The sequence below is a fragment of the Bombus vosnesenskii genome, unplaced genomic scaffold (genome assembly GCF_011952255.1).
Source record: "Bombus vosnesenskii isolate JDL3184/JDL3185 unplaced genomic scaffold, Bvos_JDL3184-5_v1.1 scf7180000013351, whole genome shotgun sequence".
In the NCBI taxonomy this organism is placed as follows: domain Eukaryota; kingdom Metazoa; phylum Arthropoda; class Insecta; order Hymenoptera; family Apidae; genus Bombus; species Bombus vosnesenskii.
In genome coordinates this window covers 62,833-134,921 of record NW_022882987.1, presented here as the reverse complement: position 1 = coordinate 134,921, position 72,089 = coordinate 62,833, and the positions used below count along the sequence as shown (strand labels likewise).

Genomic DNA, 72,089 nt, shown 5'->3' with positions numbered 1-72,089 from the left:
TTTCTTTTAAGGAGAGCTATAGAATTACTCCATACCTTTGTTAAACAAAGCGTTCATCCCGTAACCGCGGCTACGTTCGGCGACTGACTGTCGCCTCGAGCCCAAGCTCATTATCACAACTCTCGAACAATTACAATCGGATTGAATAACTACAATTGTTCAATTACAGACTCCGGTGTTCTTTCATCTCCGACATATATATATATTTTCACGACGTAATCTTCCAATGGGATAAACAATGCATTTAAAAATTTTTTTTTTATTTATTTATTAGAATATTGATCTCATACATACATATATAACTTGTAATGTGATAATAAAAATTTTTTATTAGAATGTTAACTATGTATAATTACTTGGATTGTTAACAGGTTTATTTAGTTATTTTATTTATCCATTTATTTTTTGTTATTTAATAAAATATAACATGTATTCTTGTCCCTTTTCCTAATTATTTCCTTGTTGTTATTTTATTTCAGATTCATCAGGTGAGTTCGCAGTTCACTATTAATTAGTTGTTTTATAATTTCTCCTTTTCTTGTTGTTTGATTAAAGTGTGTCTTCCATTTATTCTCTTTTGCTATTATGTGGTATATAATTATTTTAACTTCTAGATTTTACCTGCTTCTTCGATTTACTAGTTGGTTTTATTTAATAGTTTGTTTTGCATTTGCGTATTTCATCTTCGCTAATTAATTGTAGTATATTTTCCTGTCGTCGGATATAATTGTTCTTGTTCCAGATTGATTCGCACCTCGCTCGGGTTGTTAGTTGATATAGGTTATGTTACATTTTCCATATTTATTACTTCGTTAGAGTATTTATTTCTTGTATTTGTTAATAAAATATAACATGTATTCTTGTCCCTTTTTCCTAATTATTTCATCGTTATTTTATTTTGGATTCATCAGGTGAGTTCGCAGTTCATTCAGTTTATTAATTAGTTGTTTTATAATTTCTCCTTTTTCTTGTTGTTTGATTAAAGTGTGTCTTCCATTTATTCTCTTTTGCTATTATGTGGTATATAATTATTTTAATTTCTAGATTTTACCAGCTTATTCGATTTACTAGTTGGTTTTATTTAATAGTTTGTTTTGCATTTGCGTATTCCATCTTCGTTAATTAATTGTAAGTATATCTTCCTGTCGTCGGATATAATTGTTCTTGTTCCGGATTGATTTTCAGCTCGCTCGGGTTCTTAGTTGGTATAGGTTATGTTATATTCTTTATTTTTACTACTTCGTCAGAGTATCTATTTCCATTTTATTATTTGTTATTTACTCTCGTATGTTAATTCTCTATATATAACTACGTTTAATGAATCTTTTATCAAAGAACTTCCATTTTCGTTGTACCATGCGTTTGTTTTGGGGTGTTCGAACTGTCACTTGCGTTGTTTGTATATTGCGATATTCTATATTTCGGACCCCTCTTGAAGTTCAAATTTCCGGAGGAAATTTGAGTGATCGTGTCCTCTAGTTCATTTAGAGCGGACGTAGTGGGTGTTGGTTGTTGATCCAGTATATCGTTTGATGTAATTGATATTCCTTGTGGTTGTGTTTGATCTTCGACGTTACGTTTTCCTTTGATGTACAATAGTAGGTGGGTGACTGAGCCGCATATTGCTCCGAGTCGGGAGCGATTCCACATCCCGTAAGTCTCGCGTAATTGGTACCCATGTATAACTATGCCAACTATTGTCTTTATTATCTTTAGTATTATGAAGATTCCAAGTATTAGTGCGCTAAATGTTCCAAATTCAATAAAGCCATTCCATAGTTTTAACGCTGTATTTTTTGCTATTGCAGTCAATGTAGTTTCATCCATAATAACTAGAACATTTACTGTTCCCGGTACAATTGCCTTTCCTGCTGCTCCTCTGGCTATGGTGTTCAAGACTGCAGTTTTTTCTGCTGGAAACATGACATGATCTCGGAGTGCATCCAGGTCGTTTTGAGTGTATATTCCACTCGTGGCTAATGACGATGGCGCAGAGTATTGCCACGTTTGGTGTAGGTTTGGACAGAGCTCTAGTGGTGCCATTGCCTCTATTGGTTTTGGCATGAGCTTGTGCCATATTCCATCGATGTTGTATAGTGTTGGCAATATGGCGCTACACTCTCTGTGGTTTCCGTGTTTTGTTATGACTCGAGTCTTAGGCATTAAGTATGCCGTATCGTTTCCTTGCTAAACGGGTAATTCCATGTAACATTCCGTCGTGTGGCGTACTTTCACTGGAACTGGAATGCATTTAACTATGTGCACTGCTTTTCCTGCGACCAAGGCCATGTGTCCTGGAGTTTTGGTTATTGCATACGCAAATTCATCAGGTAATATAGTTGCTAAGCTCAATGCATTCTCTATTATTTTCTTTTCCGAGATGCATCTTTGTGTCAATATATCCTGATAGATTGCCGTCATTTGTCTTATGATGTGTTTTTCCACGTAAATGAATTTTGAGTTTACGTATGCGAATACATCTAAATTTTCGACTGCTGTTTTACGTTTGGGTATAAATGTATTTCCTTTAGTTGTTTCTAGGAGAAAGAGCTTAGGGTGTTCTGTGGATAACAGGGTGTATCCGCACAGAGGCTGTTCTCCAGTTTTGGTTAGCACAAAGGTTATTTCTTGAGTAGTCAAGGCAAAAACCGGTGCCGTCGGGTTGCTATTGGTTTTTATTTCTTGAATTTTTGTGGCGATTCCTTCGTACAAGACGTCGTACTGATCGAACTTACATAGGGATGGTGGATGTGGTTGCCAATAGGTGTATCCATCTTCTGAATCCAAACAGGTTCCTTCATTAAAAGCGCAGGTTGTTCCTGACCTTAGTATGATTTTATTTGCTTCGATCCGCACTGGTACTGTTCCTGATCTTAGGCTTATCTTTACCGTGGCTTGTACAACAACTCCTTCTCAGCTTCCGTAGGGATCTGTGTATTGCGTTCCTTGGCAGCTGCCGTCGTTTGTTAGTTTTCCGGCTAGGACAAGGGAGTTTGTCATCGTCATATTGTCTTTTAAGCCTACTATGAAAGTTTCAGGTCCGAGGGAAAAAGTGCCGTCTTGGTGCATCCTTGTGCATTGTTAAGCCGTTGTCTCGTGGGGGTATTCGGCGAATCCATTATGTACTGTTGACGTGTGGGAGTGCATGCCGCAATAGTATATCATTCGCGTAATTTGCACCTTACATTGTCTTACTCTAGCGAAGTCAAATTCCGAAAGTTGCAATAGTTGTATATATGTTTCCTGACTTTCCGTCTGTACGGGTTTTATATTGCAATCTCCAATAGAGTTTAACGAGATGGTGGTGACATTCAAATGGTTCCCGTTGCAATCATATCCTATTAAACCGTTTGTTGTTCCGAATAGAGTGAGTAGGATGACCAAATAACTCATTTTCCCTGTCAACAATTTATTTGATATGTTCTTATATTCTAGTGTTCATTATTATAGTATAAATTACAAATATATATATATGTATGTATTTATGTATATTTATATGTCGGAGATGAAAGAACACCGGCGCCTTTGGAATTTTGGATAATCCCGCAACATTGTAACCTAGAGTCTACTATAGCTGTAATTGAACAATTGTAGTTATTCAATCCGATTGTAATTGTTCGAGAGTTGTGATAATGAGCTTGGGCTCGAGACGACAGTCAGTCGCTGAACGTAGCCGCGGTCACGGCATGAACGCTTTGTCTAACAAAGGCATGGAATAATTCTATAGCTCTCCTTAAGAAGGAAATAGTTGTAACACTCGACAGTAAACGTTCCAACGGTCTCTGTCCCGTAGCTCGCCACACGCAGACCCTATTCTTCGAGTAAGATGATTGCCAGATGTCGATGAGTCTCCGCAGTACATGTTCAGCTAGCTCGAGGGCCCGTTATAAATCTTAAGATTTAGTCAACTAAAGTCCTTCAAACAGACAAACAGTCTTTGTCCCAACTACGGGAAAATAGGGCAGACCTATTTTTCAACGAGCGGCGTCTCCCACTAGCAACTTTCCCTCGAGGGCGGCTAGCATCTTTTTCTAACCACCGGTTTGGAGATTGACCAATTAGCAGCAACGCCAATTTCCCTTACTTTCTGAACGAAGGCTTTTCTCGACGAATCCGATGATCTCGTGTCCTTAGACACACCCCATTATAGTTTTCCTCTGTGGCATCATCGGGACGGGAAAGTCATTCCCGCTCGCGATCTCATCGATGAAAAAGAGTAACCCCTTACGACCAGTGAATATTACACGTCCGACTTAGATTTTGTGAGCACGTTCATCTATCATCCTGTCGACCGCGGATTCATTATTGAACCTAGGATCATTGTCATTAGTTACTCGAGTATCTAATTACCACGGTTACTTGTCCGGTTCTATGGTAATCGTATTTGCACTAGCCAATGTCTTCTCTATTGCGTAACGACGACGTGTAATCCAAACGAAGATTCGTATCACGCCCCTAACCCTAATTCTAATGCAAACCCGACATATATATATATATGTGTGTGTATGTCAATAAATATAACGGACTTATTTTATAAGTCGTATGCATTATTGATGGGAGTGGGTGTTGTTAATGTCATCCGTTTTATTTATTGAATGTGTATATAATATATATATATATATTTTTTTACATTATTATAGTTATGTTATATATATATAACATAACTATAATAATATATAATAACATATATATATATACATATATGTATATATATATATATATGTCGGATCACGATTCGAATTTTGGGCGCGCGACGACTCTTCATGTGGACTAGCCATCGTTTCACAAAGCCGAGATTTTATTTACACGTATATACAGGTCTATCACTAAGCTTAACAAATAATAAGTACAACTAATAATAAGTCTAACAGACACTAAGCCTAATGAATAATACGATCTACGAATAATTAAATTAAATAATACTATTAGCAATGTTTGAGTTCAAACGAATCCACGGTCACCGGGATAACTCCTTACTTAGCGAAACTAACTTAGACGCAAATGCGATCATCGAAAATGCTCGATGTATCACTCTCCAAGGCAATCGCAAGAATGCCAGCCTCGTGGAGATTTTTCTCCCTGTACGATTGCATTTTGTTTTCTATACCCGTTTGGAAGCATCGAGAAGGTTCCAAACGCCGTTGCTAGGCACACTCGTTGGAAGCATCGAGAAAGTTCCAAACGCCGTTGCTAGGCAGTTTCTGCCTGGAGTTTTGATTACTAATACAATGTATGTCCCATTGCATCGGCACCTCCGAGGCAACATCACACGTGGCTAGGCCCGCTCTCGAGGCCGCATGCCGCCACAACCACATTTCTCGGAAAACACATACAACCACTCCAGACCTCCGTTAGATAAAACATCCATCCCGTGACCGTGGCTACGTTCAGCAACCGATTGTCACCTCGAACCCAATCTCGCTTATTACAAATCTTAAGCAATTACAACTATAATAAAATCTAGGCTAAGGTACTAGAGGATGTTCCGAAAATTTCCAAGGAAAGGCTTCGGCTTTCCTTTCATCTCCGACACGGCTATCCTGACTATCACACGTCCTCGGGTGTACCTTCGTCAACAAAACAAAAGGAAACAAGATTAGTATCATTGTGATTAGCATTCAAAGTGCCAGTTGCATTCTGCGTGCTTTCAGTCGGGTCGTAATGACATGACGGACCATTCTCGATTTCACACCCAAATGGGTCTCATCCTTCGAATCGCACATACTCTCAAAATTGGTTACATAACCAGCTTCGTAACACGATCGCTGTCAACACTAGACCGCCTCCAGCCTCGTGACATGGTCACTGTCGGTGCTAGATCAGCTCCAGCTTCGTGACATCGTCGCTGTCGGTACTAGACCAGCTCCAACCTCGTGACATTGTCGCTGTCGGTACTAAACCAGCTCCAACCTCGTGACATTGTCTCTGTCGGTACTAAACCGGCTCCCAGCTTCGTGACATCGTCACTTCCAGTGCCTGACCGCACTGAACTCCATCCTATGGCCACACCTGGGCTCATATAATTCTACGATCCTCTGGGATTGGGGTACTCACATCGCCATGGTCACTGTTCTCGTCATCACAACAGACATCCAACTCCGCAGGAATGCAACTATCCGGCATTTTCCTTAACCTGTCATGACTGCACTTGTATGACCTTTTCCCATCCAGTGTTTTCAAGGTATATCGGTCTCCTTCCAGGACCTCCGATATTACAAACGGACCCCTGAATTTTGGATCTAATTTTGTCTGGTTCCTTTCTTCATTTTGGCGTAGTACCAAATACCGGGATTAAACCTAACTACTTTAGCTTTGGTTTTATCGAATCTCTCTTTGTCATACCTAGCACTAGTTTCCATCTCTTTTATTGCCTGTTGTCTTACACTGGAGATATCTATTTCCTTTTCCTCGATGTTATCAGGTAGTAATAATAAGTCATACGGTCTTGCTGCTCTACCAATCAATAACTCTAAAGGACTCGATTTGGTTACGCGGTTGATGGTGCAATTCAAAGCCAATTGAATCTCCCCGATCGCGTCTTACCATGAACGCCCGGTCGTTTCTACCGTTGTGAACATATTTTTTAACGTGCTCATAACACGTTCTACTTGCCCATTGGCCCTACTTGCACCGGTCGCGATCAAATGAACTTTGATTTGTTTGCTTGCACAGAATTCTTGAAATTCCCGGCCCGTGAAACATCTACCCTGATCTGCTATTATCCGACAGGGACTACCGAACAAAAACACGGCGGACTTAAGTGCCTTGATAACGCTAAGCGAATCCAATTTGCGTGTGTGATGTAAGTGCACGAATTTCGTAAAGGCATCGATCAAGACGACGACATACTCTTTCGAGTCATTCTTGCCACTCAGCTTGCCCGTTATGTCCATGTGCACCACGTCCATGTCCATGCCACGGTATGCCGGTCTTAGATATAGGATGCAGTTCAGCCTGTATTTTACCTGAACTAGCCTTCGAAACTCTACAAGCATGGCAGTTCTCGACAAATTTGCGAACATACTTCGCCATTCCCTTGAACCAATAATACTCATAGAGCTTCTCGAGCGTTTTATCCCATCCTAAGTGCATAATTGACTGATGCACATGGTTGATGACGGACCATCTAAAACCCCTCGGAACAATGGGTAAGCAAAGGGTTCTGCCCTTTCGTTGTATTTTACGGTAAAGTGTACCGGATCGCAGTTCGTAGGTATTCGCGATATCTTCCGCGAGCTCTTCGTTCTGTAATTTATTAACGATTTCGGAGATTTGCGGATCGCGATGTTGTTCCGCTAATAGCCAATCTTCGGAGATCTCGGCCAGATTAATCTCTTTCTCTGCGACCTTGTCTATCGTACGGCGATTCAAGTCTACGGGGTTTCGCGAAAAGAAATCTACGTGGGCCATTCGTTTACCCTCTCGATACATGATGTCAAAATCGAATGTTTGCAAATAAGCCCACCACCTATAAACCCGGTCGTTTAAGTTTACTTTGTTGCTGGAGGCTTTCAAGGAATTACAGTCGGTAACTACTAAGAATTTCCGTCCATGTAAGTAGTGTCGGAAATGCTTGACGGCGCTTACTACTGCTAGTGTCTCCAGTTCGTACGAATGATACCTAGATTCCGCGGGACTGGTCCTTTTACTATAATATTCCATGACTCTGTTTTCCTTTTCGACTTTGTGCATTAAAATAGCTCCATACCCCTCCGAACTAGCGTCGGTATGTAGCTCTATGGGACGATTGGGATCAAATATCATTAACACCGGCGCGTCGGTCAGAACGGAAATTATCTGTTGTCTTATCTTTTCGTGCCTGTCCGTCCAAGTTATGTGCTTGTTACTAGAAGTGAGTGCGTACAAGGGTTTCATCACTTGTGAAAATTTAGGAATAAATTTTCGGAAGTAAGAGGCCAAACCTATGAACTGCCTAAGCTGTGTGACGGTCGACGGTGCAGGTAAAGAATTCAAAGCTTGTATTTTTCCCGGGTTTGGACGAACTTCTCCGTTACGAATTACATATCCCAAATAAAGTACCGACGTTTTCAGAAAAGAACATTTAGCGAAATTGAAAGAAAATCCGGCGTTTACGAGAGTGTTTAGTACAGTGTGCAACCTTTCTAGAGCTTGATCTATTGAGTCGGCGATTATTAGAACGTCGTCCAAATAAACAACGACATACGAATAAGCGAGGTCGCCTAAGGCCTTGAAAATGGCTCTCTGGAAAACGGCTGGTGCATTTTTCAACCCAAACGGCATCGTCACGTATTCGTATTGACCGTCGGGGGTAACGAACGCAGTATATTCCGTCGAGTTAGGATGAATGGGAATCTGGTGAAATCCGCTAGCCATGTCCAGGCTAATGAAGTATCTCGCACTCTGCAATCTCGCGATTTGGTCAGCAACAAGGGGTAAGGGATACCGATCCGCGACCGTATTTTTATTCAGCGCTCGAAAGTCTACACACAATCTGTCTGAGCCGTCCTTCTTCTTCACGAGTATCATAGGGCTCGCGAACGGCGAATTACTAGGTTTTACAATTTGTGCTTTAATTAATTCATCTATTCTCTCGCGTACTATTCTTCGCTCTTCCTCGCTAAGCCTGTAAGGGCTTCTCTGCACGGTGACGTTGGGATCAATTAGCCGTATTTCCAACTGGCCCGTACTGACGCGAGTACGCGGGAAACCCGTAATGAATGATTCTTTAAATTTTTCGAGAACAGAGATTAATCGATCTTTATCGTTACCGATCACATCAGTGTCAACCTCGTTAATGTTGACCGCATCTTCCGCGACTTTACCACAAGCGTTAACGACCTTTGTTTTACAAATAACGAGGCTATTTTGCGTGATATTTACGTCGAATCCCTGGCTCAAAATCTCGCGACCAATCATGATGTCGTATTTTAGGTAATCGTCAGCAAGGACATGAAAAACTATCTCCAATGTAAGACCGTTAATACAAACAGTGGACAAAATCTGAAGTGTACTCTTAATACAAGTATTCCCGATCCCTCGCATCACTACCACATCGGTTATTCTTTTATCCGAAAATTTCGAAGCTAGGGACTCTTTGATTAACGAACACTCGGCCCCAGAATCAAAGTAAAATGGATACGACTCACCCAGATGGTTTAATCTACCAGCCGGAGCTTCCACTACACAGGAGTCGATCCGGCGTTCGTCAATGGAATCGTAGTTTCTTTTCCGCGATGATGGGCAATTAGGCGCGATATGTCCCTCCTCGTGGCATTTGAAGCAGGTCACCTTCGACGATGCGGCTGGTCGTTTTTCCTTCGGGTTTCGTATATCCTGCTCCTTCCCCGTTTGTATTTGCAGGCGACACTCCGTTCTCCTATGCCCGAGAGCACCACAGCGGTAGCACTTAATCCGAGGAACTGATAGCCTGCTTCGTTTAGCTTCAGGTTCCGTTAGTGAATTTCTTGGCGAAAATGTCGGCTGATCGTTGTAAGGGAGAATCCTCATTTCATCATGAAATTGGTCCTCCGTCCTGATATTATTCGCGAGCGTTAGTCGCCGAAAGCGTCGATCTTGTGAACTCAGTATATAAAGGGCGAGGGCATTGATCACTTCGGGCATCGTTAGATCCTGCAACTTCATCTGCAGCATGGAGCGGAGGCGACTACCGTACGCTCCCGGGGATTCAGTCTCCGACGGTCGTTCTCTGGATATCCTTATTAACGCCGAAGCGGCTGTCTCTCTGCCACCAAAACGCGAAAGAAATTGTTCCTTAAACGTTGGCCAGGTAAGCTTTCCACCGCGCACCATTTGTGAAAGCCAATGCGCAGCAGGACCCCTTAGGGCGCAATTTAGAGCGGAAAGTAACGCACTATCTTGCATCGGGTGGTCTTTCAAAATCAAATCAGCATGAGAGCACCACGCGGATGGATCGGCGCCCGCACCTTCGGGGTCGAAACGTGGTAACGTTGCATCCTTAGATTCCGTACTCGGTCTTTGCTCCTCCGGTTTGTGCGCTAGCGTCTGAATCAACTCGCGCATAAGGACCATTTGCTCTTGTAGCACTTTAAACGGTTCTAATCCCACTTCTGATGTCGGATCACGATTTGAATTTTGGGCGCGCGACGACTCTTCATGTGGACTAGCCATCGTTTCACAAAGCCGAGATTTTATTTACACGTATATACAGGTCTATCACTAAGCTTAACAAATAATAAGTACAACTAATAATAAGTCCAACAGACACTAAGCCTAATGAATAATACGATCTACGAATAATTAAATTAAATAATACTATTAGCAATGTTTGAGTTCAAACGAATCCACGGTCACCGGGATAACTCCTTACTAAGCGAAACTAACTTAGATGCAAATGCGATCGTCGAAAATGCTCGATGTATCACTCTCCAAGGCAATCGCAAGAATGCCAGCCTCGTGGAGATCTTTCTCCCTGTACGATTGCATTTTGTTTTCTATACCCGTTTGGAAGCATCGAGAAGGTTCCAAACGCCGTTGCTAGGCACACTCGTTGGAAGCATCGAGAAAGTTCCAAACGCCGTTGCTAGGCAGTTTCTGCCTGGAGTTTTGATTACTAATACAATGTATGTCCCATTGCATCGGCACCTCCGTGGCAACATCACACGTGGCTCGGCCCGCTCTCGAGGCCGCATGCCGCCACAACCACATTTCTCGGAAAACACATACAACCACTCCAGACCTCCGTTAGATAAAACATCCATTCCGTGACCGTGGCTACGTTCAGCGACCTATTGTCACCTCGAACCCAATCTCGCTTATTACAAATCTTAAGCAATTACAACTATAATAAAATCTAGGCTAAGGTACTAGAGGATGTTCCCAAGATTTCCAAGGAAAGGCTTCGGCTTTCCTTTCATCTCCGACATATATGTATATGTTTATATTATCATGTTTTATATTATCAAATACTCTATAAAATAAACTACTCAAAACAATAAATAACGCAATCGAAGAATTACAAAACATTAGCCATATTGAAATGACACACAACATAAACATATATATATATACGTATATTCACACGAATAATACTATTGTCACTTTAAAACAATATTAATAAATAAATGTTCTAATTGCGGTAGAATAAGGAAAAACGAGCGACAGACGAAAAATTACTTCGATATCAAACAAAACTAAAGACCCGTCACTATAACTTTACTGATGACATTTATGAGCAGCCATGTTAGATTTACACGCATCATGGCGACAGGAATATTAGGGATTAATGGATGTCAGGCGCGAGAAACAAATCATCAATACACATTGTTAACACTTTTCTTTAATAAATTTTATGGGCAATTACAAATGTAAAAATATATATATATATTTAAATAAAAGGGGGGAAATATAAAATTAAAAAAAAACTAACAAATGTAAAATAGATAACCTAACACTATCAGACTTAAAATGTATATATGTAATATCGTGATATAATGTGTTTACAAAGAGTGGACAATAGAGATGTTAATCAGACAGAAAAAGACGATTGTTGTTCAACCTGAACTATTCACGCCAAACGCACAGAAAACAGCGCAATCCACACTCTCTCGGCAACGCCACTCGCAACCTTTGTCTCCGCTCAGCTCGCACTCTGCTTCTCGACTCGCACTCTGCTTTTCGACTCGCACTCTGCTGTTCGACTCGCCCTCTGCTGTTCGACTACCTCTCGGGCCGTTGTAGCGCTCTATTGTCTATTGCTGGGCCCACCGCACACGTGTTTTACAGACGCTCATAGCCAGGGTCACGAAGGTCTCTTCGGCTATTTACCTATTTACCTGAAGGACCCGGTAATGCATTGATGGAGCCGACAGCGCCTCGGCTCTCGCGACATTGTCTGTAGTTAGCTCGACGTTTCTTGGGCCCTTCTTCCCGATACTACATATATATATATATATATTGAACACAAACAAAATATGTCAAAATTAATAAACATCAAAACAGCGAACCAACGAAATTGAAGCAGCTACATTAAATCAAAATCGAAGCAAGGAGCTCCGGGATAAAGTTCGCTGAACTCACACATACACCAATAGCGCACAACAGGGGAAATTCCCTTTCTCCCAGAAGCATGGTGACGAAGATGCGCCTCCAAAACCTCTTCGGGAATTTCATTCGCAAAACGAACTTTCACGCAAGGATCGGTATCAACGATTTCAACCAGAGGGGGTTCCCTCTCCAATACGACGGTCTCTGCATCGAAGAAGTTCTCGTCGAAAGTAGCCAAATCGTCAAAGCCCAATTTCGACACGGCCTCGGCACCAATGTTAAATAGTTCCTCCAACCACTCTGATACTCGTGGTTTATCACAGGGCCGCATGCGTATGATGGGTCCTCCCGAGTCGCCCATGGGTTCTTCGGAATCCCTCTTTCGCTTGGGCTGAGAACAACACGGTATATTTTAAATAAAACGAAACAGGACGAACCAAACGAACTAAAAATAAGACTAAATACGTACCAGGGAAGTCTGGAAAGGAACCTCTGATAGAAACGACTCAGCAAACATGGTTCGAACGTCGATCACCGAAACCTAAGGAAATAGCAAAAAAGGGAAAAACAATCAAAATCACAAAACAATCTTAATATGCAAACACCCAAACTTACGCAAAACAACTCGAAGGAGGAGGTCCTTGTTATGGGAGAGCAGCGGAATTGTGCGTGTTGCCCGAGCAAACATTGAAATGATAATGATGCTGCAGCCACCAGCCCTTCCACGCGCCGAAGAAACACCGGTAATTCCCACGGTACAGCATGTGGAAGTCTCTCGCGGAAAGGACTAGATCAGCGTGGAATGCTTCAAATCTCCTAGACGCTAGCTCAGCAGAAACACAGGACCGATAAAAACTAAGTCGAAATACGGAATTTACATTTTGTCACGTACGATTCCAAGAAACCCAAACTGCAACATCCCGATTCCCACGGAAGCGTACCCCCAGCGGACCACCACCCCGTGGGTGATGGCATTATAAATAAGCGAAGCAACACAGAGCAGCGTTCATTCTTTACGGCTCATTAATTTGATGTTCATTCTTTGCGATCATTGTTATTACGGATCATTCGTATTACGTTCTTTATTGCGCTCATCATTGCGTTTAGAAATTTTGTATAGTATTTTGCGTTTCGGGGTCTTTAGTTTCTCGGTCAAAAAAAGAGAACCGCGACTAAGTAAAAGAAAATTTTATCTTTGAAGTCCTCATTTCATCGTTTAGACACAAACGCGCATTGTAATTGCGGTATTAATCCAGTTAGTAAATTGTTCAGTCTGTATCGAAATAGATAAATAAAGTAAAAGTTGATAGAAAACTATATTCGAGTTCAAGTAATAAACCCAACAAAAACTTCGACGACCACCGGAGCAGCTGAGGTAATGGCACCAGACAGTAGCTACTCCTCAAGGTAAGAAAATTAATTTTGAAAATTTCCTTCTTCTCTGATAATCTCGTTGCCCTCGAGAATTGAATTAGAACTTCCTATCATTGATCTCGTTTTATTTTCGTGAACGGTTTTGAAGATAAGATCATTGTTTAAATTTTAAACAAAGGTGTTGTCCGCTGTGTCGGCTTGTGCGAACGGAGTTTTCAGCTACTAAAACTCCACTGATCTTCGCATTCCTCCTCCCATTGTTGGTAAAATATTACCCGTCTTTGGGCAAGGCTTGCGAAATCACACAAGTCCCGCACAGAGAGGATCGTTAGAATCATCCTCGATTATTAAACTCAAAAGGCAAGAAAATCGTGGTAACAGAATCCATCGTAGTAAACGAATTGAGTTTCGGTACTAAAGGCAAACTACTACAGCGAAATTAAAAGAGAAGAAGAAGTCAAACGTAAAAATAAATTTATATAAAACACCGAAAAATCTCACATTCCTATCCAATCCAGCAACGCCAAAATACATATATCCAGCTAATAAAATATATATATGGGTAATAATCTAAGCAATTCTACGTCCAAATAAAAACTCGTTCAACGAGGAAAAATATTTATTGTACCCAGCTTTAATCCTCTCCCGTGCTAGTATTCCTGCGCATAGCAGGTTAGCCGAAAAGTCGAATTCGTTTACCAGTTGCATTAAGCGTCAGTTAACGCTACCCATTAAACGTAAAAGAAAATAATAAAAATAAAATATTTTGAAATAGTCCTTAGACTATTTCTGGTGGCAGCAACTACCGTATTAATTAGAAATCTAAATCAGTATTAAATACACAATAATATCATTTCAATTTATTTCCCTTCCGATTAAATTCAAACTCAACAAAAAAAAAAAAAAAAAAATTTCAGTAAAATTTAAATTTAAGATTTGATCGATTTAAACAAACAAATTGATATGTAACATTAGAGTATAAATTTTTGGTGGCAGCGGTGGGATCCGCTTCACGGAGGATTGAAGTTGGTTTAAACGGTTCGATTCGCTCCACAAAGGATTAAAGTTGTTACGATTATCGATAAAATATATACCTAAGAAATAATGTCGACTAAATTAGAATCGTTGGACAAAGACATGATCTTGATGTTATCGGAAAAACTTAAAGCATGGGATGCGAATTTTCGCGACATGAGCACAACAATGAATAAATTACAAGACGATGTGCGTTCACTGAAAATAAAAAAGGAAATCAAGACACCCGTATCATCGCCGATAATTTCCCAAGCGACAATACCGATAGAAGTTAATTCCCAACCAATTAAGTTAAAAGATGCCATAGAGACAGTACCAGTGTTCGACGGACATCGACCCTCAGTATTTCGATTTTTAAGAGCATGCGAGCGCGCACGAAACATGGTTCCAAAGCATCAAGAATCTCAGTTAGTAAAATTATTAACGAATAAACTTCGCGGACACGCATTTCTCGCCATAGAAGACACAGAAGTAATAAGTTTAAACGATTTCGGGAATAAATTAAAAGATATGTTCGGTCCGGGAAAAACGGTTAACGAATATAAAGGAGAATTAGCTACAATATTTCAACGATCGGGAAAAGATATTTTAGACTACGTAGATCGTGTCACGAGCGGCATACTTCAAATCCGACGGACTGACGATAGAGATAAAGATGTGGCGGCACTCGGCGACAATGTATATCGCTGAAGTGCCTAATGAACCATCAACATCCCAACGGTCCTTCCACCGAAGGTTCTAGAAGAAAGAGCACGTGGCAACGATCGCGGACGCCTAGCAAATGCATGGACGGTGGGGATGTTGAGGGATGACAAAAGAAAGTAATCGGATCCGATCGAAAGTAAAATCATAAGAGTCAGTCTTAGAAAGTCACGCCTAGAGTTCGGAAGTAGATTGTAAAGTGTATTGATGTTAGAAAAAAAATAAAGTTTTCTTTTTTTATTTTTTACCTCAAATTCCTTTTTTTATTTTGTTATTTTACGTGACATTTTGGCGATCCTGCCAGGATAGTGAAAAGTGTTTGTTCGGAAACCAAAAGACATTCATCATCTACGGAAGATCGAATTATTTGGGACTACGGTCATCCGCAACAACAAAGTAACTATCACGAACCAAGTGAAGTAACAATAAAAGGTAAACTGAATTCCTTTGTACGTTACCGTGAAAGAAAATTTAGCTTCAGTAGCCAAAACTCGTCTTCGTCTGAAAATTATAAATCAGCGCAATAATGTCTAAGGCAAACGAATCTCAAACTTCAACCTCAACTGACCCAATGTTGCGAGCAATATGGGACAGTATTCAAAAACAGAACGAGAACATTGCCCTTTTACGAGAGGAAATGTTACGTTTGTCTATGCAAAATGACGAAGAGAACAGACACAGGGCAGCAGAAATCGAGAATCTCGGGAAAACCGTCGCAGCGCTACGGACTGGGTTCGGATCCCCTGCTACCGATGAATTTGCTTCCATTATCACCGAAGACAATGAAAGTGCATCGACAGCAATCAATCGCACCGTGAATATGGCAAAAGCACGCAAACTGTCAGGGTTAGCAGCTCCAGACACCCCACCTGTCCACCTCGACATCGAACAACCCGAGGTGGAAGAAAGAGGCTATTTGCCGCCCGCTCCTCCCACTCTACGAGCTAAGGATGCAATACGCTACATCCCAACGCTCAACGGAGATGATGATGTAGGAGTTGAAGACTTCATCAAAGAAGTGAGAAGTATGAAGGATCGCTGTATGGAGCAAGATCTATTGCTACGAGCAATAAAAGTGGAAAAAATCGTGGGGAAAGCAGCCCAAAGTATTCGCAACATTCCTATTGAGTGTTACAGTGATCTGTACGACGCACTGAGAAATAACTTAGCAGCACAAGTGACTTCGGATGAGTACCAAGAACAATTACGAGAGTTGAGATAGGGACGCGAGGAATCAGTGCAAAGTTTTAATATTCGGTTTAGAAGAATACTCAACCGTTTGCTGTACGCAGTAACCAATGAGTACCCACAACCACTAACACGTAAAATTATGACTGAAGAAATCACGAAGAAGACTGTTCGTGTGTACCTAAAGAGACTCAGACGCGACATAGGGCGAATACTATTAAGCAGTGAACCCTTGAATCTTCCGGAAGCTGAAAAAAAGGCAGCCGATGTAGAACGCTACTTGCGAGAAAAATGACAACCTAATTGGTCATGTAATCGCTTATCTTCGGTTAGTAATCGCCCCGACAACCAGCATATGCAGGTAAGACGATCTAATGTTACCATCAAGATCGCCTAACACGCCAGTAGCTCAGAAACCTGCTACATTTAACCAAGTAGAAAATAGATCACCTGCTGAATGCGCGCAGATGAAGTGCTTCAAGTGCGGAAAGCTGGGACACATTGCCAACAAGTGTCAAAATTTTCTACCACCGAGCCAACGCGATCAACCACCCGCAAGGATTCAGGCAGTCCAGGAATGGGACGAAATACAAGAAACAACATCGAACCAGGAGATGGACGAACCGTACGAGACATACGAGTCAACATCGCCACGGGAAGACTACTCGTAATACCTTTGTCAACCCGAACCGAAGAGCGAGTATTTCTGGTCGACACAGGAGCAGGGATAAACCTGGTGAAACGCAACAAAACTGTCAACGCGATACAAATAGGGCCTAAACAAAAATTTTCTATGGGACGAGACAAATACGAAACTAACGAATACGTAACGAAACGAATTTTTGGACAAAATCACATTTTTCACATAGTACCGAACAATTTCCCTATTATCGAAGACGGAATCATTGGGCTACCATGTTTAGAGAAGTATAACTATTCAATATCCAATGACAAAATTCAAAATTCTCATGACTTTTCCAACGTATCAAAACTAAAAAGCCTAGTGAGAACAGATCACATTGAAAAACCAATCCGTGAATCCATCGAAAAGATTATCCTTCATTATATTGACATCTTTAATTTAGAAACCGATCTTTTACCCTGTACTAATTTAACTCAGCACACAATTTCGTTAACCAAAGACAAAATTATTAACACACGATCGTATAGGCCACCGGAATGTCACCGTGACGAGATTTCGCGACAAATAGGAGGCATGTTGAAGAAAAATATTATAGAAGAATCCGAATCCCCTTATAACTCTCCGGTATGGGTAGTTCCGAAAAAATTAGACGCCTCAGGAAAACAGAAATGGAGGATAGTTATCGATTTTAGGAAACTAAATGAACTCACAGAACAAGACGCTTACCCTTTACCTGATATAGACGACATTTTAACACAACTAGGAAACGCAAAATTCTTTTCGGCGCTTGATTTATCCTCAGGATTCCATCAAATTCCAATGAACGAGAAATCTAAAAAATATACCGCTTTTTCGACACCGCAAGGGCATTTTCATTTCAATCGAATGCCATTCGGACTTAAAAACGCACCCGCTACCTTTCAAAGATTAATGGATAGAGCCTTAGCTGGACTTGTAGGAAAATACTGCTTTGTTTATTTGGATGACATAGTGATATTCGGAAAAACGATTCAAGAACATAACGAAAACCTCGCGATAGTATTTCAGAGACTCAGAGAATTAGGACTTAAATTGCAACCGGACAAATGTGAATTCGTAAAACCAGAATTAGAATACTTAGGCCATGTAGTTTCATCCGAAGGAGTCAAACCAAACCCCAAGAAATTAGACGCTGTAAAAAACTTTCGATTACCCCGCAATGCCACGGACGTGAAATCATTCTTAGGTTTAGCAGGTTATTATCGCAAATTTATTCGAAACTTTTCCAAAATCGCGAAAAGCCTTACAGACTTAACAAAAAAGGACACACCATTCCATTGGACTGACAAACACCAGATTAGCTTTGATACTTTAAAAGACAAACTCTGTAATTTCCCAATATTAGCTTATCCAGACTTTAACAAAACCTTTACCTTAACTACCGACGCAAGTAACGAAGGACTAGGAGCAATACTGTCGCAAGACGGTCATCCTTGTTGTTACATTTCAAGAACACTGAATCCACCCGAACGAAACTATACCACGACAGAAAAGGAACTCTTAGCCATCGTATGGGCCGTGAAAAGATTAAGACAATATTTGTTAGGACGACGCTTCATTATTCGAACCGACCACCAAGCTCTTAAGTGGCTACACAATTGCAAAGACCCTTCTAGCAGACTGATTCGTTGGAGACTTAGACTCGAAGAATATGACTATGAAATCGAATATACAAAGGGTAAAGATAACACAGCTGCAGACGCTTTATCTAGAGTTCACGCAGTAACTCGCGACGAAGTAGTTAACCTCGACCTAGTAATTGATCACACTAATTCATTCAACGCATGGAAAGACAACAACGAGAATCCGAAACTCTTAGAAATTAAACCAAATGACCAAACATTTTACCAATTAACTCGAAACGACTTAGGAGAATACGACGAGACACTTTGGATCAGAAGACTTTACAAAATTCTTAAAGATACAACAAAAATCGGCATAGGAAATAACGACTTCACTGAATTAGAGAAAACACAGATTAAACTCATGCTAATATATTTTAACGACACGTACAAGAAAATTACTTATGCACCTAATCCCATCTTAAAACTAGACGAAAACGAAATAATACAAGCAATAAAGGAAAACCATAACGACACCGTAGGACATTTAGGGATACAGAAAACGTATCAACGGATCAAGGATAAATTCAAAATTTCCGGACTTTTAGAAAGAGTAGAAAACTTTGTGAAAACATGCGACACATGTCAAAAGGAGAAACTAACACGTATCAGACCCAAAGAATCCCCACAAATCTCAGACACGCCACTTAACCCTAACGACAAAATCGCTATGGACATCATAGGACCGATGACGAAAACCAAACGCGGAAACCAATACATACTTTCAATACACGATGAACTTACGAAATATCTGATACTAGTTCCCCTTAAAACGCAACGAACTGAATCCATAATTAACGCGCTCATTGAACACTATATTTACATATTTTCGGCACCAAAAACGATCCTAACAGATCAGGGACAAAATTTTGTTAGTGATTTAATGACGAAATTTGAAGAAGCTTTTAAAATCAAACACATCAAAACAACTTCATTTCACCCACAAAGTAACGGATCCCTCGAAAGAACGCATGCCTCAGTTAAAGATTTAATTCGTACTGCATTACACGACAATGACAAAGAATGGGATGAAGTACTTAATTTCATTTGTTTAGGGTACAACACCGCGAAACATGAAGGAACAGGATTCTCTCCCTTTGAATTGACCTTTGGGCGAAAAGCTAACTTACCTTCCGCAATATCCAAATTTCCCACACTTACCTATACTCACTTTGGCAAAAACAGTTGAATAAATATTGGGAAACAGCTCACAAAACACTTATTCAGAATAAGCAACGATACAAGCGAGACCAAGAAAGAAAGATTGTTAAAACTCAGACTGTGTTTAGGAAAGGAGACTTTGTTTTAATTCACAACGACCATAAAAGAGATAAGTTGGACATTGAATGGTTAGGACCCTACAGTATTAACGATGTGAAAACTCCTTATTACATTATTTCTATCGACAATGCTAAGAAAAAGATACATGGTAACCGATTGAAAGCGTACTTTTTTCAGGATAATGCTGACCCTAGCACTAATAACAATACCCTTAATTAGTTGCCTTAAATTCACGGGATAGGAATTACGCTTTGTAAACAAACCCAACCAATTCACGATCGAAAACTACAACATGATTACGCCTCTGAAATTATTAGCTTCTCGAACACTAACAAATATTGTAAAATTGCTATATTTAAGATGAACGAAATAACTTTTGTACCATCACATGCAGAAAATCAATTCATAGCGATCCCTGAAAAAAAAAGCGTAAACATATCCTTTGATCTACATTTAAATAATTCCATTCTACTACGATCTTAGAGGACCAAGATCAATCTAACCAGGGGGGTATGTCACGACCGGCATACTTCAAATCCGACGGACTGACGATAGAGATAAAGATGTGGCGGCACTCGGCGACAATGTATATCGCTGAAGTGCCTAATGAACCATCAACATCCCAACGGTCCTTCCACTGAAGGTTCTAGAAGAAACGATCGCGGTTCTAGTGGCAACGATCGCGGACGCCTAGCAAATGCATGGACGGTGGGGATGTTGAGGGATGACAAAAGAAAGTAATCGAATCCGATCGAAAGTAAAATCATAAGAGTCAGTCTTAGAAAGTCACGCAAGAGTTCGGAAGTAGATTGTAAAGTGTATTGATGTTAGAAAAAAAATAAAGTTTTCTTTTTTTTATTTTTTACCTCAAATTCCTTTTTTATTTTGTTATTTTACGTGACAATCGCGTCAAAGATCTCAGACTGGCGATAATGAACGGGGAAAGGTACGGCACCGTATTTCAAGATAGGATAGATCGAGACACGAGGGAAGCTTTCGTTAAGGGGCTCCCAAACGAGGTGTATTTACGAGTAAAGATAGCAGGATACCAATCCTTGGACGATGCGTACCGCCAAGCCGTGAAAGCAACACGAGAATTAAAACAAGTGAACAATAGAATTCGATACCAACATCCGACACCTTCGAATAATTATAACCAAAACAACGTTCATCCACCATACAATAGTATCTATACTGGAAACAACCGCCAGGACTGGAGATTTGTACCGCCGTCGCGGAAACATCTAAACAACCCGGGAATAGAAGAAAATGTTAGGAAAGAAGCAAGAGCAATAATTTGGGAAGAAAAATGCATAAATAAATACCTCGATAGAGATCTAAATCAAAAGAGAGATGCTGATCATTTCAATCAATCAACTTTTCAATGCAAACACCATTCCGTTGCTGTGATAAGGGATAATGTCACGTTAAATAATAATAAGACGAAGCAGAAACTAGGAAATTGAACGACGAGACGACAGGCAATGCTTATCCACTGCCTAACATCACAGAGATATTGGACCCGCTGGAAAGTGCAAATTGCCTCTCCACGTTCGACTTAGCAAAGATATAAAAGCAAGACTCCACGAATTTCGTGAATGTTTCAACCATAATAGGAAAAGAGATAGCGAGTGCATCTCACTCAAAAACTTCTATAAAACCATCAGAAGGAAACTTTATCGAACTCAAAGCCAAATCATTAAATTGCAAGGAAGATCACACTATAGAGAATAAAAATATAGCTATCCATAAATCCAAAACAGAATCTATAAGCAAAAAGGTTTGTAATAAAAATTCAAAGAATAATTCCAAATCTACCAAAAATATTCCTAAACGTTCCTTACAAATAAATAATAATTTAATTACAATAAGCACTTCCAGTGAAACTATTCATCCTGAAAAGGTAGAGGAAAATAAAGGTGTTGTGAATAAAGTAAATAAAGAAGAAAAAGGGGTAACTAAGGAAAAGGATTCTAAACATTTTCAAGCTGAAGAAACACAAGTTCAACGAGCTCGAAGAAATCAAAAGGGAGAAAATAGGGAATCACCAGTCGAAGATATATCTAAAAACTTGAATAAATACGCTAGCCATTGGATTATAATTGGATTAAAAATACTTTATTGGTTACTACATCTAATATTTGACGTAGGTAACATAGTAGGTAGTGCTGATCTTATGATTTCCCCAAGAAAATATAGATGGTATCACACTATACTATATACAAAATATTTTTGGGTTAATATGGCTGCCGCACTTTCAAAAATTTGTATCTTGAATGCTATTAGCAAGCAATTGGATAATTGGATCGATGTCAGTAAACTTGCCTCTTGGCGCAAAATAAAAACTAAAATGAAGGAAAGGAACGAAATTCTCCCCGCACAAATTAGTTTCGGACATCTAGCCAGAGAACCTATTGGTGAAGTAACAATCGAAGAGAACATGGAACCAACATACTCAGAATATCTCGAAGATCTGTTCAATAAAATTTACACCGTACAACGAATGGCAAGAGAAAATTTGATAAAATCCAAACTAAGATCAAAGGAATATTACGACCGACGAATCAACCCTCAAGATTTTAAAATAGGAGATTCGATATATCTACTAAAAGAACCTAGTAAGGAAAATTCTCCGATCAATATATTAGACGACACAAAGTGCTAGAAATCTTGCAGAGTAATACGTCAAGATTGAAGAAAAAGGGATTCCGCGAACAGTGCACTTAAACAAGTTAAAACTAGCGCATAATCGAAATAAACAATGAATAAAATGATTTCAGTGGGCAACGTAGTGCAGTAGTGTATGTTGTAGTGCTGTTCGTTGAATGACACAGATAGCGAAAACATAAAAGAAAAAAAAAAGGAAAATTATTATATGTGCTTCAATTATTGTTTAAATATAAAACGTGTTAACTCAATGAATAATTAACTAGTGAAAGTGAAAGTTACCTTGTGAACAAGTGATCAACATACAAGAAAGTGTACGTGCAAGTATAGGTTATGGATCGTTGCTCATGGAACATAATGTATGACAGCTACCTAAAGTAAGTGAATAAATTAGTTTCAATTGTCTCAGTGCAAAATACAAGGTTACTAAATGTTATAACTATATTGTGGATAAATCTAAAGGAGGTGTGATACTGTTCGTCGAATAATACAGATAGCGAAAACCTAAAAGGAAAAAAATTATCAGGTGTACTCCAATTATTGTTTGAATATACAACATGTTGATTCAATAAATAATTAAAAGAGTGGAAGTGAAAGTTACCTTGTGAACAAGTGATCATCATACAAGAAGGTTTACGTGCAAAATAGGTTATGGCTCCCTGTTTGCGGAACACCATGTACAACAGCCAGCTGAAAAATAAATGAACAAATTAACTTCAACTGCCTTAATGCAAGATACAACAGTACTAAATGTCATAACAATACTGTGGAAGCATGCCACTGTTCGTCGAACAACACAGATAGTGGAAACCTGAAAAGGAAAAGAAGTTTATTACGAGTGCTCCGATTACTGTTTGAATGTGAGACGTGTTAGTTCAACGAATGACTAAAACAGTGAAAGTGCAACTTACCTCGTGAACAATTAATCACCATACAAGGAAGTGTACATGCATGAATGTCGTAGATTAACAAAAAGAAATAAAATAGCTGATAAGTGTAGAAAGTGGTTAGAAAATAATTAAGATAGATTAATTGAAAGTAAAAGGATATTTTATTATGTATTAATCTACGTAGTATTGTTATATTATTATATTTAACATGTAGAAGCGGATTTTGTAATGCACAATAGCGGTCGCACACACAATGCATTATACACATATTAAATTAATAAACTAAACAGTACCTTTATGGCCACAGAGATAAGACGATTGAAGACAACCGTAGTAAGTATCCAAGGCATGCCGAAGAATCGGATGATGTTGTGGGAATGATCTAGGTAAGTGATGCAGCATCGAAAGAGTAGAATCTGAAGAATTACAGACAATGTTAATCTAATAGATTTTAATCACTAATAAGGGAACTAACTCATATCATACACAAAATAATAGCAGATAGCAAGTACATGCAATAATGAATTAATAGGAAAAATAAGAAAGGTTAATAAACACAGGAATAGGTTAGAAATTAATCAAGATAGACTAACTAAATATTAACAACATGACTGAACTCGGTGCAAAAGAATAAAGTTACGCTACACAAAATATGTGGTAACACAATACACAAAAAAAAAACATTAACTAAATTAAACGAGATTTATATAAATGCGAGTCACGTATAATCAAAACAATGACTATCGAAATTCGAAAACAACACAATCCGTGCTATCACATTAAGGTAGTACACGGTATTGACACACACAATATCATGAAACACAAAACAATATTACAGAAATATTACAGACCATGTTGAAAATTCGTCGCGCGCACCCCACACATACGCACCTCAACACAAATAATAGCCAATACAATGTAATACAGCATTATAATAGCAATGCTAGGTACTGAACAAAAAAAAATAATAAAAAAAAAGGGAAAAAAAGAGAGAGATAAGGAAAATATATATAATAAATAACAACTAACATAACCATAACATATTATATATTATACCACATACAGGGATACAGTATTTGTACAAAGGGATAGGTCCGAACAAAACTTATAAAATTATAAAATGCATATATGTCGGAGCGGACATTAGAATTAGGGTTAGGGGCGTGAAACGAATCTTCGTTTGGGTTACACGTTGTCGTTATGCAATGGAGAAGACATTGACTAGTGCAAATACGATTATTATAGAGCCGGACAAGTAACCGTGGTAGTTAGGCACTCGAGAAACTAATGACAATGATCCTAGGTTCAGTAACGAATCCGCGGTCGACGGGATGATAGATGAACGTACTCACAAAACCTAAGTCGGATGCGTGATATTCACTGGTCGTAAAGGGTTACTCCTTTCATCAGTGAGATCGCGAACGAGAATGCCTTTCCCGTCCCGATGATGCCACAGAGGAAAACTATAATGGGGTGTGTCTAAGGATACGAGATCATCGGATTCGTCGAGAAAAGCCTTCGTTTAGGAAGTAAGGGAAATTGACGTTGCTGCTAATTGGTCAATCTCCATATCGGTGGTTAGAAAAAGATGCTAGCCGCCTTCGAGGGAAAGTTGCTAGTGGGAGACGCCGCTCGTTGAAAAATATGTCTCCCCTATCTTCCCGTAGTTGGGACAAAGACTGTTTGTCTGTTTGAAGGACTTTAGTTAACTAAATCTTAAGATTTATAACGGGCCCTCGGGCTAGCCGGACATGTACTGCGGAGACGCATCGACATCTGGCAATCATCTTACTCGAAGAATAGGGTCTGCGTGTGGCGAGCCACGGGACAGAAACCATTGGAATGTTTACTGTCGCGTGTCGCCACGAATATTTCCTTTAAGGAGAGCTATAGAATTACTCCATACCTTTGCTAGGCAAAGCGTTCATCCCGTGACCGCGGCTACGTTCGGCGACTGACTGTCGCCTCGAGCCCAAGCTCATTATCACAACTCTCGAACAATTACAATCCGATTGAATAACTACAATTGTTCAATTACAGACTCCGGTGTTCTTTCATCTCCGACATATATTAACTGTTTTCGTATGTATGTACAGAACAGGTGGCGAGTTCATCAACCCTAACATAGAGGACTCAGACGGGCCCGTACCCGCATTCGATCTGGAAGCGACGGAGAATGTTCAGTCTTGCCTCTGTGTTCGGTTGATACGTTCTGTCTACCATTTAGATAACGGTCATCTTTGTCAAGACTGTTTCGATAACTTAGATCCAGACGATCAGGACCTATGTGACGACCCACCCACTCACTTCATATGCGGAATATCTGCAGGAACACGAATATCATACTGTCGTATGTGTGATATAAACCTAGCGGACCTACAACCCGCTATATCATGCTTCCAATGCATGATCGTTTACACTAATCTAACTCACCTTGAAAGAAACTTTTTAGTTCAAGGAATAGCAATCCGCGCCGTAGAACTATAAAGCACTTGTATGCTACGCACAAGACCAAATACTGATGCTATCCACCTGTAAACAAGCAACATTTATAACTATGCATATAATTTTCACTTATATTTACCAATATATATATACACGCATGTTGTAAAGTAGGCTATATCTATAACACTCACTTCCATTGATAATGCAAGTGACTCGTAAAATAAGTCATCATATTTACCATTACACGCACATACATATATATTCAAAGACAAGCTATATTTGCAGTATCTATTCCTATTAATGATATATACTTATATATTTTAACAATAAAATAAATCTCGTCTATACTACTTACCAGTACGTATGCATATATGTATATAATTATAACCCAAGTAGCATTCATGATATTTATTTTCACTGATAACATGTACATAAAACCTAAAATGAAACCAGGTATTAACAAAAAGGGGAAAAAAGGAAGAAAAAAAAGGAAAAAAATATATAGATATAAAAATTTTTCTTTATATATATATATTAATAATAATAAAAGATTATTCTTATTTCTAATAAAGTCGAGAGTAAGAAACGATTTAATAAATTGTTAATAGGAAGATGAATCACCTGGTCATCGTACTTACCCTCATCGAAATAGCATATGGCCTGGTAGGATACGACTGCAATGGCAACCACCTCAACGTTACCACCATCTCTTTAAACTCCATCGGGGACTGCAACATACAGCCTGCGATGACTGAAACCCAAGATATTTATATTCAACTACTGCAACTCTCAGAATTTGAATTTACCAGTGTAAGGCAATGCAAGGTGCAAATAACTCGAATTATATATTACTGTGGCATGCACTCCCACACGTCGGCAGTGCATAACGGATTCGCCGAATACCTCCATAAAACAACCGTCCAACAATGTGCAAGGATGCACCAAGACGGCACGTTTTCACTCGGACCACAAAACCTTATAGTAGGCCTAAAAGATAATGCAACAGAAACAAGGTCGCTTGTCCTAGCCGGCAAGTTAACAGACGACGGCAGCTGCCAGGGAACACAGTATGCAGACCCATACGGGAGCTGGGAAAAGGTCGTCGTACAAGCCACAGTAAGGATAAGTTTAAGATCAGCAGTTGTGCCAGTACGGATCGAGGCGAACAAAATTCTACTGAAATCAGGAACGGTATGTACCTTTAGCGAAGGAAACTGTCTAGACGCTGAGGACGGATACACTTATTGGCAACCACAACCGCCCTCGCCATGCAAATTTGATCAGTACGATGTGCTATATGAAGGAATTGCTACAAAGATCCAGGAAATAAGAACCAACAGGGAATCAGCACAACCAGTTTACGCACTAACAACGCAGGAAGTAACATTTGCGCTAACTAAAACTGGAGAACAGCCACTGTGTGGATATACCCTACTATCCACTGAACACCCCAAGTTGTTCCTGTTAGAAACAACAAGAGGAAATACGTTCATCTCCAAAAGCAAGACAGCAGTCGAAAATTTGGATATATTCGCATATGTCAACTCAAAATTCATTTACGTAGAGAAACATATTAAACGACAAATGACAACATTATACCATGATATACTGACACAAAGATGTACCACACAGAAGAAACTAATAGAGAATGCTTTAAGCTTAGCAATCTTACTGCCCGATGAATTTGCATATACCATAACCAAAACCCCAGGACACATGGCCCTGATCGCAGGAGAAGCAGTCCACATAGTCAAATGCATTCCGGTACAAGTAAAAGTACGACATACAACAGAATGCTACTCGGAGCTACCCGTTTGGCAAGGGAATCGCACCGCATGTTTAACGCCAAAAACACACATCCTAACGCAACACAGAAACCACAGAGAATGTAGCGCGGTACTACCTACGCTATACAATATCGACGGACTCTGGCACAAATTCGTACCAAAACCCATGGAAACAATTGCACCACAGGAACTCCGCCCGGACGTACGCCAAACGTGGCAATATTCAGCACCATCGTCGTTGGCCACGAGCGGAATATATACCCAAAAAGACCTCGATGCACTACGGGACCACGTCATGTTCCCGGCAGAAAAATCTGCAGTCTTGGACACATTGGCCAGAGGAGCAACAGGAAAAACAATCGTCCCTGGAACAGTAAACATCCTGGGAATGATGGACGAAAACACATTAACGACAATAGCGAAAAATACCGTATCAAGCTTATGGACTGGTTTTATGGAATTTGGAACTGTCAGTGCAGCAATATTTGGAATACTTGTAATATTTAAACTAATCAAGACGATAATAGATATAGCCATACACGGATACCAGTTACGTGAAACTTACGGATGTGGAATCGCCCTATTAGGAGCAATATGCTGCTCAGTCACCCACCTGCTACTATACCTCAAAGGAAAACGAAATATCGATGATCAAACAGCACAACCTCAAGGGATATCGACAACACCGGTAGTCACTCAACAACCAACGCCATCTACGTCCGCCTTGAGCGAACTCAGAGACACCATCAGTCAAATTTCCAAAGGAAATTTGAACTCCAAGGGCGGGGGTGTCACGTCCCGCGCTCCGCACGCGCCGTAACAAGAACAAGAAAACTATTCTATACAAAACGCGCGAATAAAGATTTGAATGCACAAACAAACACACGGCGCTACGAAACTAAAGGAAGGATTAACAAAACGAGGGCGACTAATAAATCCAATCAGTATGAAATAAAATAAATAAAACCAGCTAATGGATTGAATGAGTTACGAACCAAACAAATAAACCGGGAAACAAGAATAACTACAAAAGGGGAAATAATTGAAACGCCAGAAATACATGTATATATAAATATATTTTAATCAATCAACTTGGAGAGTTACATATAAGTATAAACATATATGCTAGACATGTAATAAACTAGTAAATATTAGAGTTAGTTCTTATAATACTATGCAACAAATACAATATTATCAATTTATGAAATATAGGTGTATACGAAGTTAAAAACTAATAGTCTAACGAATACATAAAGCATACAATATTGTATTATTAAAGAAATAAAAGTTACATTGTCAGAAACATATATATATGTGTGCGCATTCTATCAAACAGAAACATACTTAAAACTAGCCTACGTTCCGGTAAAGAGTTATAAAATAAGAACTACGCTACGAAACATGCATGTCTCTATACAAACATATAAAAATCTATATTCTAAACTACTACTAATCTATGTGCATTCTACAATCTAAAATACATACTTAAAACTAGCCTACATGCCGGTAGGCATTATAAAATAAGAACTACATTATGAAACATGCATGTCTCTATATAAACATATAAATAATCTATTTTCTAAACTAAAACTACTATTAATAATCTACAAAAGAAATAGAACACACAACGCAACACTTGGGACTAAATAATTAACACCGCAACGACTTGAAGAATTGCATACAGAAATTCTATCATCAAACACAAATACGTAAATACACATACGTAAACACATTAAACGCACAATAATCTAGAAACAAAACCTTCAATACTATGTTGTCACAATACAAGATATATATGTATATATGAAATCAAATGATTGACACATAACCTCAAATACACAACACTATATCACTAAAGAATCTAAATGAAAATCACTTTGCCAGAAATATATACATATATACGTTTGCGTGTGCGTGTTCTATCTTATTAAAAGAAGTTAATATAAAATAAATAATTAACATTTCATTTCGTATGAACACTACATGGCCAGGAGAAATATGCGATATATATATATATATATATATATATATATATATATATATATATATATTGCAATCTAAAGTCTACTATAACTGTAACTAGACTATTGTAGTTATTCAATCCGATTGTAATTGTTCGAGATTAGTGACGGTGAGCTTTGGCTCGAGGCGACAGTCTGTCGCCCAACGTAGCCGCGGTCAAGGGATGAACGCTTTGCCTAACAGAGGTATGGAGTAATTCTATAGCTCTCCTTAAAAGAAATATTCGTGGCGACACGCGACAGTAAACATTCCAACGGTTTCTGTCCCGTGGCTTGCCACACGCAAACCCTATTCTTCGAGTAAGATGATTGCCAGATGTCGATGCGTCTCCGCAGTATATGTTTGGCTAGCCCGAGGGCCCGTTATAAATCTTAAGATTTAGTTAACTAAAGTCCTTCAAACAGACAAACAGTCTTTGTCCCAACTACAGGATGATAGGGGAGATATATTTTTCAACGAGCGGCGTCTCCCATTAGCAACTTTCCCTCGGGGGCGGCTAGCATCTTTTTCTAACCACCGATATGGAGATTGACCAATTAGCAGCAACGTCAATTTCCCTTACTTCCTAAACGAAGGCTTTCCTCGACGAATCCGATGATTTCGTGTCCTTAGACACACCCCATTATAGTTTTCCTCCGTGGCATCATCGGGACGGGACGAGCATTCTTTGACGCGCTCCCGTCGACTAAAGAGTAACGTCTTTACGCTCAGCAATTATTTTTACGAGTTAGACTTGGATTCAGCGAGAACGCCCACCTGTCATCCCGTTGGCCGCGGATTCGTTATTGAACCGGAGATCACTGTCACTAGTGTCGCGGACGTCTCACCGCCGTGATAGATTGTCAAACCTGTGTTATTCATACCTGTGTCAATAAATCGTATCTTCGCTACACCGCAACGATGGCTACCTTCAATGAAGACTCCTCAAACTCCGACAACCCTATCCCCACTGCCTCTCCGACATCAGAAGTGGGATTCGCACGGATTCAAGAGATGCAAGGGCGGATCAACGCCATGGAAGAGCTAATTCGGACACTGACGCAAAGGCTGAGTACGGAGACGACGAGTGTAGCGCTACCACGTTTCAACCCCGGGAACGCGGGCACCAGCCCAGCTTCGTAGTGCGCGGCTGTTAGTGCGGTTATGGACAAAGTGCCCCTACGAGACTACGAGTTATATATTGCTATAAGTCGTGCTTTAGAGGGTACCGCGGCAGAGTGGCTTACGCATGTCCCGGTCAACGGTCTTACTTGGACAAAGTTTAGGGAACTTTTTCTTGCTCGCTACGGAGGCACGGAGGCGGCAACCTCGGTGCTAATTAGGGTGCTCGACGAATCACCACTGGAGGACGAAACCGCGGGGACTTTCGGAAATCGCCTCCACTCCCTTCTGTCGGCGAAATGGGGAAATCTATCCAATGTCGAGCTGATCCACGCCGTTATCCTTCTGCGACTGATTTGGTATGACCAGCGTTTCGAAAGAATAGCACTCTGGGACGATATTCGGACCCTAGAGCAATTCCAGAGGGAAATGAGAATCTTCTCTCACGCGAAGAAGAGGCCAGTACCTTCGCCAAATAATCCATCGGCGGAACCTGAGGCAAAACGACGCCACTTGTCGGCCCGCCTCCCGAGATGCCTTCACTGTGGCAAACCAGGACATAAACTCGCGGATTGTAGGACGAGGAAGCGTGACCAACAGCAGAGGAGTACGCAACGCCAGGGAGGAAGGCGACCGGACCCATCGCCTCAGGTGGTTTGCTTTAAGTGTCAGGCGGAAGGCCATATCGCACCTGACTGCCCGCTACGACGGGACAAAGAGGCCAGTACCAAGAATGAACGTGTAGTCAACTGCTGCGCGGTGGAGTCCCCAGCTGGTACCCTAAGTCATCTGGGTGAGTCGTTCCCATTTTACTTCGATTCCGGAGCCGAGTGCTCATTAATTAGAGAGTCGGCTGCCTCGAAATTCTCCGGTAAGAGGACGACTGAGCTAGTAGTAATGCGAGGAATAGGAAACACCCGTGTTAAGAGTACGTCCCAGATCTTGTCCACGGTATGCATAAACGGTCTTACATTGGAGATAACCTTCCATGTTCTTGCCGATACTTATCTGAATTACGATATCATGGTTGGTCGCGAGATTTTAAGCCAGGGTTTCGACGTATACATTACACGAAATAGCGTCGATATTTGTAGAACAAAGGTGGTCAACACCTGTAGTAAAACCCCCGAAGACGAGATCGATATTAACGCGGCCGATACTGACGTGATCGGTAACGATAAAAGTCGGTTAATTTCTACTCTCCAAAAATTTAAGGATTCGTTTATTACGGGCTTCCCACGTGCCCGCGTAAGCACGGGCCAGTTAGAAATACGGTTAATCGATCCTAATGTCACCGTGCAAAGAAGTCCTTACAGACTTAGCGAAGAAGAGCGGAGGATAGTGCGTGAGAGAATAGACGAGTTAATCAGAGCAAAGATTGTAAGGCCTAGTAACTCACCGTTCGCGAGCCCTATACTACTCGTGAAGAAAAAGGACGGTTCGGATAGACTGTGTGTAGACTTTCGAGCATTGAATAAAAATACGGTCGCGGACCGGTATCCCCTACCCCTTATCGCGGATCAAATCGCGAGATTGCAGAAGGCGAGATACTTCATTAGCCTAGACATGGCCAGCGGGTTCCATCAAATCCCCATTCATCTCAATTCGACGGAATATACGGCGTTCGTTACACCCGACGGGCAATACGAGTACGTAACTATGCCTTTCGGATTGAAAAATGCACCATCCGTTTTTCAGAGGGCCATTCTCAACGCCTTAGGCGACCTCGCGTATTCGTTCGTTGTTGTTTACTTGGACGACGTCCTAATTATTGCCAACTCAGTAGATCAAGCCCTAGAAAGGTTGAACACCGTATTAGATACCCTCGTGAAAGCCGGATTCTCCTTTAACTTTTCAAAATGTTCCTTTTTAAAGACATCGGTACTCTATTTGGGATATGTAATTCGTAACGGAGAAGTCCGTCCAAACCCGGGTAAAATACAAGCCTTGAGTTCTTTACTTGCACCGTCGACTGTCACACAACTTAGATAATTCATAGGTTTGGCCTCTTACTTCCGAAACTTCATTCCCAAATTTTCACAAGTAATGAAACCCCCGTACGCACTCACCTCGAGTAACAAGAATATACCTTGGACGGACAGGCACGAACAGATAAGACAAAAGGTAATTTCCGTCCTGACTGACGCGCCGGTGCTAATGATATTTGACCCCAATTACCCAATAGAACTACATACGGACGCTAGCTCGGAAGGATATGGAGCCATTTTAATGCACAGGGTCGAAGGTAGAAATCAAGTAGTGGAGTATTACAGCAAAAGAACTAGCCCTGCAGAATCTAGGTATCATTCCTACGAATTGGAAACGTTAGCAGTTGTAAACGCCGTCAAGCACTTCCGTCATTACTTACACGGACGAGAATTTCTTGTTGTCACCGATTGCAACTCCCTGAAAGCATCCCGTAATAAGGTACACTTGAACGACAGGGTTTACAGGTGGTGGGCTTACCTGCAAACTTTTACCTTTGACATTATGTACCGGGAAGGTAAACGAATGATCCACGTAGATTTCTTTTCGCGAAATCCCGTAGACTTGGATCGCGGTACGTTCAGCAAAATTGTAGAGAAAGAAATTACCCTAACCGAAATCTCCGACGATTGGCTACTAGCGGAACAACGTCGCGACCCACAAATTTCTGAGATCGTCGATAAATTACAGAACGAAGAGCTCGCGGAAGACGTCGCGAATACGTATGAGTTACGGCCCGGCACCCTTCATCGTAAAATACAGAGAAAAGGTAGAACTCTCTGCCTGCCCATCGTGCCGAGAGGGTTTAGGTGGTCTGTTATTAACCATGCGCACCAGTCCATTATGCACTTAGGTTGGGATAAAACGCTTGAGAAACTGTACGAGTATTACTGGTTCGAAGGAATGGCGAAGTATGTTCGCAAATTCGTAGAGAACTGTCATGCTTGTCGAGTTTCAAAGGCAAGTTCGGGTCGAGTACAAGCCGAATTACACCCCATACCTAAGACCAGCATACCTTGGCACACGGTTCATATGGACATAACGGGCAAACTAAGCGGTAAGAACGATTCGAAGGAATACGTCATTGTGTTGGTCGACGCCTTCACCAAGTTCGTATACTTGCACCACACCCGTAAGATAGACTCCATTAACACCATTAAAGCGCTTAAGTCCGCAATATTTTTGTTCGGCAGTCCCTGCCGGATAATAGCGGATCAGCGAAGATGTTTTACGGGCAAAGAATTTCGAGACTTTTGTCAAGATAAATACATTAAACTCCATTTAATTGCGACCGAAGCTAGTAGGGCCAACGGACAGGTAGAGCGTGTTATGAGTACGCTAAAAAACATGTTCACAACAATAGAAACCACCGGGCGGTCCTGGCAAGACGCGATCGGGGAAATACAACTGGCCTTAAATTGTACCACCAACCGCGTGACTAAGTCAAGCCCGTTGGAACTACTAATCGGTAGAACAGCGAGACCCTACGGCTTATCCCTACCCGACAATATCGAAGAAAGAGAAGTAAATATCTCCCATGTAAGACAGCAGGCGATAAAGAATATAGAAGCAAGCGCCAAATACGATAAGGATAAGTTCGACGAAAACAAAGCTAAAATAACTAGGTTCAACCTTGGCGATTTCGTGTTACGCAAAAACGAGGAAAGAAACCAGACGAAGTTAGATCCGAAATTCAAGGGTCCGTTCGAGATAGCAGAGATTTTGGAAGGAGATAGGTATACCTTAAAAACTCTAGACGGAAAACGATCATATAAGGACAGACATGACAGACTGAGAAAGATGCCGGAAAGCTGTGTCCCTGCTGAGTTGGACGTCTGCGGTGATGACGACGACGGTGATAATAACGATGCAAATACACCGACCTCAGAGGATCACTAACACCGCGTTGTGGTTGTAGTACATCTGTAATATATCCACAGTGACGTTTTGCATATACGCAATATATCCACTGTGTTGTCTCATATATCTGTAATATATCCACAGTGACGTTTTGCACATACGCAATATATCCACTGTGATGTCTCATACATCTGTAACATACCCACAGTGATACACCCAACGCAGTAACATGATCCAACAAACTGAGACTCTTCGGTGTACGAAATCGAAATGATCTGTCGTGTCATTACGGTCTGACTGGTAACTCACAGAACGCAACTAGCTCTTTAAACACAAATTATAGCGCTACTAATTCAAGCCCTCTTTCATTTCCTTGCATGTCAAACCTCCGAACAAAACTTCGTTGTTGAAATGGACCCTTGACTTTCTTGGACACTTAGTTAAATTGTAAACAATGTCAGTTGCATCGAAGAAAACACGATATTTTAGCCACACACGAGGACGTGTGATAGTCAGGATGGCCGTGTCGGAGATGAAAGGACACCGGAACCTTCGGATAGCCCCGCAACATTGCAATCTAAAGTCTACTATAACTGTAACTAAACTATTGTTGTTATTCAATCCGATTGTAATAGTTCGATATTAGTGACGGTGAGCTTTGGCTCGAGGCGACAGTCTGTCGCCCAACGTAGCCGCGGTCAAGGGATGAACGCTTTGCCTAACAAAGGTATGGAGTAATTCTATAGCTCTCCTTAAAAGAAATATTCGTGGCGACACGCGGCAGTAAACATTCCAACGGTTTCTGTCCCGTGGCTCGCCACACGCAGACCCTATTCTTCGAGTAAGATGATTGCCAGATGTCGATGCGTCTCCGCAGTACATGTTCGGCTAGCCCGAGGGCCCGTTATAAATCTTAAGATTTAGTTAACTAAAGTCCTTCAAACAGACAAACAGTCTTTGTCCCAACTACGGGAAGATAGGGGAGACATATTTTTCAACGAGCGGCGTCTCCCACTAGCAACTTTCCCTCGAGGGCGGCTAGCATCTTTTTCTAACCACCGATATGGAGATTGACCAATTAGCAGCAACGCCAATTTCCCTTACTTTCTGAACGAAGGCTTTTCTCGACGAATCCGATGATCTCGTATCCTTAGACACACCCCATTATAGTTTTCCTCTGTGGCATCATCGGGACGGGAAAGGCATTCTCGCTCGCGATCTCATTGATGAAAGGAGTAACTCTTTACGACCAGTGAATATTACGCGTCCGACTTAGATTTTGTACGTTCATCTATCATCCCGTCGACCGCGGATTCGTTATTGAACCTAGGATCATTGTCATTAGTTTCTCGAGTACCTAACTACCACGGTTACTTGTCCGGTTCTATAATAATGGTATTTGCACTAGTCAATGTCTTCTCTATTGCATAACGACAGCGTGTAACCCAAACGAATATTTGTTTCACGCCCCTAACCCTAATTCTAATGTAAACCCGACATATATATATATATATATATATATATATATATATATATTGAACATAAAAACAAAATACATCTAAAAAAATAATAATAATAAGGAACCCGCGATTATCAAACAGCGAACCAACGAAATTGAAGCAGCTACACCAAATCAAAATCGAAGCAAGGAGCTCCAGGACAAAGTTCGCTGGACTCACGCATACACCAATAACGGACAACAGGGGAAATTCCCTTTCTCCCAGAAGCATGGTGACGAAGATGTGCCTCCAAAACCTCTCCGGGAATTTCATTTGCAAAACGAACTTTTACACAACGATCGGTATCAACGACTTCAACCAGTGGGGGTTCCCACTCCAATACGACGGTCTCTGCATCGAAGAAACTCTCATCGACAGTAACAAAATTGTCAAAGCTCAATTCCGACGGGAAATCCACGGCCTCGGCACCAATGTCGAATAGTTCCTCCGACCACTCTGGTACTTGTGGTTCATCACAGCGCCGCATGCGTTTGATGGGTCTTCTCGAGTCGCCCATGGGTTCTTCGGAATCCCTCTTTCGCTTGCGCTGAAACAACACAATATAGTTTAAATCGAACGAAACAGGACGAATCAAGCGGACTAAAAACAAGACTAAATACGCACCAGAGAAGTCTGGATAGGAACCTCTGATGGAAATGACTCCGCAAACATTGTTCGAACGTCGATCACTGAAGCCTAGGGAAATAACAAAAAAGGAAAAACGATCAAAATCACAAAAACAACCATAATATGCAAACATCCAAACTTACGCAAAACAACTCGAAGGAGGAGGTCCTTGTTATGGGAGAGCAGCGGAATTGTGCGTGTTGTCCGAGCAAACATTGAAATGATAATGATGCTGCAGCCACCAGCCCTTCCACGCGCCGAAGAAACACCGGTAATTCCCACGGTACAGCACGTGGAAGTTTCTCGCGGAAAGAACTAGATCAGCGTGGAATGCTTCAAATCTCCTAGACGCTAGCTCAGCAGAAACACAGGTCTGATAAAAACTAAGTCGAAATATGGAATTTACATTTTGTCACGTACGATTCCAAGAAACCCAAACTGCAACATTCCGATTCCCACGGAAGCGTACCCCCAGGGGACCACCACCCCGTGGGGGATGACATTATAAATAAGCGTAGCAACATAGCGCAGCTCTCATTAGTTTATTCATAATTCTTGTGATCGTTTGTTATTACGGCTCATTATTCTTTGTTCATTATTCTTTGCGTTCGTTATTGCGCTCATCACTGCGTTTAGAAATTTTGTATAGTATTTTGCGTTTCGGGGTCTTTAGTTTTCCGGTAAAGAAAAGAGAGTTGCGATTAAGTAAATGAAAATTTTATCTTTGAAGTCCTCATTTCATCGCTTAGACACAAACGCGCATTGTAATTGCGGTATTAATCCAGCTAAGTAAATTGCTCAGTCTGTATTAAAATAGATAAATAAAGTAAGAGTTGATAGTAAACTATATTCGAGTTCAAATAATAAACCCAACAAAAACTTCGACGACCACCGGCGGCTGAGGTAATGGCACCAGACAGCACCTACTCCTCAAGGTAAGAAAATTAATTTTGAAAATTTCCTTCTTCTCTGATAATCTCGTTGCCCTCGAGAATTGAATTAGAACTTCCTATCATTGATCTCGTTTTATTTTCGTGAACGGTTTTGAAGATAGAATCATTGTTTAAATTTTAAACAAAGGTGTTGTCCGCTGTGTCGGCTTGTGCGAACGGAGTTTTCAGTTACTGAAACATCCACTGATCTTCGCATTCCTCCTCCCATTGTTGGTAAAATATTACCCGTCTTTGGGCAAGGCTTGCGAAATCACACAAGTCCCGCACAGAGAGGATCGTTAGAATCATCCTCGATTATTAAACTCAAAAGGCAAGAAAATCGTGGTAACAGAATCCATCGTAGTAAACGAATTGAGTTTCGGTACTAAAGGCAAACTACTACAGCGAAATTAAAAGAGAAGAAGAAGTCAAACGTAAAAATAAATTTATATAAAACAACGAAAAATCTCACATTCTTATCCAATCCAGCAACGCTAAAATATATATATCCAGCTAATAAAATATATATATGGGTAATAATCTAAGCAATTCTACGTCCAAATAAAAATCCGTTCAACGAGGAAAAATATTTATTGTACCCAGCTTTAATCCTCTCCCGTGCTAGTATCCCTGCGCATAGCAGGTTAGCCGAAAAGTGGAATTCGTTTACCAGTTGCATTAAGCGTCAGTTAACGCTACCCATTAAACGTAAAAGAAAATAATAAAAATAAAATATTTTGAAATAGTCCTTAGACTACTTCTGGTGGCAGCAACTACCGTATTAATTAGAAATCTAAATCAGTATTAAATACACAATAATATCATTTCAATTTATTTCCCTTCCGATTAAATTCAAAACTCAAAATATAAAAAAAAATTTTTTTCAGTAAAATTTAACTTTAGATTTGATCGATTTAAACAAACAAATTAATACGTAATATTTGCTTGTTTCGACGCCTAAACGGTAGTGCATTGCATTAGCACTGTGAAATGGAGTTCAACGAGTGCTTAAACGTCGAAATATCTCCAACGGGAAGGAAATGACGGCTATTTTTCGTCAAAATTTACGAAATCTTCGCGATTTGCGAGATATTTTGATTGTTTCGACGCTTAAATGGTTGTGCATTGCATTAGCACTGTGAAATGGAGTTCAACGAGCGCTTAAACGTCGAAATATCTCCAACGGGAAGGAAATGACGGATATTTTTCGTCAAAATTTACGAAATCTTCGCGATTTGCGAGATATTTTGATTGTTTCGACGCTTAAATGGTTGTGCATTGCATTAGCACCGTGACCTGGAGTTCAACGAGTGCTTAAACGTCGAAATATCTCCAACGGGAAGGAAATGACGGCTATTTTTCGTCAAAAAAATCTTCGCGATTTGCGAGATATTTTGATTGTTTCGACGCTCAAATGGTTGTGAATTAGCACTGTGAAATGGAGTTCAACGAGTGCTTAAACGTCGAAATCTCTCCAACGGGAAGGAAATGACGCCTTATTCATTAAAATTTTTGAAATTTTCGCGATTTGCGAGATATTTTGATTGTTTCGACGCTCCAATGGTTGTGCATTGAATTAGCACTGTGAAATGGAATTCAACGAGTGCTTAAACGTCGAAATATCTCCAACGGGAAGGAAATGACGGCTATTTTTCGTCTAAATTTTTGAAATTTTCGCGATTTGCGAGATATTTTGATTGTTTTGACGCTCAAATGGTTGTGCATTGAATTAGCACTGTGAAATGGAGTTCAACGAGTGCTTAAACGTCGAAATATCTCCAACGGGAAGGAAATGACGGCTATATTTCGTCAAAATTTTTGAAATCTTCGCGATTTGCGAGATATTTTGATTGTTTCGACGCTTAAATGGTTGTGCATTGAATTAGCACTGTGAAATGGAGTTCAACGAGTGCTTAAACGTCGAAATATCTCCAACGGGAAGGAAATGACGGCTATTTTTCGTTAAAATCGCGATTTGCGAGATATTTTGATTGTTTCGACGCTCAAATGGATGTGCATTGAATTAGCACTGTGAAATGGAGGTCAACGAGTGCTTAAACGTCGAAATATCTCCAACGGGAAGGAAATGACGGCTATTTTTCGTTAAAATCGCGATTTGCGAGATATTTTGATTATTTCGACGCTCAAATGGATGTGCATTGAATTAGCACTGTGAAATGGAGTTCAACGAGTGCTTAAACGTCGAAATATCTCCAACGGGAAGGAAATGACGGCTATTTTCGTCAAAATTTTTGAAATTTTCGCGATTTGCGAGATATTTTGATTGTTTCGACGCTCAAATGGTTGTGCATTGAATTAGCACTGTGAAATGGAGTTCAACGAGTGCTTAAACGTCGAAATATCTCCAACGGGAAGGAAATGACGGCTATTTTTCGACAAAATCGCGATTTGCGAGATATTTTGATTGTTTCGACGCTCAAATGGTTGTGCATTGAATTAGCACTATGAAATGGAGTTCAACGAGTGCTTAAACGTCGAAATATCTCCAACGGGAAGGAAATGACGGCTATTTTTCGTCAAAATTTTTGAAATTTTCGCGATTTCTGAGATATTTTGATTGTTTCGACGCTCAAATGGTTGTGCATTGAATTAGCACTGTGAAATGGAGTTCAACGAGTGCTTAAACGTCGAAATATCTCCAACGGGAAGGAAATGACGGCTATTTTTCGTCAAAATCGCGATTTGCGAGATGTTTTGATTGTTTCGACGCTCAAATGGTTGTGCATTGAATTAGCACTGTGAAATGGAGTTCAACGAGTGCTTAAACCTCGAAATATCTCCAACGGGAAGGAAATGACGGCTGTTTTTCGTCAAAATTTTTGAAATTTTCGCGATTTGCGAGATATTTTGATTGTTTCGACGCTCAAATGGTTGTGCATTGAATTAGCACTGTGAAATGGAGTTCAACGAGTGCTTAAACGTCGAAACATCTCCAACGGGAAGGAAATGACGGCTATTTTTCGTCAAAATTTTTGAAATTTTCGCGATTTGCGAGATATTTTGATTGTTTTGACGCTCAAATGGTTGTGCATTGAATTAGCACTGTGAAATGGAGTTCAACGAGTGCTTAAACGTCGAAATATCTCCAACGGGAAGGAAATGACGGCTATTTTTCGTCAAAATTTTCGAAATTTTCGCGATTTGCGAGATATTTTGATTGTTTCGACGCTCAAATGGTTGTGCATTGAATTAGCACTATGAAATGGAGTTCAACGAGTGCTTAAGCGTCGAAATATCTCCAACGGGAAGGAAATGACGGCTATTTTTCGTCAAAATTTTTGAAATTTTCGCGATTTGCGAGATATTGTGATTGTTTCGACGCTTAAATGGTTGTGCATTGAATTAGCACTGTGAAATGGAGTTCAACGAGTGCTTAAACGTCGTAATATCACCAACGGGAAGGAAATGACGGCTATTTTTCGTCAAAATTTTTGAAATTTTCGCGATTTGCGAGATATTTTGATTGTTTAGACGCTTAAATGGTTGTGCATTGAATTAGCACTGTGAAATGGAGTTCAACGAGTGCTTAAACGTCGAAATATCTCCAACGGGAAGGAAATGACGGCTATATTTCGTCTAAATTTTTGAAATTTTCGCCATTTGCGAGATATTTTGATTGTTTCGACGCTCAAATGGTTGTGCATTGAATTAGCACTGTGAAATGGAGTTCAACGAGTGCTAAAACGTCGAAATATCTCCAACGGGAAGGAAATGACGGCTATTTTTCATCAAATTCGCGATTTGCGAGATATTTTGATTGTTTCGACGCTCAACTGGTTGTGCATTGAATTAGCACTGTGAAATGGAGTTCAACGAGTGCTTAAACATCGAAATATCTCCAACGGGAAGGAAATGACGGCTATTTTTCGTCAAAATTTTTGAAATTTTCGCGATTTGCGAGATATTTTGATTGTTTCGACACTTAAATGGTTGTGCATTGAATTAGCACTGTGAAATGGAGTTCAACGAGTGCTTAAACGTCGAAATATCTCCAACGGGAAGGAAATGACGGCTATTTTTCGTCAAAATTTTTGAAATTTTCGCGATTTGCGAGATATTGTGATTGTTTCGACGCTCAAATGGTTGTGCATTGAATTAGCACTGTGAAATGGAGTTCAACGAGTGCTTAAACGTCGAAATATCTCCAACGGGAAGGAAATGACAGCTATTTTTCGTCAAAATTTTTGAAATTTTCGCGATTTATGAGATATTTTGATTGTTTCGACGCTCAAATGGTTGTGCATTGAATTAGCACTGTGAAATGGAGTTCAACGAGTGCTTAAACGTCGAAATATCTCCAACGGGAAGGAAATGACGGCTATTTTTCGTCAAAATTTTGAAATTTTCGCGATTTGCGAGATATTTTGATTGTTTCGACGCTCAAATGGTTGTGCATTGAATTAGCACTGTGAAATGGATTTCAACGAGTGCTTAAGCGTCGAAATATCTCCAACGGGAAGGAAATGACGGCTATTTTTCGTCAAAATCGCGATTTGCGAGATATTTTGGATTGTTTCGACGCTCAAATGGATGTGCATTGAATTAGCACTGTGAAATGGAGTTCAACGAGTGCTAAACGTCGAAATATCTCCAACGGGAAGGAAATGACGGCTATTTTTCGTCAAAAATTTTGAAATTTTCATGATTTGCGAGATATTTTGATTGTTTCGGACGCCTCAAATAAGCGCATTGAATTAGCACTGTGAAATGGAGTTCAACGAGGTTAAAACGTCGAAATATCTCCAACGGGAAGGAAATGACGGCCATTTTTCGTCAAAATTCTTTGAAATTATGATTTGCGAGATATTTTGGATTGCTTCGGCGCTCAAATGGTTAAAAGTAATTGAAGCACTCCTCGTGAAATGGAGTTCAACGAGTGCTTAAACGTCGAAATATCTCCAACGGGAAGGAAATGACGGCTATTTTTCGTTAAAATTTTTGAAATCTTCGCGATTTGCGAGATATTTCGATTGTTTCGACGCTTAAATGGTTGTGCATTGAATTAGCACTGTGAAATGGAGTTCAACGAGTGCTTAAACGTCGAAATATCTCCAACGGGAAGGAAATGACGGCTATTTTCCGTCAAAATTTTTGAAATTTTCGCGATTTGCGAGATATTTTGATTGTTTCTGCGCTCAAATGGTTGTGCATTGAATTAGCACTGTGAAATGGAGTTCAACGAGTGCTTAAACGTCGAAATATCTCTAACGGGAAGGAAATGACGGCTATTTTTCGTTAAAATCGCGATTTGCGAGATATTTTGATTGTTTCGACGCTCAAATGGTTGTGCATTGAATTAGCACTGTGAAACGGAGTTCAACGAGTGCTTAAACGTCGAAATATCTCCAACGGGAAGGAAATGACGGCTATTTTTCGTCAAAATTTTTGAAATTTTCGCGATTTGCGAGATATTTTGATTGTTTCTGCGCTCAAATGGTTGTGCATTGAATTAGCACTGTGAAATGGAGTTCAACGAGTGCTTAAACGTCGAAATATCTCTAACGGGAAGGAAATGACGGCTATTTTTCGTTAAAATCGCGATTTGCGAGATATTTTGATTGTTTCGACGCTCAAATGGTTGTGCATTGAATTAGCACTGTGAAACGGAGTTCAACGAGTGCTTAAACGTCGAAATATCTCCAACGGGAAGGAAATGACGGCTATTTTTCGTTAAAATCGCGATTTGCGAGATATTTTGATTGTTTCGACGCTCAAATGGATGTGCGTTGAATTAGCACTGTGAAATGGAGTTCAACGAGTGCTTAAACGTCGAAATATCTCCAACGGGAAGGAAATGACGGCTATTTTTCGTCAAAATTTTGAAATTTTCGCGATTTGCGAGATATTTTGATTGCTCTGACGTGCCTGTTCGTTGCATTGAATTAGCACTCGTGAAATGGAGTTCAACGAGCGCTAAACGTCGAAATATCTCCAACGGGAAGGAAATTTTACTTGGCTATTTTTCGTCAAAATTTTTGAAATTTTCGCGATTTGCGAGATATTTTGATTGTTTCGACGCTCAAATGGTTGTGCATTGAATTAGCACTGTGAAATGGAGTTCAACGAGTGCTCAAACGTCGAAATATCTCCAACGGGAAGGAAATGACCGCTATTTTTCGTTAAAATCGCGATTTGCGAGATATTTTGATTGTTTCGACGCTCAAATGGATGTGCATTGAATTAGCACTGTGAAATGGAGTTCATCGAGTACTTAAACGTCGAAATATCTCCAACGGGAAGGAAATGACGGCTATTTTTCGTCAAAATTTTTGAAATTTTCGCGATTTGCGAGATATTTTGTTTGTTTCGATGCTCAAATGGTTGTGCATTGAATTAGCACTGTGAAATGGAGTTCAACGAGTGCTTAAACGTCGAAATATCTCCAACGGGAAGGAAATGACGGCTATTTTTCGTTAAAATCGCGATTTGCGAGATATTTTGATTGTTTCGACGCTCAAATGGATGCGCATTGAATTAGCACTGTGAAATGGAGTTCAACGAGTGCTTAAACGTCGAAATATCTCCAACGGGAAGGAAATGACGGCTATTTTTCGTCAAAATTTTTGCAATTTTCGCGATTTGCGAGATATTTTGATTGTTTCGACGCTCAAATGGTTGTGCATTGAATTAGCACTGTGAAATGGAGTTCAACGAGTGCTTAAACGTCGAAATATCTCCAACGGGAAGGAAATGACTGCTATTTTTCGTCAAAATTTTTGAAATTTTCGCGATTTATGAGATATTTTGATTGTTTCGACGCTCAAATGGTTGTGCATTGAATTAGCACTGTGAAATGGAGTTCAAAGAGTGCTTAAACGTCGAAATATCTCCAACGGGAAGGAAATGACGGCTATTTTTCGTCAAAATTTTTGAAATTTTCGCGATTTGCGAGATATTTTGATTGTTTCGACGTTCAAACGGTTGTGCATTGAATTAGCACTGTGAAATGGAGTTCAACGAGTGCTTAAACGTCGAAATATCTCCAACGGGAAGGAAATGACGGCTATTTTTCGTCAAAATTTTTGAAATTTTCGCGATTTGCGAGATATTTTGATTGTTTCGACGCTCAAATGGTTGTGCATTGAATTAGCACTGTGAAATGGAGTTCAACGGGTGCATAAACGTCGAAATATCTCCAACGGGAAGGAAATGACGGCTATTTTTCGTCAAAATTTTTGAAATTTTCGCGATTTGCGAGATATTTTGATTGTTTCGACGCTCAAATGGTTGTGCATTGAATTAGCACTGTGAAATGGAGTTCAACGAGTGCTTAAACGTCGAAATATCTCCAACGGGAAGGAAATGACGGCTATTTTTCGTCAAAATTTTTGAAATTTTCGCGATTTGCGAGATATTTTGATTGTTTCGACGCTTAAATGGTAGTGCATTGAATTAGCACTGTGAAATGGAGTTCAACGAGTGCATAAACGTCGAAATATCTCCAACGGGAAGGAAATGACGGCTATTTTTCGTCAAAATTTTGGAAATTTTCGCGATTTGCGAGATATTTTGATTGTTTCGACGCTCAAATGGTTGTGCATTGAATTAGCACTGTGAAATGGAGTTCAACGAGTGCTTAAACGTCGAAATATCTCCAACGGGAAGGAAATGACGGCTATTTTTCGTCAAAATCGCGATTTGCGGGATATTTTGATTGTTTCGACGCTCAAATGGTTGTGCATTGAATTAGCACTGTGAAATGGAGTTCAACGAGTGCTTAAACGTCGAAATATCTCCAACGGGAAGGAGATGACGGCTATTTTTCGTCAAAATTTTTGAAATTTTCGCGATTTGAGATATATTTTGATTGTTTCGACGCCCAAATGGGTTGTGCATTGAATTAGCACTGTGAAATGGAGTTCAACGAGTGCTTAAACGTCGAAATATCTCCAACGGGAAGGAAATGACGGCTATTTTTCGTTAAAATCGGGATTTGCGAGATATTTTGATTCTTTCGACGCGCAAATGGATGTGCATTGAATTAGCACTGTGAAATGGAGTTCAACGAGTGCTTAAACGTCGAAATATCTCCAACGGGAAGGAAACGACGGCTATTTTTCGTTAAAATTTTTGAAATCTTCGCGATTTGCGAGATATTTCGATTGTTTCGACGCTTAGATCGTAGTGCATTGAATTAGCACTGTGAAATGGAGTTCAACGAGTGCTTAAACGTCGAAATATCTCCAACGTGAAGGAAATGACGGCTATTTTTCGCCAAAATTTTTGAAATTTTCGCGATTTGCGAGATATTTTGATTGTTTCGACGCTCAAATGGTTGTGCATTGAATTAGCACGGTGAAATGGAGTTCAACGAGGGCTTAAACGTCGAAATATCTCCAACGGGAAGGAAATGACGGCTATTTTTCGTCAAAATTTTTGAAATTTTCGCGATTTGCGAGATATTTTGATTGTTTCGACGCTCAAATGGTTGTGCATTGAATTAGCACTGTGAAATGGAGTTCAACGAGTGCTTAAACGTCGAAATATCTCCAACGGGAAGGAAATGACGGCTATTTTTCGTCAAAATTTTTGAAATTTTCGCGATTTGAGAGATATTTTGATTGTTTCGACGCCCAAATGGTTGTGCATTGAATTAGCACTGTGAAATGGAGTTCAACGAGTGCTTAAACGACGAGATATCTCCAACGGGAAGGAAATGACGGCTATTTTTCGTCAAAATCGCGATTTGCGAGATATTTTGATTGTTTCGACGTTCAAATTGTTGTGCATTGAATTAGCACTGTGAAATGGAGTTCAACGAGTGCTTAAACGTCGAAATATCTCCAACGGGAGGGAAATGACGGCTATTTTTCGTCAAAATCGCGATTTGAGAGATATTTTGATTGTTTCGACGCTCAAATGGATGTGCATTGAATTAGCACTGTGAAATGGAGTTCAACGAGTGCTTAAACGTCGAAATATCTCCAACGGGAAGGAAATGACGGCTATTTTTCGTCAAAATTTTTGAAATTTTCGCGATTTGCGAGATATTTTGATTGTTTCGACGCTCAAATGGTTGTGCATTGAATTAGCACTGTGAAATGGAGTTCAACGAGTGCTTAAACGTCGAAATATCTCCAACGGGAAGGAAATGACTGCTATTTTTCGTCAAAATTTTTGAAATTTTCGCGATTTGCGAGATATTTTGATTGTTTCGACGCTCAAATGGTTGTGCATTGAATTAGCACTGTGAAATGGAGTTCAAAGAGTGCTTAAACGTCGAAATATCTCCAACGGGAAGGAAATGACGGCTATTTTTCGTCAAAATTTTTGAAATTTTCGCGATTTATGAGATATTTTGATTGTTTCGACGCTCAGATGGTTGTGCATTGAATTAGCACTGTGAAATGGAGTTTAACGAGCGCTTAAACGTCGAAATATCTCCAACAGGAAGGAAATGACGGCTATTTTTCGTCAAAATTTTTGAAATTTTCGCGATTTGCGAGATATTTTGATTGTTTCGACGCTCAAATGGTTGTGCATTGAATTAGCACTGTGAAATGGAGTTCAACGAGTGCTTAAACGTCGAAATATCTCCAACGGGAAGGAAATGACGGCTATTTTTCGTCAAAATTTTTGAAATTTTCGCGATTTGAGAGATATTTTGATTGTTTCGACGCCCAAATGGTTGTGCATTTAATTAGCACTGTGAAATGGAGTTCAACGAGTGCTTAAACGACGAGATATCTCCAACGGGAAGGAAATGACGGCTATTTTTCGTCAAAATCGCGATTTGCGAGATATTTTGATTGTTTCGACGCTCAAATTGTTGTGCATTGAATTAGCACTGTGAAATGGAGTTCAACGAGTGCTTAAACGTCGAAATATCTCCAACGGAAGGAAATGACGGCTATTTTTCGTCAAAATTTTTGAAATTTTCGCGATTTGCGAGATATTTTGATTGTTTCGACGCTCAAATGGTTGTGCATTGAATTAGCACTGTGAAATGGAGTTCCACGAGTGCTTAAACGTCGAAATATCTCCAACGGGAAGGAAATGACGGCTATTTTTCGTCAAAATCGACGAAATCTTAGCGATTTGCGAGATATTTTGATTGTTTCGACGCTTAAATGGTTGTGCATTGAATTATCACTGTGAGATGGAGTTCAACGAGTGCTTAAACGTCGAAATATCTCCAACGGGAAGGAAATGACGGCTATTTTCCGTCAAAATTTTCGAAATTTTCGCGATTTGCGAGATATTTTGATTGTTTCGACGCTCAAATGGTTGTGCATTGAATTAGCACTGTGAAATGGAGTTCAACGAGTACTTAAACGTCGAAATATCTCCAACGGGAAGGAAATGACGGCTATTTTTCGTCAAAATTTTTGAAATTTTCGCGATTTGCGAGATATTTTGTTTGTTTCGACGCTCAAATGGTTGTGCATTGAATTGCTTACTGTGAAGTAAGGTTCAACGACCGCTTAAACGTCGAAATATCTCCAACGGAAGGGAAATGACAGCTATTTTTCGTCAAAATCGCCGTTTGAGAGATATTTTGATCTGTTTCGACGCTCAAATAGTTTGTGCATTGAATTGCTTACTCTAAATGGAGTTCAACGAGCGCTTAAACGTCGAATTATCTCCAACGGGAAGGAAATGACGGCTATTTTTCGTCAAAATTTTTGAAATTTTCGCGATTTGCGAGATATTTTGATTGTTTCGACGCTTAAGTGGTTGTGCATTGCATTAGCACTGTGAAATGAAGTTCAACGAGCGCTTAAACGTCGAAATATCTCCAACGGCAAGGAAATGACGGCCATTTTTCGTCAAAATTTTTGAAATTTTCGCGATTTGCGAGATATTTTGATTGTTTCGACGCTCAAATGGTTGTGCATTGAATTAGCACTGCGAAATGGAGTTCAACGAGTGCTTAAACGCCGAAATATCTCCAACGGGAAGGACATAACGGCTATTTTTCGTCAAAAATTTTGAAATCTTCGCGATTTGCGAGATATTTTGATTGTTTCGACGCTCAAATGGTTGTGCATTGAATTAGCACTATGAAATGGAGTTCAACGAGTGCTTAAACGTCGAAATATCTCCAACGGGAAGGAAATGGCGGCTATTTTTCGTCAAAATCGCGATTTGCGAGATATTTTGATTGTTTCGACGCTCAAATGGTTGTGCATTGAATTAGCACTCTGAAATGGAGTTCAACGAGCGCTTAAACGTCGAATTATCTCCAACGGGAAGGAAATGACGGCTATTTTTCGTCAAAATTTTTGAAATTTTCGCGATTTGCGAGATATTTTGATTGTTTCGACGCTCAAATGGTTGTGCATTGAATTAGCACTGTGAAATGGAGTTCAACGAGGGCTTAAACGTCGAAATATCTCCAACGGGAAGGAAATGACGGCTATTTTTCGTCAAAATCGCGATTTGCGAGATATTTTGATTGTTTCGACGCTCAAATGGTTGTGCATTGAATTAGCACTATGAAATGGAGTTCAACGAGTGCTTAAACGTCGAAATATCTCAAACGGGAAGGAAATGACGGCTATTTTTCGTCAAAATTTTTGAAATTTTCGCGATTTGCGAGATATTTTGATTGTTTCGACGCTCAAATGGTTGTGCATTGAATTAACACTGTGAAATGGAGTTCAACGAGTGCTTAAACGTCGAAATATCTCCAACGGGAAGGAAATGACGGCTATTTTTCGTCAAAATTTTTGAAATTTTCGCGATTTGCGGAATATTTTGATTGTTTCGACGCTTAAATGGTTGTGCATTGAATTAGCACTGTGAAATTGAGTTCAACGAGTGCTTAAACGTCGAAATATCTCCCAACGGGAAGGAATGACGGCTATTTTTCTTCAAAAATCATGATTTGGCGGAGATATTTTGGATTGTTTCTGACGCTCGAATGGTTGCATTGAATTCAGCACTCGGGTGGAAACGGAGTTCAACGAGTGCTTAAACGTCGAAATATCTCCAACGGGAAGCGAAATGACGGCTATTTTCGTCTAAAATTTTTGAAATTTTCAAGTGATTTGCGGGAGACATTTTGATTGTTTGACGCTCAAATGGTTGTGCATTGAATTGAAGCACTGTGAAATGGAGTTCAACGAGTTTAAACGTCGAAATATCTCCAACGGGAAGGAAATGACGGCTATTTTTCGTCTAAATTTCTTTGGAAATTTTCGCGATTTTATGAGACATTTTGATTGTTTCTGACGCTCAAAATCGGTTGCATTGAATTAGCACTGCGAAATGGAGTTCAACGAGTGCTTAAACGTCGAAATATCTCCAACGGGAAGGAAATGACGGCTATTTTTCGTCTAAATTTTGGAAATTTTCGCGATTTGCGAGATATTTTGATTGTTTCGACGCTCAAATGGTTGTGCATTGAATTAGCACTGTGAAATGGAGTTCAACGAGTGGTTAAACGTCGAAATATCTCCAACGGGAAGGAAATGACGGCTATTTTTCTTCAAAATCGCGATTTGCGAGATATTTTGATTTTTTCGACGCTCGAATGGTTGTGCATTGAATTAGCACTGTGAAATGGAGTTCAACGAGTGCTTAAACGTCGAAATATCTCCAACGGGAAGGAAATGACGGCTATATTTCGTCAAAATTTTTGAAATTTTCGCGATTTGCGATATATTTTGATTGTTTCGACACTCAAATGGTTGTGCATTGAATTAGCACTGTGAAATGGAGTTCAACGAGTGCTTAAACGTCGAAATATCTCCAACGGGAAGGAAATGACGGCTATTTTTCGTCAAAATTTTCGAAATTTTCGCGATTTGCGAGATATTTTGATTGTTTCTTCGCTTAAATGGTTGAGCATTGCATTAGCACTGTGAAATGGAGTTCAACGAGCGCTTAAACGTCGAAATATCTCCAACGAGAAGGGAAATGACGGCTATTTTTCAAAATCGTGGGATTTGCGAGATATTTTGATTGTTTCCTGACGCTCGGAATTATTGTGCATTGAATTAGTAAGTACTGCGAAAATGGAGTTCAACGAGTGCTTTTCAAACCATCGAAATATCTCCAACGGGAAGGAAATGACGGTTATTTTTCGTCAAAATTTTTGAAATTTTCGCGATTTGCGAGATATTTTGATTGTTTCGACGCTCAAATGGTTGGGCATTGAATTAGCACTGTGAAATGGAGTTCAACGAGTGCTTAAACGTCGAAATATCTCCAACGGGAAGGAAATGACGGCTATTTTTCGTCAAAATCGCGATTTGCGAGATATTTTGATTGTTTCGACGCTCAAATGGTTGTGCATTGAATTAGCACTGTGAAATGGAGTTCAAAGAGTGCTTAAACGGTGAAATATCTCCAACGGGAAGGAAATGACGGCTATTTTTCGTCAAAATTTTTGAAATTTTCGCGATTTGCGAGATATTTTGATTGTTTCGACGCTCAAATGGTTGTGCATTGAATTAGCACCGTGAAATGGAGTTCAACGAGTGCTTAAACGTCGAAATATCTCCGACGGGAAGGAAATGACGGCTATTTTTCGTCTAAATTTTTGAAATTTTCGCGATTTGCGAGATATTTTGATTGTTTCGACGCTCAAATGGTTGTGCATTGAATTAGCACTGTGAAATGGAGTTCAACGAGTGCTTAAACGTCGAAATATCTCCAACGGGAAGGAAATGACGGCTATTTTTCGTCTAAATTTTTGAAATTTTCGCGATTTGCGAGATATTTTGATTGTTTCGACGCTCAAATGGTTGTGCATTGAATTAGCACTGTGAAATGGAGTTCAACGAGTGGTTAAACGTCGAAATATCTCCAACGGGAAGGAAATGACGGCTATTTTTCTTCAAAATCGCGATTTGCGAGATATTTTGATTGTTTCGACGCTCGAATGGTTGTGCATTGAATTAGCACTGTGAAATGGAGTTCAACGAGTGCTTAAACGTCGAAAATATTCCAACGGGAAGGAAATGACGGCTATTTTTCGTCAAAATTTTTGAAATTTTCGCGATTTGCGAGATATTTTGATTGTTTCGACGCTCAAATGGTTGTGCATTGAATTAGCACTGTGAAATGGAGTTCAACGAGTGCTTAAACGTCGAAATATCTCCAACGGGAAGGAAATGACGGATATTTTTCGTCAAAATTTTCGAAATTTTCGCGATTTGCGAGATATTTTGATTGTTTCGACGCTTAAATGTTGGTGCATTGAATTAGCACTGTGAAATGGAGTTCAACGAGTGCTTAATCGTCGAAATATCTCCAACGGGAAGGAAATGACGGCTATTTTTCGTCAAAATCGCGATTTGCGAGATAATTTGATTGTTTCGTCGCTTAAATGGTTGTGCATTGAATTAGCACTATGAAATGGAGTTCAACGAGTGCTTGAACGTCGAAATATCTCCAACGGGAAGGAAATGACGGCTATTTTTCGTCAAAATCGCGATTTGCGAGATATTTTGATTGTTTCGACGCTCAAATGGTTGTGCATTGAATTAGCACTATGAAATGGAGTTCAACGAGTGCTTAAACGTCGAAATATCTCCAACGGGAAGGAGATGACGGCTATTTTTCGTCAAAATTTTTGAAATTTTCGCGATTTCTGAGATATTTTGATTGTTTCGACGCTCAAATGGTTGTGCATTGAATTAGCACTGTGAAATGGAGTTCAACGAGTGCATAAACGTCGAAATATCTCCAACGGGAAGGAAATGACGGCTATTTTTCGTCCAAATTTTCGAAATTTTCGCGACTTGCGAGATATTTTGATTGTTTCGACGCCTGAATGGTTGTGCATTGAATTAGCACTGTGAAATGGAGTTCAACGAGTGCTTAAACGTCGAAATATCTCCAACGGGAAGGAAATGACGGCTATTTTTCGTCAAAATTTTTGAAATTTTCGCGATTTGCGAGATATTTTGATTGTTTCGACGCTTAAATGGTTGTGCATTGAATTAGCACTGTGAAATGGAGTACAACGAGTGCTTAAACGTCGAAATATCTCCAACGGGAAGGAAATGACGGCTATTTTTCGTCAAAATTTTTGAAATTTTCGCGATTTGCGAGATATTTTGATTGTTTCGACGCTCAAATGGTTGTGCATTGAATTAGCACTATGAAATGGAGTTCAACGAGTGCATAAACGTCGAAATATCTCCAACGGGAAGGAAATGACGGCTATTTTTCGACAAAATTTTTGAAATTTTCGCGATTTCTGAGATATTTTGATTGTTTCGACGCTCAAATGGTTTTGCATTGAATTAGCACTATGAAATGGAGTTCAACGAGTGCTTAAACGTCGAAATATCTCCAACGGGAAGGAAATGACGCCTATTTTTCGTCAAAATTTTCGAAATTTTCGCGATTTGCGAAATATTTTTATTGTTTCGACGCTCAAATGGTTGTGCATTGAATTAGCACTATGAAATGGAGTTCAACGAGTGCTTAAACGTCGAAATATCTCCAACGGGAAGGAAATGACGGCTATTTTTCGTCAAAATTTTCGAAATTTTCGCGATTTGCGAGATATTTTGATTGTTTCTTCGCTTAAATGGTTGAGCATTGCATTAGCACTGTGAAATGGAGTTCAACGAGCGCTTAAACGTCGAAATATCTCCAACGGGAAGGAAATGACGGCTATTTTTCGTTAAAATCGCGATTTGCGAGATATTTTGATTCTTTCGACGCTCAAATGGATGTGCATTGAATTAGCACTGTGAAATGGAGTTCAACGAGTGCTTAAACGTCGAAATATCTCCAACGGGAAGGAAATGACGGCTATTTTTCGTCAAAATTTTTGAAATTTTCGCGATTTGCGAGATATTTTGATGGTTTCGACGCTCAAATGGATGTGCATTGAATTAGCACTGTGAAATGGAGTTCAACGAGTGCTTAAACGTCGAAATATCTCCAACGGGAAGGAAATGACGGCTATTTTCGTCAAAATTTTTGAAATTTTCGCGATTTGCGAGATATTTTGATTGTTTCGACGCTCAAATGGTTGTGCATTGAATTAGCACTGTGAAATGGAGTTTCACCGCGCTTAAAACGTCGTGAAATATCTCCAACGGAAGGGGAAATGACGGCTATTTCGTCAAAATTTCGAAATTTCGCGTTTTGCGAGTATATTTTGATTGTTTTTCGCTTAAATGGTCGAAAGCATTGTGAATAGGCACTGTGAAATCGAGTTCAACGATGCTTAAACGTCGAAATATTCCAACGGGAAGGAAATGACGGCTATTTTCGTCAAAAATCGCGATTTGCGAGATATTTTGATTACTTCTGACGCTTAAATGGTTGTGCATTGCATTAGCTCTTTGAAATAGAGTTCAACGAGTGCTTGAACGTCGAAATATCTCCAACGTGAAGGAAATGACGGCTATTTTTCGTCAAAATTTTTGAAATTTTCGCGATTTGCGAGACATTTTGATTGTTTCGACGCTCAAATGGTTGTGCATTGAATTAGCACTATGAAATGGAGTTCAACGAGTGCTTAAACGTCGAAATATCTCCAACGGGAAGGAAATGACGGCTATTTTTCGTCAAAATTTTTGAAATTTTCGCGATTTGCGAGATATTTTGATTGTTTCGACGCCCAAATGGTTGTGCATTTAATTAGCACTGTGAAATGGAGTTCAACGAGTGCTTAAACGACGAGATATCTCCAACGGGAAGGAAATGACGGCTATTTTTCGTCAAAATCGCGATTTGCGAGATATTTTGATTGTCTCGACGCTCAAATGGTTGTGCATTGAATTAGCACTATGAAATGGAGTTCAACGAGTGCTTAAACGTCGAAATATCTCCAACGGGAAGGAAATGACGGCTATTTTTCGTCAAAATTTTTGAAATTTTCGCGATTTGCGAAATATTTTGATTGTTTCGACACTCAAATGGTTGTGCATTGAATTAGCACTGTGAAATGGAGTTCAACGAGTGCTTAAACGTCGAAATATCTCCAACGGGAAGGAAATGACGGCTATTTTTCGTCAAAATTTTCGAAATTTTCGCGATTTGCGAGATATTTTGATCGTTTCTTCGCTTAAATGGTTGAGCATTGCATTAGCACTGTGAAATGGAGTTTAACGAGCGCTTAAACGTCGAAATATCTCCAACGGGAAGGAAATGACGGCTATTTTTCGTCAAAATCGCGATTTGCGAGATATTTTGATTGTTTCGACGCTCAAATGGTTGTGCATTGAATTAGCACTGTGAAATGGAGTTCAACGAGTGCTTAAACGTTGAAATATCTCCAACGGGAAGGAAATGACGGCTATTTTTCGTCAAAATCGCGATTTGCGAGATATTTTGATTGTTTCGACGCTTAAATGGTTGTGCATTGAATTAGCACTGTGAAATGGAGTTCAACGAGTGCTTAAACGTCGAAATATCTCCAACGGGAAGGAAATGACGGCTATTTTTCGTCAAAATTTTTGAAATTTTCGCGATTTGCGAGATATTTTGATTGTTTCGACGCTTAAATGGTTGTGCTTTGAATTAGCACTGTGAAATGGAGTTCAACGAGTGCTTAAACGTCGAAATATCTCCAACGGGAAGGAAATGACGGCTATTTTTCGTCAAAATTTTCGAAATTTTCGCGATTTGCGAGATATTTTGATTGTTTCGACGCTTAAATGGTTGTGCATTGAATTAGCACTGTGAAATGGAGTTCAACGAGTGCTTAAACGTCGAAATATCTCCAACGGGAAGGAAATGACGGCTATTTTTCGTCAAAATTTTTGAAATTTTCGCGATTTGCGAGATATTTTGATTGTTTCGACGCTTAAATGGTTGTGCATTGAATTAGCACTGTGAAATGGAGTTCAACGAGTGCTTAAATGTCGAAATATCTCCAACGGGAAGGAAATGACGGCTATTTTTCGTCAAAATTTTTGAAATTTTCGCGATTTGCGAGATATTTTGATTGTTCTTAAAGGAATGATCAACGATCTGATCTGATCTGATGCTTAAATGGTTGTGCATTGCATTAGCACTGTGTATTGAGTTCAACGAGTGCTCAAAACGTCGAAACATTCCAACGGGCAGGAAATGACGGCTATGTTTCGTCAAAATCGCGATTTGCGAGATATTTTGATTGTTTCGACGCTTAAATGGTTGTGCATTGAATTAGCACTGTGAAATGGAGTTCAACGAGTGCTTACACGTCGAAATATCTCCAACGGGAAGGAAATGATGGCTATTTTTCGTCAAAATTTTTGAAATTTTCGCGATTTGCGAGATATTTTGATTGTTTCGACACTTAAACGTTTGTGCATTGAATTAGCACTGTGAAATGGAGTTCAACGAGTGCTTAAACGTCGAAATATCTCCATCGGGCAGGAAATGACGGCTATTTTTCGTCAAAATCGCGATTTGCGAGATATTTTGATTGTTTCGACGCTTAAATGGTTGTGCATTGAATTAGCACTGTGAAATGGAGTTCAACGAGTGCTTAAACGTCGAAATATCTCCAACGGGAAGGAAATGACGGCTATTTCTCGTCAAAATTTTTGAAATTTTCGCGATTTGCGAGATATTTTGATTGTTTCGACGCTTAAATGGTTGTGCATTGAATTAGCACTGTGAAATGGAGTTCAACGAGTGCTTAAACGTCGAAATATCTCCAACGGGCAGGAAATGACGGCTATTTTTCGTCAAAATCGCGATTTGCGAGATATTTTGATTGTTTCGACGCTTAAATGGTTGTGCATTGAATTAGCACTGTGAAATGGAGTTCAACGAGTGCTTAAACGTCGAAATATCTCCAACGGGAAGGAAATGACGGCTATTTTTCGTCAAAATTTTTGAAATTTTCGCGATTTGCGAGATATTTTGATTGTTTCGACGCTCAAATGGTTGTGCATTGAATTAGCACTGTGAAATGGAGTACAACGAGTGCTTAAACGTCGAAATATCTCCAACGGGAAGGAAATGACGGCTATTTCTCGTCAAAATTTTTGAAATTCTCGCGATTTGCGAGATATTTGGATTGTTTCGACGCTTAAATGGTTGTGCATTGAATTAGCACTGTGAAATGGAGTTCAACGAGTGCTTAAACGTCGAAATATTTCCAACGGGAAGGAAATGACGGCTATTTTTCGTCAAAATTTTTGAAATTTACGCGATTTGCGAGATATTTTGATTGTTTCGACGCTCAAATGGTTGTGCATTGAATTAGCACTGTGAAATGGAGTTCAACGAGTGCTTAAACGTCGAAATATCTCCAACGGGAAGGAAATGACGGCTATTTTTCGACAAAATTTTTGAAATTTTCGCGTTTTGCGAGATATTTTGATTGTTTCGACGCTCAAATGGTTGTGCATTGAATTAGCACTGTGAAATGGAGTTCAACGAGTGCTTAAACGTCGAAATATCTCCAACGGGAAGGAAATGACGGCTATTTTTCTTCAAAATCGCGATTTGCGAGATATTTTGATTGTTTCGACGCTCGAATGGTTGTGCATTGAATTAGCACTGCGAAATGGAGTTCAACGAGTGCTTAAACGTCGAAATATCTCCAACGGGAAGGAAATGACGGCTATTTTTCGTCAAAATTTTTGAATTTTTCGCGATTTGCGAGATACTTTGATTGTTTCAACGCTCAAATGGTTGTGCATTGAATTAGCACTGTGAAATGGAGTTCAACAAGTGCTTAAACGTCGAAATATCTCCAACGGGAAGGAAATGACGGCTATTTTTCGACAAAATTTTTGAAATTTTCGCGATTTGCGAGATGTTTTGATTGTTTCGACGCTCAAATGGTTGTGCGTTGAATTAGCACTATGAAATGGAGTTGAACGAGTGCTTAAACGTCGAAATATCTCCAACGGGAAGGAAATGACGGCTATTTTTCGTCAAAATTTTTGCAATTTTCGCGATTTGCGAGATATTTTGATTGTTTCGACGCTCAAATGGTTGTGCATTGAATTAGCACTGTGAAATGGAGTTCAACAGATGCTTGGCAGTGAAATATCTCCAACGGGAAAGGAAATGACAGCTATTTTTCGTCTAAATTTTTTGAAATTTTCGCGATTTGCGAGTTATTTCATTGTTCGACGTAAATGGTTGTGCATTGAATTAGCACTGTGAAGTAAGGTTCAACGAAAGTGCTTGAAAAATATCTCCAACGGAAGAGAATGACGACTATTTTTGTCTAAATTTTTGAAATTTTCGCTATTTGCGAGATATTTTGATTGTTTAAACGCTCAAATAGTTTGTGCATTGAATTAGCACTGTGAAATGGAGTTCAACGAGTGCTTAAACGTCGAAATATCTCCAACGGGAAGGAAATGACGGCTATTTTTCGTCTAAATTTTTGAAATTTTCGCGATTTGCGAGATATTTTAATTGTTTCGACGCTCAAATGGTTGTGCATTGAATTAGCACTGTGAAATGGAGTTCAACGAGTGCTTAAACGTCGAAATATCTCCAACGGGAAGGAAATGACGGCTATTTTTCTTCAAAATCGTGATTTGCGAGATATTTTGATTGTTTCGACGCTCGAATGGTTGTGCATTGAATTAGCACTGCGAAATGGAGTTCAACGAGTGCTTAAACGTCGAAATATCTCCAACGGGAAGGAAATGACGGCTATTTTTCGTCAAAATTTTTGAAATTTTCGCGATTTGCGAGATATTTTAATTGTTTCGACGCTCAAATGGTTGTGCATTGAATTAGCACTGTGAAATGGAGTTCAACGAGTGCTTAAACGTCGAAATATCTCCAACGGGAAGGAAATGACGGCTATTTTTTCGTCTAAATTTTTTGAAATTTTCGCGATTTTGCAGTGTATTTGATTGTTTCGAGCGCTCAAATGGTTATTTGCATTGAATTAACACTGTGAAATGGGTTTCAGCAGAAGTGCTTAAACGTCGAAATAATATCTCCAACGGGAAGGAGAAATGACGGCTATTTTTCTTCAAATCCGCGATTGCAGATATTTTGATTGTTTCCGTTGCGCTCAGGAATGGATTTGTGCGATTGGATTAGCACTGCGAAATGGAGTTCAACAGTGCTTAAACGTCAGAAATATCTCAACAGGAAGGAAATGACGGCTATTTTCGTCCTAAATTTTGCTTTTTCACTTGTTGCGATTTATTTTTCATTGTTTCGGCATAAAATGGTTTATTGCGTGGATGAGCACTGGCAAATGGAGTTCAACGAGTGCTTAAACGTCGAAATATCTCCAACAGAGGAAGGAAACTGGCGTATTTTTTGTCTAAATTTTTGAAATTTTTCGCGATTTGCGAGATATTTTGATTGTTTCGACGCTCAAATGGTTCTGCATTGAATTAGCACTGCGAAATGGATTTCAACGAGTGCTTAAACGTCGAAATATCTCCAACGGGAAGGAAATGACGGCTATTTTTCGTCAAAAATACTAAATCATCGCGATTTGCGAAATATTTTGATTGTTTCGACGCTTAAATGGTTGTGCATTGAATTAGCACTGTGAAATGGAGTTCAACGAGGGCTTAAACGTCGAAATATCTCCAACGGGAAGGAAATGACGGCTATTTGTTTAAAATCGTGATTTGCGAGATATTTTGATTGTTTCTCTCGAATGGTTATTACTGCATTGAATTAGCACTGCGAAATGGAGTTCAACGAGTGCTTAAACGTCGAAATATCTCCAACGGGAAGGAAATGACGGCTATTTTTCGTCTAAATTTTTGAAATTTCGCGATTTGCGAGATATTTTGATTGTCTCGACGCTCAAATGGTTGTGCATTGAATTAGCACTGTGAAATGGAGTTCAACGAGTGCTTAAACGTCGAAATATCTCCAACGGGAAGGAAATGACGGCTATTTTTCGTTAAAATCGCGATTTGCGAGATATTTTGATTCTTTCGACGCGCAAATGGATGTGCATTGAATTAGCACTGTGAAATGGAGTTCAACGAGTGCTTAAACGTCGAAATATCTCCAACGGGAAGGAAATGACGGCTATTTTTCGTCAAAATTTTTGAAATTTTTGCGATTTGCGAGATATTTTGATTGTTTCGACGCTTAAATGGTTGTGCATTGCATTAGCACTGTGAAATGGAGTTCAACGAGCGCTTAAACGTCGAAATATCACCAACGGGAAGGAAATGACGGCTATTTTTCGTCAAAATCGCGATTTGCGAGATATTTTGATAGTTTCGACGCTCAAATGGTTGGCCGGTAGATGTAGCACTGTGAAATGGAGTTCAGCGGTGGCAAGCATTGAGAATATCTGGCAGGAAGGAAATGACGGCTATTTTTTCGTCTAAATTTTTTGAAATTTTCGCGATTTGCGAGATATTTTGATTGTTTTGAGCGCTCAAATGGTTGTACATTAGGAATTGCTTGCACTGTGAAAATGGAGTTCAACAGTGGTTAAACGTCGAAATATCTCCAACGGGAAGGAAATGACGGCTATTTTTCTTCAAAATCGCGATTTGCAGAGATATTTTGAAGTTGTTTCGACTTTAGCTCGACCGGTTGTCATTTGAATTAGCACTGTGAAGTGGAGTTCAACGAAGTGCTTAAACGTCGAAATATCTCTCCAGCAGGGAAGGAAATGACGGCTATTTTCGTCTAAATTTTTACGGAAATTTTCGCGATTTTGCAGGATATTTTGATTGTTTTAAACGCCAAATGGTTGTGCATTGAATTAGCACTGCGAAATGGAGTTCAACGAGTGCTTAAACGTCGAAATATCTCGAACGGGAAGGAAATGACGACTATTTTTCGTCAAAATCGCGATTTGCGAGATATTTTGATTGTTTCGACGCTCAAATGGTTGTGCATTGAATTAGCACTGTGAAGTGGAGTTCAACGAGTGCTTAAACGTCGAAATATCTCCAACGGGAAGGAAATGACGGCTATTTTTCTTCAAAATCGTGATTTGCGAGATATTTTGATTGTTTCGACGCTCGAATGGTTGTGCATTGAATTAGCACAGCGAAATGGAGTTCAACGAGTTCTTAAACGTCGAAATATCTCCAACGGGAAGGAAATGACGGCTATTTTTCGTCTAAATTTTTGAAATTTTCGCGATTTGCGAGATATTTTGATTGTTTCGACGCTCAAATGGTTGTGCATTGAATTAGCACTGTGAAATGGAGTTCAACGAGTGCTTAAACGTCGAAATATCTCCAACGGGAAGGAAATGACGGCTATTTTTCGTCAAAATTTTCGAAATTTTCGCGATTTGCGAGATATTTTGATTGTTCCGACGCTCAAATGGTTGTGCATTGAATTAGCACTGTGAAATGGAGTTCAACGAGTGCTTAAACGTCGAAATATCTCCAACGGGAAGGAAATGACGGCTATTTTTCGTCTAAATTTTTGAAATTTTCGCGATTTGCGAGTTATTTTCATTGTTTCGACGCTCAAATGGTTGTGCATTGAATTAGCACTGTGAAATGGAGTTCAACGAGTGCTTCAACGTCGAAATATCTCCAACGGGAAGGAAATGACGGCTATTTTTCGTCAAAATTTTTGAAATTTTCGCGATTTGCGAGATATTTTGATTGTTTCGACGCTCAAATGGTTGTGCATTGAATTAGCACTGTGAAATGGAGTTCAACGAGTGCTTAAACGTCGAAATATCTCCAACGGGAAGGAAAATGACGGCTATTTTTCGCCAGTCAAAATTTTTGAAATTTTCGCGATTTGCAGATATTTTGATTGTTTCTGACGCTCAAATGGTTGTGCATTGAATTAGCACCTCGTGAAATGGAGTTCAACGAGTGCTTTGAAACGTCGAAATATCTCCGTACCGAAGGAAATGACGGCTATTTTTTCGTCAAAAAATCGCGATTTGCGAGATATTTTGATTGTTTCGACGCTCAAATGGTTGTGCATTGAATTAGCACTGTGAAATGGAGTTCAACGAGTGCTTAAACGTCGAAATATCTCCAACGGGAAGGAAATGACGGCTATTTTTCGTCTAAATTTTTGAAATTTTCGCGATTTGCGAGATATTTTCATTGTTTCGACGCTCAAATGGTTGTGCATTGAATTAGCACTGTGAAATGGAGTTCAACGAGTGCTTAAACGTCGAAATATCTCCAACGGGAAGGAAATGACGGCTATTTTTCGTTAAAATCGTGATTTGCGAGATATTTTGATTGTTTCGACGCTCAAATGGATGTGCATTGAATTAGCACTGTGAAATGGAGTTCAACGAGTGCTTAAACGTCGAAATATCTCCAACGGGAAGGAAATGACGGCTATTTTTCGTCAAAATTTTTGAAATTTTCGCGATTTGCGAGATATTTTGATTGTTTCGACGCTCAAATGGTTGTGCATTGAATTAGCACTGTGAAATGGAGTTCAACGAGTGCTTAAACGTCGAAATATCTCCAACGGGAAGGAAATGACGGCTATTTTTCGTCAAAATCGTGATTTGCGAGATATTTTGATTGTTTCGACGCTCAAATGGTTGTGCATTGAATTAGCACTGCGAAATGGAGTTCAACGAGTGCTTAAACGTCGAAATATCTCCAACGGGAAGGAAATGACGGCTATTTTTCGTCAAAATTTTTGAAATTTTCGCGATTTGCGAGATATTTTGATTGTTTCGACGCTCAAATGGTTGTGCATTGAATTAGCACTGTGAAATGGAGTTCAACGAGCTTAAACGTCGAAATATCTCCAACGGAAGGAAATGACGGCTATTTTCGTCAAAAATCGCGATTTGCGAGATATTTTGATTGTTTCGACGCTCAAATGGTTGTGCATTGAATTAGCACCGCGAAATGGAGTTCAACGAGGTTGGAAACGTCGAAACATTCCAACGGGAAGAAAATGACGGCTATTTTCGTCTAAATTTTTGAAATTTTCGCGATTTGCGAGATATTTTGATTGTTTCTTCGCTTAAATGGTTGAGCATTGCATTAGCACTGTGAAATGGAGTTCAACGAGCGCTTAAACGTCGAAACATCTCCAACGGGAAGGAAATGACGGCTATTTTTCGTCAAAATCGCGATTTGCGAGATATTTTGATTGTTTCGACGCTTAAATGGTTGTGCATTGAATTAGCACTGTGAAATAGAGTTCAACGAGTGCTTTAACGTCGAAATATCTCCAACGGGAAGGAAATGACGGCTATTTTTCGTCAAAATTTTTGAAATTTTCGCGATTTGCGAGATATTTTGATTGTTTCGACGCTCAAATGGTTGTGCATTGAATTAGCACTGTGAAAAGGAGTTCAACGAGTGCTTAAACGTCGAAATATCTCCAACGGGAAGGAAATGACGGCTATTTTTCGTCTAAATTTTTGAAATTTTCGCGATTTGCGAGATATTTTGATTTTTTCGACGCTCAAATGGTTGTGCATTGAATTAGCACTGTGAAATGGAGTTCAACGAGTGCTTAAACGTCGAAATATCTCCAACGGGAAGGAAATGACGGCTATTTTTCGTCAAAATCGCGATTTGCGAGATATTTTGATTGTTTCGACGCTCAACTGGTTGTGCATTGAATTAGCACTGTGAAATGGAGTTCAACGAGTTTTTAAACGTCGAAATATCTCCAACGGGAAGGAAATGACGGCTATTTTTCGTCAAAATCGCGATTTGCGAGATATTTTGATTGTTTCGACGCTCAAATGGTTCTGCATTGAATTAGCACTATGAAATGGAGTTCAACGAGTGCTTAAACGTCGAAATATCTCCAACGGGAAGGAAATGACGGCTATTTTTCGTCAAAATTTTCGAAATTTTCGCGATTTGCGAGATATTTTGATTGTTCCGAGGCTTAAATGGTTGTGCATTGAATTAGCACTGTGAAATGGAGTTCAACGAGTGCTTAAACGTCGAAATATCTCCAACGGGAAGCAAATGACGGCTATTTTTCGTCAAAATTTTCGAAATTTTCGCGACTTGCGAGATATTTTGATTGTTTCGACGCTCAAATGGTTGTGCATTGAATTAGCACTGTGAAATGGAGTTCAACGAGTGCTTAAACGTCGCAATATCTCCAACGGGAAGGAAATGACGGCTATTTTTCGTTAAAATCGCGATTTGCGAGATATTTTGATTGTTTCGACGCTCAAATGGTTGTGCATTGAATTAGCACTGCGAAATGGAGTTCAACGAGTGCTTAAACGTCGAAATATCTCCAACGGGAAGGAAATGACGGCAATTTTTCGTCTAAATTTTTGAAATTTTCGCGATTTGCGAGATATTTTGATTGTTTCGACGCTCAAATGGTTGTGCATTGAATTAGCACTGTGAAATGGAGTTCAACGAGTGCATAAACCTCGAAATATCTCCAACGGGAAGGAAATGACGGCTATTTTTCGTCAAAATCGCGATTTGCGAGATATTTTGATTGTTTCGACGCTCAAATGGTTGTGCATTGAATTAGCACTGCGAAATGGAGTTCAACGAGTGCTTAAACGTCGAAATATCTCCAACGGGAAGGAAATGACGGCTATTTTTCGTCAAAATCGCGATTTGCGAGATAGTTTGATTGTTTCGACGCGCAAATGGTTGTGCATTGAATTAGCACTGCGAAATGGAATTCAACGAGTGCTTAAACGTCGAAATATCTCCAACGGGAAGGAAATGACGGCTATTTTTCGTCAAAATTTTTGAAATTTTCGCGATTTGCGAGATATTTTGCTTGTTTCGACGCTCAAATGGTTGTGCATTGAATTAGCACTGCGAAATGGAGTTCAACGAGTGCTTAAACGTCGAAATATCTCCAACGGGAAGGAAATGACGGCTATTTTTCGTCAAAATTTTTGAAATTTTCGCGGTTTGCGAGATATTTTGATTGTTTCGACGCTCAAATGGTTGTGCATTGAATTAGCACTGTGAAATGGAGTTCAACGAGTGCTTATACGTCGAAATATCTCCAACGGGAAGGAAATGACGGCTATTTTTCTTCAAAATCGCGATTTGCGAGATATTTTGATTGTTTCGACGCTCGAATGGTTGTGCATTGAATTAGCACTGCGAAATGGAGTTCAACGAGTGCTTAAACGTCGAAATATCTCCAACGGGAAGGAAATGACGGCTATTTTTCGTCAAAATTTTTGAAATTTTCGCGATTTATGAGATATTTTGATTGTTTCGACGCTCAAATGGTTGTGCATTGAATTAGCACTGTGAAATGGAGTTCAACGAGTGCTTAAACGTCGAAATATCTCCAACGGGACGGAAATGACGGCTATTTTTCGTCAAAATCGCGATTTGCGAGATATTTTGATTGTTTCAACGCTCAAATGGTTGTGTATTGAATTAGCACTGTGAAATGGAGTTCAACGAGTGCTTAAACGTCGAAATATCTCCAACGTAAGGAAATGACGGCTATTTTTCGTTAAAATCGCGATTTGCGAGATATTTTGATAGTTTCGACGCTCAAAATGGATGTACTGAATTAGCACTGTGAAATGGAGTTCAACGAGTGCTTAAACGTCGAAATATCTCCAACGGGAAGGGGAAATGACGGCTATTTTTTCGTCAAAATTTTTGGAAATTTCGCGATTTGCGAGATATTTTGATTGTTTCGACGCTCAAATGGTTGTGCATTGAATTAGCACTGTGAAATGGAGTTCAACGAGTGCTTAAACGTCGAAATATCTCCACCGGGAAGGAAATGACGGCTATTTTTCGTTAAAATCGCGATTTGCGAGATATTTTGATAGTTTCGACGCTCAAATGGATGTGCATTGAATTAGCACTGTGAAATGGAGTTCAACGAGTGCTTAAACGTCGAAATATCTCCACCGGGAAGGAAATGACGGCTATTTTTCGTCAAAATTTTTGAAATTTTCGCGATTTGCGAGATATTTTGATTGTTTCGACGCTCAAATGGTTGTGCATTGAATTAGCACTGTGAAATGGAGTTCAGCGAGTGCTTAAACGTCGAAATATCTCCAACGGGAAGGAAATGACGGCTATTTTTCGTTAAAATCGCGATTTGCCAGATATTTTGATTCTTTCGACGCGCAAATGGATGTGCATTGAATTAGCACTGTGAAATGGAGTTCAACGAGTGCTTAAACGTCGAAATATCTCCAACGGGAAGGAAATGACGGCTATTTTTCGTCAAAATTTTTGAAATTTTCGCGATTTGCGAGATATTTTGATTGTTTCGACGCTCAAATGGTTGTGCATTGAATTAGCACTGTGAAATGGAGTTCAACGAGTGCTTAAACGTCGAAATATCTCCAACGGGAAGGAAATGACGGCTATTTTTCGTCAAAATTTTTGAAATTTTCGCGATTTGCGAGATATTTTGATTGTTTCGACGCTCAAATGGTTGTGCATTGAATTAGCACTGTGAAATGGAGTTCAACGAGTGCTTAAACGTCGAAATATCTCCAACGGGAAGGAAATGACGGCTATTTTTCGTTAAAATCGCGATTTGCGAGATATTTTGATTCTTTCGACGCGCAAATGGATGTGCATTGAATTAGCACTGTGAAATGGAGTTCAACGAGTGCTTAAACGTCGAAATATCTCCAACGGGAAGGAAATGACGGCTATTTTTCGTCAAAATTTTTGAAATTTTCGCGATTTGCGAGATATTTGGATTGTTTCGACGCTCAAATGGTTGTGCATTGAATTAGCACTGTGAAATGGAGTTCAACGAGTGCTTAAACGTCGAAATATCTCCAACGGGAAGGAAATGACGGCTATTTTTCGTTAAAATCGCGATTTGCGAGATATTTTGATAGTTTCGACGCTCAAATGGATGTGCATTGAATTAGCACTGTGAAATGGAGTTCAACGAGTGCTTAAACGTCGAAATATCTCCAACGGGAAGGAAATGACGGCTATTTTTCGTCAAAACTGCGATTTGCGATATTTGATTTCTCTGACGCCTCAAATGATGTGCATTGAATTAGCACCGTGAAATGGAGTTCAACGAGTGCTTTTCTAAACGTCGAAATATTCCAACGGGAAGGAAAATGACGGCTATTTTTCGTCAAAATTTTGAAATTTTCGCGATTCATAGAGATATTTTGATTGTTTCTGACGCTCAAATGGATGTGCATTGAATTGGCACTGTGAAATGGAGTTCAACGAGTGCTTAAACGTCGAAATATCTCCAACGGGAAGGAAATGACGGCTATTTTTCGTCAAAATTTTTGAAATTTTCGCGATTTGCGAGATATTTTGATTGTTTCGATGCTCAAATGGTTGTGCATTGAATTAGCACTGTGAAATGGAGTTCAACGAGTGCTTAAACGTCGAAATATCTCCAACGGGAAGGAAATGACGGCTATTTTTCGCTAAAATCGCGATTTGCGAGATATTTTGATTGTTTCGACGCTCAAATGGATGTGCATTGAATTAGCACTGTGAAATGGAGTTCAACGAGTGCTTAAACGTCGAAATATCTCCAACGGGAAGCTGGTGTTTAATGGCTATTTTCGTTAAAATCGCGATTTGCGATATTTCGATTGCTCGGACGCTCAAAATGGATGTGCATTTCAGAATTAGTACCGTGAAATGGAGTTCTAACGAGTGCCAAACGTCAACATTCCAACGGAAGGAAATGACGGCTATTTTTCGTCTAAATTTTTGAAATTTTCGCGATTTGCGAGATATTTTGATTGTTTCGACGCTCAAATGGTTGTGCATTGAATTAGCACTGTGAAATGGAGTTCAACGAGTGGTTAAACGTCGAAATATCTCCAACGGGAAGGAAATGACGGCTATTTTTCTTCAAAATCGCGATTTGCGAGATATTTTGATTGTTTCGACGCTCGAGTGGTTGTGCATTGAATTAGCACTGCGAAATGGAGTTCAACGAGTGCTTAAACGTCGAAATATCTCCAACGGGAAGGAAATGACGGCTATTTTTCGTCTAAATTTTTGAAATTTCGCGATTTGCGAGATATTTTGATTGTCTCGACGCTCAAATGGTTGTGCATTGAATTAGCACTGTGAAATGGAGTTCAACGAGTGCTTAAACGTCGAAATATCTCCAACGGGAAGGAAATGACGGCTATTTTTGGTTAAAATCGCGATTTGCGAGATATTTTGATTGTTTCGACGCTCAAATGGATGTGCATTGAATTAGCACTGTGAAATGGAGTTCAACGAGTGCTTAAACGTCGAAATATCTCCAAAGGGAAGGAAATGACGGCTATTTTTCGTCAAAAATTTGAAATTTTCGCGATTTGCGAGATATTTTGATTGTTTCGACGCTCAAATGGTTGTGCATTGAATTAGCACTGTGAAATGGAGTTCAACGAGTGCTAAAACGTCGAAATATCTCCAACGGGAAGGAAATGACGGCTATTTTTCGTCTAAATTTTTGAAATTTTCGCGATTTGCGAGATATTTTGTTTGTTTCGACGCTCAAATGGTTGTGCATTGAATTAGCACTGTGAAATGGAGTTCAACGAGTGCTTAAACGTCGAAATATCTCCAACGGGAAGGAAATGATGGCTATTTTTCGTCAAAATTTTTGAAATTTTCGCGATTTGCGAGATATTTTGATTGTTTCGACGCTTAAATGGTTGTGCATTGCATTAGCACTGTGAAATGGAGTTCAACGAGCACTTAAACGTCGAAATATCTCCAACGGGAAGTGAAATGACGGCTATTTTTCGGGTTAAAATCGCGATTTGGTGAGATATTTTGATTTGTTTCCTCTTGACGTCAAATGATGTGCATTGAATTAGCAATGCCAGGAAATGGAAAGTTCAACGAGTGTTAAACGTATCGGAAATATCTCCAACGGGAAGGAAATGACGGCCATTTTCGTCAAAATTTTTGCAATTTTCGTGATTTATAGTGATATTTTGATTATTTCTGACGTCAAATTGGTTGGTGATTGAACGCCAGCACTTTCGTGAAATGGAGTTCAACGAGTGCTTAAACGTCGAAATATCTCCAACGGGAAGGAAATGTCGGCTATTTTTCGTCAAAATTTTTGAAATTTTCGCGATTTGCGAGATATTTTGATTGTTTCGACGCTCAAATGGTTGTGCATTGAATTAGCACTGTGAAATGGAGTTCAACGAGTGCTTAAACGTCGAAATATCTCCAACGGGAAGGAAATGACGGCTATTTTTCGTTAAAATTTTTGAAATTTTCGCGATTTGCGAGATATTTTGATTGTTTCGACGCTCAAATGGTAGTGCACTGAATTAGCACTGTGAAATGGAGTTCAGCGAGTGCTTAAACGTCGAAATATCTCCAACGGGAAGGAAATGACGGCTATTTTTCGTCAAAATCGCGATTTGCGAGATATTTTGATTGTTTCGACGCTCAAGTGGTTGTGCATTGAATTAGCACGGTGAAATGGAGTTCAACGAGTGCTTAAACGTCGAACATTCCAAATAAAGGAAATGACGGCTATTTTTCGTCGTACTTTTGAAATTTTCGCGATTTACAGAGAGCATTTGATTTGTCCTGATCGCTCAAATGGTTGTACTGAATTAGCACTGTGAAATGGAGTTCAACGAGTTTAAAACGTCGAAACATTCCAACGGGAAGGAAAATATCGGCTATTTTTGTTAAAACTGCGATTTGCGAGATATTTTGATTGTTTCGACGCTCAAATGATTGTGCATTGAATTAGCACTGTGAAATGGAGTTCAACGAGTGCTTAAACGTCGAAATATCTCCAACGGGAAGGAAATGACGGCTATATTTCGTCTAAATTTTTGAAATTTTCGCGATTTGCGAGATATTTTGATTGTTTTGACGCTCACATGGTTGTGCATTGAATTAGCACTGTGAAATGGAGTTCAACGAGTGCTAAAACGTCGAAATATCTCCAACGGGAAGGAAATGACGGCTATATTTCGTCTAAAATCGCGATTTTGCGGTATTATTTCCTTTGATTGTTTCGACGCCAAAATGGATACGTGCATTTGAATGGGGCACTGTGAAATGTGGAGTTCAACGAGTGCTTAAAACGTCAAAATATCTCCAACGGGAAGGAAATGACGGCTATTTTTCGTCAAAATTTTACCTTTCGCGGATTTATAGAGATATTTCATTTGTTTTGACGTCAAAATGGATGTGCATTGAATAGCACCGTGAAATGAGTTCAACGTGAGGCTTAAACGTCGCAGCGATTCCCAACGCGGGAAGGAAATGACGGCTATTTTTCGTCAAAATTTTTGAAATTTTCGCGATTTGCGAGATATTTTGATTGTTTCGACGCTCAAATGGTTGTGCATTGAATTAGCACTGTGAAATGGAGTTCAACGAGTGCTTAAACGTCGAAATATCTCCAACGGGAAGGAAATGACGGCTATTTTTCGTTAAAATCGCGATTTGCGAGATATTTTGATTGTTTCGACGCTCAAATGGATGTGCATTGAATTGGCACTGTGAAATGGAGTTCATCGAGTGCTTAAACGTAGAAATATCTCCAACGGGAAGGAAATGACGGCTATTTTTCGTCAAAATTTTTAAAATTTTCGCGATTTGCGAGATATTTTGATTGTTTCGACGCTCAAATGGTTGTGCATTGAATTAGCACTGTGAAATGGAGTTCAACGAGTGCTTAAACGTCGAAATATCTCCAACGGGAAGGAAATGACGGCTATTTTTCGTTGAAATCGCGATTTGCGAGATATTTTGATAGTTCGACGCTCAAATGGATGTGCATTGAATTAGCACTGTGAAATGGAGTTCAACGAGTGCTTAAACGTCGAAATATTTCCAACGGGAAGGAAATGACGGCTATTTTTCGTCAAAATTTTTGAAATTTTCGCGATTTGCGAGATATTTTGATTGTTTCGACGCTGAAATGGTTGTGCATTGAATTAGCACTGTGAAATGGAGTTCAACGAGTGCTTAAACGTCGAAATATTTCCAACGGGAAGGAAATTACGGCTATTTTTCGTTAAAATCGCGATTTGCGAGATATTTTGATTGTTTCGACGCTCAAATGGATGTGCATTGAATTAGCACTGTGAAGTGGTGTTCAACGAGTGCTTAAACGTCGAAATATCTCCAACGGGAAGGAAATGACGGCTATTTTTCGTCAAAATTTTTGAAATTTTCGCGATTTGTGAGATATTTTGATTGTTTCGGCGCTCAAATGGTTGTGCATTGAATTAGCACTGCGAAATGGAGTTCAACGAGTGCTTAAACGTCGAAATAGCTCCAACGGGAAGGAAATGACGGCTATTTTTCGTTAAAATCGCGATTTGCGAGATATTTTGATTGTTTCGACGCTCAAATGGTTGTGCATTGAATTAGCACTGTGAAATGGAGTTCAACGAGTGCTTAAACGTCGAAATATCTCCAACGGGAAGGAAATGACGGCTATTTTTCGTCAAAATTTTTGAAATTTTCGCGATTTGCGAGATATTTTGATTGTTTCGACGCTCAAATGGTAGTGCATTCAATTAGCACTGTGAAATGGAGTTCAACGAGTGCTTAAACGTCGAAATATCTCCAACGGGAAGGAGATGACGGCTATTTTTCGTCAAAATCGCGATTTGCGAGATATTTTGATTGTTTCGACACTTAAATGGATGTGCATTGAATTAGCACTGTGAAATGGAGTTCAACAGGTGCTTAAACGTCGAAAATATCTCCAACGGGAAAGGAAATGACGGCTATTTTCGTCAAAATTTTTGAAGTACTGTGATTTGCGAGATATTTTGATTGTTTCCCGGCGCTCAAATGGTTGTGCATTGAATTAGCACTGCGAAATGGAGTTCAACGGTGTAAAACGTCCAGTATCTCCAACGGGAGATGACGGCTATTTTTCGTTAAAATCGCGATTTGCGAGATATTTTGATTGTTTCGACGCTGAAATGGATATTGCATTGAATTAGCACTGTGAAATGGAGTTCAACGAGTGCTTAAACGTCGAAATATCTCCAACAGGAAAGGAAATGACGGCTATTTTTTTCGTCAAAATTTTGCAATTTCGCGATTTGCGAGATATTTTGATTGTTTCGACGCTCAAATGGTTGTATTGGTGCTGTGAAATGGAGTTCAACGAGCGCTTAAACGTCGAAATATCTCCAACGGGATGGAAATGACGGCTATTTTTCGTCAAAATTTTTGAAATTTACGCGATTTGCGAGATATTTTGATTGTATCGACGCTTAAATGGTTGCGCATTGCATTAGCACTGTGAAATGGAGTTCAACGAGCGCTTAAACGTCGAAATATCTCCAACGGGAAGGAAATGACGGCTATTTTTCGTCAAAATTTTTGAAATTTTCGCGATTTGCGAGATATTTTGATTGTTTCGACGCTCAAATGGTTGTGCATTGAATTAGCACTGTGAAATGGAGTTCAACGAGTGCTTAAACGTCGAAATATCTCCAACGGGAAGGAAAATGACGGCTATTTTTCGTTAAAATCGCGATTTGCGAGATATTTTGATTGTTTCGACGCTCAAATGGATGTGCATTGAATTAGCACTGTGAAATGGAGTTCAACGAGTGCTTAAACGTCGAAATATCTCCAACGGGAAGGAAATGACGGCTATTTTTCGTCAAAATTT

General features: G+C 39.7%; 2 protein-coding genes across 2 annotated transcripts; both read right to left on the bottom strand.

Annotated features, from left to right (window-relative positions):
* Positions 1-11,973: 11,973 nt before the first annotated feature.
* LOC117236651 lies at positions 11,974-12,796 on the bottom strand. Its single transcript, XM_033499778.1, has 3 exons — positions 12,622-12,796; positions 12,476-12,547; positions 11,974-12,397 (listed from the first exon to the last, which is right to left on the bottom strand). The coding sequence occupies exons 2-3, from the start codon at positions 12,521-12,523 to the stop codon at positions 11,984-11,986; spliced, it is 462 nt and encodes a 153-aa protein (XP_033355669.1). The 5' UTR covers positions 12,524-12,547; positions 12,622-12,796; the 3' UTR covers positions 11,974-11,983.
* A 23,435-nt stretch (positions 12,797-36,231) lies between these two features.
* Positions 36,232-37,300, bottom strand: LOC117236686. The gene is made up of 3 exons (XM_033499839.1): positions 36,918-37,300; positions 36,772-36,843; positions 36,232-36,694 (listed from the first exon to the last, which is right to left on the bottom strand). The coding sequence occupies exons 2-3, from the start codon at positions 36,817-36,819 to the stop codon at positions 36,272-36,274; spliced, it is 471 nt and encodes a 156-aa protein (XP_033355730.1). The 5' UTR covers positions 36,820-36,843; positions 36,918-37,300; the 3' UTR covers positions 36,232-36,271.
* Positions 37,301-72,089: the final 34,789 nt, after the last annotated feature.

Coding starts and splice junctions, on each gene's coding strand:
- LOC117236686 (XM_033499839.1), bottom strand. CDS start 36,819: ATGTTTGCGGAGTCATTTCCATCAGAGGTTCCTATCCAGACTTCTCTG. Junction 36,695..36,771: donor TTCCTATCCAGACTTCTCTG/GTGCGTATTTAG, acceptor GTGTTGTTTCAG/CGCAAGCGAAAGAGGGATTC.
- LOC117236651 (XM_033499778.1), bottom strand. CDS start 12,523: ATGTTTGCTGAGTCGTTTCTATCAGAGGTTCCTTTCCAGACTTCCCTG. Junction 12,398..12,475: donor TTCCTTTCCAGACTTCCCTG/GTACGTATTTAG, acceptor TGTTGTTCTCAG/CCCAAGCGAAAGAGGGATTC.